The sequence below is a fragment of the Hydra vulgaris genome, chromosome 05, assembly GCF_038396675.1.
Source record: "Hydra vulgaris chromosome 05, alternate assembly HydraT2T_AEP".
Lineage (NCBI taxonomy): Eukaryota > Metazoa > Cnidaria > Hydrozoa > Anthoathecata > Hydridae > Hydra > Hydra vulgaris.
The window spans coordinates 33,224,263-33,278,915 of NC_088924.1; the positions used below are offsets into that span (position 1 = coordinate 33,224,263).

At 28.1% G+C, this 54,653-nt stretch overlaps 2 protein-coding genes across 2 annotated transcripts; one reads left to right on the forward strand and one right to left on the reverse strand.

The window, feature by feature from the left end:
* Nucleotides 1-15,037: 15,037 nt before the first annotated feature.
* On the reverse strand, nt 15,038-39,216 carry LOC100209631 (bifunctional arginine demethylase and lysyl-hydroxylase PSR). The gene is given in 9 exon segments (NM_001309778.1): nt 15,038-15,062; nt 17,382-17,563; nt 17,821-17,863; nt 17,947-18,092; nt 18,653-18,896; nt 24,297-24,397; nt 33,764-33,916; nt 36,155-36,363; nt 39,162-39,216. Coding segments are annotated over 9 exon segments (1,158 nt in total).
* Nucleotides 39,217-43,468: 4,252 nt separating this feature from the next.
* On the forward strand, nt 43,469-44,027 carry LOC100206107 (histone H3.3). Its single transcript, XM_065797956.1, has one exon. It carries the CDS (start codon nt 43,513-43,515, stop codon nt 43,921-43,923), a length of 411 nt encoding a protein of 136 aa, XP_065654028.1. The 5' UTR covers nt 43,469-43,512; the 3' UTR covers nt 43,924-44,027.
* The last annotated feature ends 10,626 nt before the right edge of the window (nt 44,028-54,653 follow it).

The following is a 54,653-nucleotide window of genomic DNA, read 5'->3' on the forward strand; positions in this document are numbered from 1 at the left end:
TATTTATTTTTATCATTCAAAGGTTCATTGTCAAGGTGTTATGCCATTATTAGAGAATCTTTCGATTTTATAGTTTTCACTGAAAGAGAATATTGAGAATATTAAATTTCTTAAAAGACACTGGAAAAAAAAGTAAAATTTAGTTAAGCTAATAAAAGATTTTATATTCAAATATTTAAAAATATATTTGTAATTTATATTTATTTATCTGAAACAAGTTTTTCAAAATGTGATAGCTCTTTATTGATGTATTAATCTATTTTCGTGAATACGAGCAGCAACAATTTTTCTAATTTAGTTTTTATCATTAAGGCTTAGTTTAACTTTTACATTTAGCAGTGATAGTTAAAATAGTGATTCTTTTCCTATATTTTTATATTTATAATTGGGAAAAGGTTGCAGACTGTATTTAATAAAATAGTTGAGTGCAATCTAAAATTACCATTGTTAATTTGTATTTTCCTTAAAATGTAGCATACGCATTTAAGAATGCAAAAATCAGTCCATGTCACTACAATTCTACTAATGTGACTAGAGGATGTCAAAGTGTAAGGCCATTTCTACTAAAATGTAAAGTCAAAATCTTGAAAATGCTAAAAATAATTCAGACTCAGAACTGATTATACAACATTATTTAAGGAAGAGGTTACTCTTCCTATTTTATTGTAGTTAAATTTTTTTTTTAATTTGGCTCCCAATATTTAAGTTTGCTTGCAGCAGACTCTAAATATTTTAGTAAAGCATTAAAAAGGTTGTATAGTTTAATGCCAGTAAAAAATAAGTAAGTGCACTTGATTATGTTTAAACCTTTTAACTGTAGATTTTGATTGTGTGTTTTTAAGTTCATTGTAATTTTTATTTATTTTTTAAACTTTATACTGCTTAGTTTTTTCTTTAAAGCAAAAAATTGAATGAGAAATTGAAAGATCAAAGTTGTTTCTACTAATTTAAAATTAAATTATTAGAAATAACTTGAAGTTTAAGCCATTTTTTTCTTTTTTGAGGGCTGAGAGTAAATGATAAACTATTGTTTTTGAATAAGTTATTGCAGCATAATTGAACACAGAAAGTTATGCCACCGCGGTATTTTTAGTTATTGTTGGCTCAACAGTAATATTTTTTTGATGAAATCTGTTATCACAAAGTTTATCAAAAGATGTTTTGTCACTTGTAATTATTTTATTTAAGTCTTTTTAAGTTTAATTACTTGACTGCTTCTTTAAAAAAAATTTAACGTTTATTTGTTTATTTTTATGGTGATACAAAGACAAAAATCCATTGTGTTTTTTTTCTATAGAGGGAATAGTCCTTCGTATTTAAAAAATAATATACATAAATATTACGGTTTTTGTAAATTAAGTACTGAAGATAAAATGATAGCAAACAACTCAATTTTTCCTCTGTTTTAAAGACAAACGTTCAGATAAAATTAAGCGAAAAGTTTTTGGCTCAAGTAACAACATTCTGGTTTTTTTACTGGGTGATCAAACCCCTAGGTTTATACTCTTTTGGGGTAACTTTGGCCAAGTAAATAATATTCATTTTAAAGCAGACTACTTTTTGATCGTTATTTATTATAATTAGAATATTTTTTTGAAGCATTTTATCCAAATAATTTATTTTGAAAAACAGTTTTTAGCATGAATGTATTTTAGGATTTTAAAAAAAGTATATTTTCTTGTTAATCTATTTGTTGTTGTTGTTGTTGTTAAATCGTAATTTTATTAACTTTATAACAAAATTAAAATTTATAGGCTCTTAGTTTTAAATTTAACTGCAATTTAATAAAATTATTTAATAGTTTAATAAACTACTACATTGCAGTTGCTCAAACACCAAAAAATGCATTAGGCGCCCCTGGCTGTACTGCATACATCGTTATACTTTTCTGCATAGACTCACACTAGCTTATAACACAAGCAATAAAGCAATATAAAATGTAATCAATGTGATGTCTTCATGATGTGCTCATCATACATTTAAGTCCTTTTTGATAAATACTCCAAATATTTGGACCTCTACATGAATCGGTGATTGTTGAAAGGGCGGAAGTCCAACAATGTAAATTTTCGAGAAACTAAAAAAAACAGCACTACTTCCTCAGTAAATTTTTGTTAATGGTTTAACAATTTTTTTTTGAAGGGGATAATATTTTTGTATATTTATTTTTAAAAGATCTATATACCAATTACGACTGTGGATTTCAGGCCTTTTAACATTTAACATATAATTACTGCTTATTTTATTATAATTTTAATTTTGGGCTATTGAAAGTAATGTCATAAACTGCAATAAATCTTCACAAAGTGTATATTTAAGAATTGTTTTACTTTTTAACAAAAAATATAAGGAAAAAAAGGTCTATTACAGAAACTTTATCAGCTATGCTTAATCATTTTCCACAACATCTTCTGCTTCTACATCGTTGCTTTCTGCTGAAGGCCATTGCAGTAGTTCATTATAAAAGTCAATATGATTATGTGGGATATATTAAATACACTTTCTTAAGTCATTCAATTTAACAGATTTTATTGGAACCTTTCCGTTTGGGTAAAGAAGCTGTTCTGGCAGGTTCACTTTGTTTTGAGTATTTTTTCTCATCTTAAAAGTATGTTTGACACTGCCATTGATAATTTCACTGGCTTTATATTGACCTAATGTGAAAATGGCGAAATTTGCTTATTGCAAACTGAGTTTGTTGGTTTCTGGGTTTACCCATTGTTTAGATTGAGGTAACGTTTCTTTTATAGTGGACTGGCCACCAACTTTTAACATTGTAAACTAGAGATCTACATCAACCACTAAAAACTTTCACGGTTTCAAAAAGTCACGGTCACAGGGCAAAAAGCTGTGCTTTCTAATTGGGAAAAATTGGCTGACCTTTTTAATCCACTTGTTGCCAGTAAGCGCCATAAAAAGTTTTGAAAAGCAATGGTTTTTATTTTCCCCCCACAATTATCGGCATAAAAGTTGAGCTCATTATACTCTTGAGGAGAGGCAGACAGATAGTGCAAAAGAAAGCAGTAAGTTTCATTTGGAAACTTTCTAGCCTGTCTTTTTTAGCCTCGTGATTAAGGTAGATTGTTGCTACGTTTCTCTTAACATCATGAATAGAAAATACACTAACCATTAACTGCCTTTGGTAAAGTAGCTCTTGCAGATGCATTATGGGCAGTAAAATATTTTGCATATAATCTCCTGCTAGGTACAAAATACTTACATTTTTTTCTTCCTTAGCGTCCAGTACATCTTGTTTTATGGCTTGGTAAACTTTTTTTTCAACGTCTGTTATGTATTGCCAACTCAGTTACTGCTGTTTGCTTAGCAACTTCATTAACGTGAGGTGATTTTATATTTAGCTTTAACCTTTTGCATATGCAACAGGTGTCTACTTGATGTTACCCGAAACGTAACTGAAAGTGCTCATTGTAGTAGTTATAATAGGACTTGTAGCTGAACTTTATCCCTTCATTTTTTTTCATGAGTAGTTCATACATTTACCAGTCATAATATACCTTAGCTAGTATATCATGTAATGTAACTCGTATGTAACTAGTATATCATGTAATGTAACTCGTATAATGTACGTATATATAACTCGTATAATGTATGTATATATAATATCGTATATATAACTCGTATGTCACTCGTATGTCACTCGTATGTACTCCTCTCAAATCTTTAAACTGCTTTTGCATCCACTTTTAAACCCCTTACTCTTCAAATCCTTTTTTCTGACACAGAAAATATTGATGAAAATGCCACAACACATACCTGTACTCGTTCATCTCCGATTAAAACATGATACTTAAGTTACTTTTTGTTTCCGCCGTTACTTTTTCTTTTTCGTACAGTATCTTCATTAACATAGCAACTTTTTTCCTAGCTATCTCTTGAACCAGGTCTCTTCCTCACAATGTCCGTAACATCAATCAAGCCGTGCAAAAATAAATCCTGCTCATCTTTTGTATTGAACTGGCTGTAAAAGTTCATAAATGTAATATCAAGGTTGTATTTGCCAATAGATTCAAAACACTTTCGTGAACAACTGAAAAAAGATAAGAAACCCAGATGGTTATAAAAAGAACAAGATTAAGACATCTAGGCTTACTGGTGTGGCATATGAAAATCACAGGAACAAAAAGTTGATGCAATAATTCGTCTAAAAATTGGTCAGATTTAGGCTCTGTAATTTATAGTTGGCCTAGACACCTAGGTTGTTGATTGCTTATTTAGGTTGTAAAGATTTGTAGGCTTAAGACAATAGTTGTAATTTGTTGACACTATGTTGTAATTTTACTTTATAAAAAAAATTATAGGCAGCCTAGTCTAGGAAACAAAATAGAGTTTAAGTTAATATACGATAAGTGATTGTAGACTACCCTAAAAATGTCATTTCATTGTCTTAGGCCTTTACGACTTAAACAAGCAATCAACAACCTAGGTCTATAGGCCAATTATAAATTGCAAAGCCTAAATCTGACCAATTTTTAGACGAATTATTGCATCAACTTTTTGTCCCTGTGGTTTTCATATGATACACCAGTAAGCCTAGATCTTGTTCTTTTTATAATCATCTGGGTTTCTTATCCTTTTTTATAACTTGTATGATCAGACTCACTGCCACTATCACCCATTTAAAAAAGCAGTTACACGTTGGTACAAATTTGCAAAAAAGTCAATTTTGTAAAATATGTGACTTCCGTCCTTTTAACATTCACCGATTCATATGCAATGATATATTCAGTATATTTATTAAAGTTTTGAGTTTATATGTTTTAATTATGTTTGTTCTTAGATAATAGTTTTCATTTCTATTCATTTCAAAATTGTTATTTAGGTTTTTCAGGAGAGAGATTACTGTTGAATCGATACATAAAAATTAAACGCTGATATTTATTTCAGAAATATCCATTATTTTCATATCATTTGTTATGGGTTTAGCGTGTTCACGCTTATTTTTAGAGTAAATGATTCTGCACGCATGTTTTTATAAGCTTTAAACTTTTTTAAGTTTTGATGGTTGCGTACTTGCCTTTGATATATTTGCATAACTGATGAAGCAATGAACTAATCTGTTAAACCTTAGTTTGAGACTTTATTTTTTGATATACGAACGAACTTGATACATCATACTAATTATATTGGTGATCTTAAACTGAATATATCTTATTTGAGAAAGCAAGGATAAATTCTCATCAACAAAAATTACGTAGAATCTTATGCTCGTCACGCAACTTAAGAGGAAGATCTTCTTCTTGTGTTTTTTTATGGAATAATATGTAGTTTGTTTTCTTTGAGTTAAGCGAGAGTTTATTAGCCCTAAATCAATTATTTACTTTATTTAGATGAATTCAGTTTTAAAACATAGATGAATTCAGTTTTAAAAACGCATCGCAAAAATCATTTATATAAATTAAAAACAGGAGTGGACCAAGGATAGATACTTGGGGAACTCCACATAAAACATTTAATGCTCTAGATTGTATATTACATAAATATTGTTTTCTATTGATTAGATAACTTTTAATTCAATTGTAAGTTTTATTAATTTTACCATAGTGCTTTAGTAATCTAATAGGATGCAGTGATCAACTGTATCAAACGCTATGACAAGTCAATAAAAACTCCTCAAGTAAATTTGTTTCAATTAAAACCATTAGTTATTAAACCAACTAATTCAAAGATTGTCTCAATTGAGAGGTAAAAAAAATTGTTTTTAGCGAAGTAAATATAGATTTCTTGTTTTCTTTCCGCACAACGACTCTAAAAGAAAATACCAAAAATACAAAAAAATATAAAATCAAAATTACAAAAAAATTTAAAATCAAAAAACACCAAAAAAATATAAAATCAAAAACACACACAAAAAAAAATTATACAATATAAATAAAAAATAGAAATGTATATATATATGAACATTGTTAAACCTATATATTGTAAAACGTCATAAATAAAACCTGAGTTAATGTATCTTTAAAAAAAAAGTTGTAAATATCTATTATTTTGTAATAAAAAGAAAAAGAAAAAAAAGAATATAGATTCTATTATAAATTACACGTTCAAAATGTTTTGAAAATACAGAAAGTATTGATATAGGCCTATAGTTGGTTATGTCCGAATGTTCATTACATTTAAATATAGGAATTACCTTTGCTAATGTAAGTCCACCGGGGAATAGTCTAGAAGTTATAAAGAGCTTTAGCATATGGGTCAGAAGTCTGCTTAGGCTAATTTTGTTGAAGATAGCTATATCACTTGATATTTAATAAAATCCTGGTGCTTTCCTTTTTTTTAAATAAAGAGGAAAACGCTTCTTTAAATTCTTTATAGTTCAATTTATTATCGTACATGATAGCGTTATTTGCGGGTTTAAGGTAGTTTTTAAATGAATCAGATGTTGAAATTATTTTATTAGCAAGGTGGACCAATAATTATAAAATACTTGTTAAATTCTTCCAAGATTTGTTTTTTACAGAATATGTCGGTGTTATTAATAAAAATTCTTATTGGTAAAGAAGTTGAATTTATTTTTTTTTCTTCCCATTTGGTGCTCCTAAAATTAGTTTAAAAACAAAAGGTTGAAAAAAGAAATTCAAGGCATTATTAGCAAATGCAAAAAACGTTTTTGCAAAAAAAAAAGGTTTTTATCAGTCCAAATTTTTTTGGTATTTGAGTTTAGTAACTTTCAGTTAAGTTTAAACTTTTGTATACTAATACTTAAAACATGTTTTGCCAAAAATTACGCAAACTTGAGCTTGGGAACAAAATGTCATAAAAGTTAAGCATTACCAACAAACTGTGAGGGAATTAGTTTTGTCAAATAACCCTGCCGTTTGAATGTTTAATTTGTTTTAACAAATGCTGCAGCCATCTACCGAATGAACAAGAATAGCTAATTTTGATTGACAGTTTTTATTTATTTATTTCGTCCTTTGAAATAAGCTTTACAATGTTTTACAACATAACAATATAAAGTTTTGAAAAATTCCGACTGGAGTTGGCAGAAGACATGGTCTTATCATCCAGCCCCGTTGTTACAAATTTAGATATAACCTTGTATATAATACACATGAATACATTTTTTTTTTATTATTATTTTTATTTTTTTAAATTTTATTTTTCTTATTTTTATTTTTTATTTTTCTTATTTTTATTTTTTATTTTTTACGTCAATATAATAACATAACTTTGAAATTCATACATATCGAAGCAAAAACATATTGAAAAAACAAAATAAAATCGCGTCAATAATTGTTTATAATCAAAATCGAAATAAAAACGTATCGCGTCAATAATTGTTTATAATCAAAATCGAAATATGTGTTGTTTTGTTGCACGTTTAAAATTTAGAATGAAAGTTATAGTCTTTATATTACTTGTTAGAATCGAGTTCCAAAATCGTGGCCCTCGGCAAGATATTGAGAAGTCAGCTTGTTTTAATAAAGTTTTTTGGTATAACAAAGTTGCTAATTGAGTACTTAGTCTGGTATTTGTGGTTTATAGAAATAAATTGATATTAGAAAGTGTTTGGTAGTAGTAGATTCTTTAATTTAAACATAAAAATTAGTATGTTACGAATATTTACTTCAAAAACATTTAGCACTCCAAGTTCTCTTAGTACAGGTTTGGCACTGGTGTACCTGTTTGCGTTTAATATTAAGCGACATGCATGTTTTTAATTTCTGTAAATTGCATTTGACTTTGTTGGATAAGTACTCGCCCAGATTATGTTACAGTAATTGATGCAGCTGTAAATAAAAGAGAAATAAATTTTTTTAAACAAGTTGTATTAGGAAAATGCTTTGATTTATACATTATTCCAATAGTTTTAGATATTTTCTTTTTCACCTTTTTGATACAATTACTCCAGCTAACACTTTCATTAAGAATTATAACTAAAAAGTTGATTGAGTATTCTCTTTATTAGTTTAGTTTTATCGATAAGCAGTTCAGGAAGTTTTAAGGGAGGGTGTCTGAACCAGAAGATTTTGTAAAGAAAATATAATTGCTTTTTTCTACGTTTAGCGAGAGTTCGTTGGCCTTAAACCATTCGTTTAGATTTTCTAATTCTTGATTAACCGATTAAACATAAAGTTAATGTTTTTGTGGCTAAACAAATTTTCTGACGTATCGTCAGCAAAGAGAACAAAGTTGAGTTTATTTGAAGATGAAAAGATATCATTAATATAAACAAAGAATAGCAATGGCCCTAGAATTGATCCTTGCGGGACCCCACAGATTGTGTAACAGTAACTTTTAGGTATTACAGTATATTAGGTATAACAGTATTGCCATACGATAATGCTTGTCTTCGATTATTGAGGTTGGAGCGAAACTATTTCAAACTGTTGTTTTTTATTCCATAATTATTTAGTTTATACAGAAGAATCTCATAGTCAACAGTGTCAAATGCTTTTGAAAGATCAAGTAATACCCCTAGAGTGTATTTATTTTTATCAAATCTATTTCAAATTTTCATTTACAAGTTTGACTACAGCGTGTTCTGATGAGTGTCATTTTTGAAATCCATATTGATTATTATTTAAGAGGTGATGATTAACTAAAAAGTTATAGAGTCTATTGTGCATTATGCGCTTTAATATTTTTGAAAAACAGGGTCAAATAGAAATGGGTCTATAGTTAGAAGTCATAGAATCGTTCCTGCTTTTAAATACAGAAACAACTTTAGCCATCTTAAGTTTTTCAGGAAATATCCCGTAATTTAAAGACATGTTGTAAATATGCAGAAGGGGATGTTCAATAGTGTCGTAGACACTTTTTACGACATTCGCGCTAATGTCTCCAAGCCCTGGGTTTTTGTTTGATTGTAGGAAATTAAAGGCGTTTTGAAGCTCATTGGGAGTTACTTTATGCTCTTCCATTACGAGATCCTAATATTACGAGATCTAAATATAATTTAAAACTTGTTTTTCCAGGAGTAACTTTGTCAGCAAGTTTTTTCCCAATTTGTGTTAAAAAATTGTTAAATTTCTTAGCAATGTCTATAGATTTGGAGGCTGCAATATTACTTTCATGTGTTCTTAAGTATTTTGGGATCATTTTAGTTATATCTTTTTTTATTCCTGTAACCTCTTTTATTATGCTCCATGTTTTTTGAGTGTTACCGATATTATTTTCTAATAATTTGCAATAATAATTTTTATTTTGATTGTTTTTTTAAAGTTTCAAATAAATTTTTATATTGTTTATATAGAGTAAAACCGGCTCAAACCGCACATTTATCAATAAAAACTAAATAACTTTTTTATTTTTCATTTTTTTTTAGATAGGGAATAAAAAACTACATAAGATAATATAAATATATGTTAAAAAAAATAATAAAATTATTGAAAGTATTAAATGTAAAAAAAAAAAAAGTGTGCGGTTTTAGGCGACATTCTGATAAAACCGCACACTTGAGAAAACATTGAAATTTTTAAATTTTAACTTTTTTTTTATTCTTTTTTTTTACACAACTTATATTTAGGAAACTATATTAAATTTATACATTTTTATTTACGCTCAACACATGCTTGATACCTATCAAAACTTTAAGCTGGTGTAGTTGATTAAAAATGGTAGTCGGTGTGTGGTTGGAGTAGGTGCTGCAGCGGCTGTTAAAGATAATGAAGCTGTGTCTTAGCAAGATGGTGTAGGTGCTGCGGAAGTTGCTAAAGTTGATGAAGGTAGATTGAACGTTTGTGTGATTGCTAATGCCTTATGATTTATGCTATTTTTATTAAGTGGAAATAAGCCAGTGTACTGGAAACCAACTATTGCATGAAAGCGTGTAAAACAATTACCACTCTCGTACAGCAGTTTTAGCAACAGTGGAAAATTCTGTTTATCTAAGTTCTTACATTTTTGAGTCTTTGTAATACTTTGTAAAAATTTCTTTCCATGCTTGTTTGTCAATACAAAAGTTTCTTTTGGCTTTGTATATCACAAATGGTGGTGCAAAATGCCTATCAGCGTTGCAGCATTTGTTTACAGTATAATGAATTTTATCATTGTTGCCAGTAAGTTTAAATGCACGTTTTGTCCCTTTTTGACACACTACGGTTGCTTTGCCTTGATCATCCGAAAAACCTGTTTCATCACAATTCTAAATGTGAGACCCCTAAGTTATACAAGTCTGTTGATGTTGCTTAGTGACGCATTCAAAATAACAATCAATTATTTCTGGCGTACAAGAAGCGGCTCTTTTAAATGCTAAGGTATCCGCTTTTCTTATTGAAATTTCTTTTGACCATCTCTTCATAAAGGCATTAAACCAGTCTTTACCAGGCTTGCCATTTTTGAATAAATGCAAATGATCTTCGCGTTTAAGGTAGCCACATACATATTCTAGGATTTCATTTTGGGTTAAACCATACCCCTAGTCACCAAGTAATTGGAACGCATGCACCATCAATCTTTCTGTTTCATTTGAGAGTACTGTTGTTGTACTTGAGCCATGAAGAATTTGTTGTTGTTATTTTTGCGATCTTTGAGGGTTGAGACTGGAACGCCATGTTTGAATGCAGCTTTTCTCAGTGATGTTTTATTTTCTTTTATATCAGTTAATGCGGCTATATATTGTCTTCCTCGTATGCTTTTGTTTTTTTAGGTGACATGTTAAAGTGAGTGAGTTAAATTGAATTGAGTGATGATTATATTGAGAAATAATATAATAATTGGTTTTTAATGAGTAAGAGATGATTATATTAACAAATAACATTATAGTTCATTTTTAATTAAACCGGAATTAACACTAAGTTAATTAGATAAAGATAGGCGCTTAGTCACTTGCGAAAAACTAAACTAAGTAATTAATCGAGTGTGCGGTTTTATCAGAAAAAAGAGTTTTTTTTACTTCTTTGATTTTTTATTTAGCTTTTTGTTCTAGCTGCATAAAAATTATATAATCAGAATTAAAACTAAATTTCCAACAAGATAGTGCTAAAATTATTTTTATACCAGTTTCGGTTCAAGCGTTACTTTGTTCGCAACGATAAAAAATATATACAAAATTTTGACTCCCCGTTAAAGTTGTATAAAAAAAGAAAAATATGGAGTTGAATCGGCATATAATTTTATCAATTCGAATAGAGGAGATAGTTCTGTGTTTGAATCTATTTTTATTTTTTTCATAGCCATACCCGTTAAGTTTTTATTTGATAATGTCGATCAGTGTGCGGAATGATATGATGTGCGGTGATGTGCGGAATGATATGATGTGCGGTGATGATATGATGTGCGGTGACCCAATTTTACTCTATTTTTTATTTTTATAGGTCTTTTTTTTCAGAAACTTTTTATAGATTTTTTTTTTATTTTTAGAAGATTCGATGATGCCCTTTGGCATCCGAGGACTTTGTAAGCTTTTGAGCTTTGTTTTCCTTTCAATCTTTGGAAATGCTATTTTGTACAGTCTTCAGAATGTGTGTTTAAAGATATCGCAAGTCGTATTTGTGTTTTTGCAATTTGTAATCTGATTCCAGTTTTCTTTTCATAAGTCGCTTCGAAACTTTGTTATATTTTTTACATTTATTTGTCTTTTAATTACAGTTATTGTTTCTTTTTCTTTTTTATTGTTGAAATGGTTAAGCAAAAAAAAAATTGGAAAGTGGTAAGGTTTTATTATTCTGCCTTGAATGTTGTACTTTATAGAATTGTTTGTAAAGATTTTTGTTATCGAGAAGAGTTGCGGTTTATCGAGTTACACGTATTTATTAAAGGTACTATGTAGTACTGAAGAAGGTTATTTAGAAATCGTTTTGTAGTATTACTAAGTTTTATTTTTAAAAATTCAGATTAAAAGCTCTCATTACGTATATTTGCTTGGGTTTAGTTTTTTATAATGAGTTAAATGCTTTCAAGAGGTTTTATATTGCCACCAGGTGGTCTATATATTGTAGTTATAAACGCGTTTGTTTCATCTTGGTTTATCAATTCAACCGTAAAAAGTTCGCAGTTTGCGTTTTGTACACTAAAGTGTTTTAGCTTTTTGAATTGAAGAGTTACGTATGAAAAACAATAACCTCCACCATTTCCTCTACTCCGAGTTTAATGGAGAGCTTTATATCATTGTATTTGAAAATTTGAGTTTAAGATATCATCATCTCTAAACCATGTTTCTATAAGACATATTATCTTAAATTTGTTATTTATGTCATGTAGCATTGTTTTAAAGTTTTCAAAATTTTTACTCATGCTGCTCATGTTTAAAGTCAGCGCTGAGAAAGCAGATTGTGACGCTTTTATAAAACAAGATGCTTCCTCAATACTATAATAATTAGAGATGAGTTTTATGTTTACAGAAATAGTTTTGTCCGGGTTGTTAGTACTATTCAGTAGAAAAGTGTTTTCATTATCAAAATATCGTGTTTCAGTTGTTTCGTCTGTCGATGCCATAATAAATATTTGCAACCGAAAAATAAAAATATAAAAAACTTCATAATAATAATAAAATGTTACTGTTTGTTTGGATATTGTTAATTTAATAATTTTTTCATATCTGATGTTTTTGCCGTTTCGTTTCCTTCGTTTTACTTCCAAAATCAATTTCTTTCTAGTGGTCGCTGTTTCCTGTGAATAGTCTTTATTTACATATATATTAAGCCCCTTAAGTCGATTCGTTTCTTTTAAGATTTTAGATTTATCTTGTACCTAGTTAGCTTCACTACGATTGTTCTAGATCGCCCTTCTTTTTTTACTCCTGTACGTGCCCTTTCGATCTCAGTTCTGTCAACAGTCAACTTTTCAGATAGGAATTTCAGGATCTTTTCTTCTGTATCTTTCCATCTTTAATTTTTGCTTGCAATCACGCCGTCAATTCTTAGGTTGTTTCGTCTCGATCTATCTTCAGCTAATCTGGACTTATCGCTGATTATTTTTATCATGTTTTCACTCTCTTTTTCATTGGTATCTTTAGCGCATTTGACTTTTGTCTCTATTATTTGTTCTCGAAAACTTATGTTTTCTTTTAGGTCTTGTATTTCTTTTTCTATTATTCTTATTTTTAAATGGCTATCCAATGTTTTACTTTCAACAGCATCCAAACGTGCATTTAATATTTTTAAACTTGCACTTACGATATCAACAAAAACCTTCTCCTGTTGTTTCAGCAATATTTCCATTTCTTTTTTATATTCATAAAACATTACCGTAAGCATATCCTTTATTTCTTTTAACGTAACTGCCATGTTCAATTTTATAAGTATAAGCAGATAAGAAATTTCGATTTCACTATATAATTTGTTTTGCTTTTTTTTTTAATTTTACTGATTATAAGAAAAACGCGTCCCTTCGCCGCTAGAGCGATAATTTTCTGACAGTTGATCCCAACAACCCAGTTTTTTTATCAATGTTAGATACTTAGTAAATTCTTTATAAATGGTTATCAGTGCATTATCATTCGTAAAAACATATCGAAATTATTCGTAAAAACATAAAGAAATATCGCGTACTAAATAGTTTGTCACGGCTAAAAAAAAAATGTCAAATAAAAATGTGTCAATACCATGTAAAACCTCATTTAAATTTAGTTACGTTTCTTATAGAATAAGAAACGTAACTAAATTTAAATGAGGTTTTACTTTTTCATAAAATGAATTTTCATTATTAAATTTTATCATTAAATGAGGTTTTACTTTTTCATAAAATGTATAAGTTATACATTTTATGAAAAAGTAGTAAAAGACAATGTATTATTTTTTAAAAGTTATTTGTTATTTCAGGATAAGTAGTTTATTAAAACTTCAAAAAGTTATTTTTCCATCGCGTCATTCAAAGTTAATGCTTACATTAACTTATTTTTAACATCACATTGTTTTGAAAATCTACGCAAAAAAGTCGACGTTTTTAAGATGGTTTACCCTAATTTTTGAAAGAAATATCTTTTTTCACCAAAATTCTTTTGCAACTTTCAACGTCAGCTTGAAACAACAAATTGCTTGTGCTTATTGCGTATGTATTTATTTATGTATTATTTAAATTATATTGAAACATTTTTAATTTTAAAATCATTTTTATTTTTTGCAGGCACCATTAACCATCAGGTTCTTCATAATTTTCAGAACCAGCGTCTTTTTTTGTACTGGATACCTTGGATATACTGGAGTTTGTTGGAATCTTAATGACTTTAAAAGATTATGAGTTTCAATTTCAAAATCATTAAAAATTTTAAATGATTGCAATTCAATATGAAAAAATAAAAAAACCGGCGACATAGGATAGTATGTAGTAGAGGAGAGTAGGGTATTGGCGAACACCAAAGCAAAAGTGCGAATTAAAGACACCAGTTATACAAAATTGATCATATTTATTGCTTCTCAATTAGTTTAACTATTCAGTCACAAATCCTCAAAAGCAATTTTTAAAAATCTTATTATAAAATAAAAATTTATGGCAAAAATAAAACCATTGGTGTTCGGAATTACCCTACCTACGTGGGGAAATTCCGAAAACATCGGAGGGCAATCACAAACACTGTTGTGTAATAACGAATAAAATGCTAATTGTAATAACTAAGTCTAAAAATTATATCATGCAACAACAACAAAAAAAAGGAGTGGCTTTATTTCCATAGAAGCTACAACAGAGTGTTACTCAAGAAAAAAGTTGCATAAAATTATCAGAAAAAGTTAAAATCAAATTATAGTAAACAACATCCGCAGCTTCATTACACTACTGCACGTCTGGAACTAAGCATAGGTCCCTTCTCAGCAGGTAAAAAGAAATTGTCGAATTTATTTTTCTATAATGCTGTTTTGATTATGTTCGGAGTTACCCCGCGTTCGCCATTACCCCACTCTCCCCTATAAGGTTAAAAAAAAAAAAACAAGTAAATTGTTTATTTACTTTTTAGACTCTAAAAAATACGTACTATGTTTGCATCTTATGATATATCGATGTTTGAGGCTCAAATGAAACGTTCAATCCTAACTGACTGGTCCTAACTGACGTTGAATATAGAAACGTTCGATTCATTCTTTATATAACCTCGCGTACTTTCTCGGTTTACCATCATTGAATTTTTCCATCAAAAGAATCATTAAACTGCATCAACTTTGCGTCTAAAAAAAAAAAAAAAAAAAAAAAAAAAGAGAAATTCTAATTACATGAAATTTTTTTGAATTTCTTCTCTTAGATAACTAGATACTCTTAATGAAGGAGGAAGGGAGGGGGGAGGGGAAGAAGGGGAGGGGGAGTTTTTCTTGCAACCTCTTTTTTTTTTTTGCATTAAATTTGAAAAAAAAAAAATTATATAAATCTTTCGCAAATAGTACTTCGGTTATTTAGATTTTTGTAAGATGCACTTAGAAGAGTTAGCACTTAACTATATATTAAAATGTTTAAGGGTATTTACTAAATGTGTAAATGAATCTACCAATGAAAAAAATCCATTTTTTAAATCTATCATTGAAACCCTCAAAAAAAAAAAAAAAAAGGCGACAAGAAATATGATGCAAAAAACTATGAACAGTGAAAACTGATTGAATTTTCCAGTCAAACAAATACCTAAATGTACATATAAATCTAAATTCTATAAATTTAAAATGAATCATCATTTAATGTCTACATACCTTCTACATTTTTATGTTTAAAAAATGTTTTAAAATAAGTCAAAAAAAAGTTAAAACAAATATATATGCTTATTCCAAAATTATATCATCCCAAAACTTAAAAACTTTTTAAAACTTCTGTATAGACAAGTATAAACTTTCCTTGCTAAATTTTTGTCTATAGTTACATAAATTACACAGCAACCGCTTTGATTGGTACTAAGAAAAGACTTGTTGACAAATAGAACGATAAGGTAAATACTTTTCATTGTTTCAAAAATTAAATTTATCGTCAACATAAAAGCAGGAGGACTAAATGATTGCATCGATAGTATATGAAAATGACATTAAATTGAATGTTTCGGCAAAATTTACCTTTTCTAATTGATACCACAAACGCGTAAATGATTTAAATATTATTTTGTTAAAAAGCCATCACAATGTTGTAAAGCAACCAAGTAAAATTGAGAATGTCAAATTGAATAAAAGAACTTAATACATTTCGAGATAAGTACATCTATGCCAGTGCAATACTTTCATGTTCAGCAACTATTCAAAAAACCTAAACTATATACAATAAGATTTTGAAGATTTCAATTTTTAAAAAAATGTGAACTAATATTTTGTTCACGCCACTATCCAATTTTGATTTTAGAAGGTGGAAGAGAAGTTGGAAATCAAGTGTAATTCAGTTTTTAAACAAAATTTATTGATGTTTGTGTACCCAAATTTTATTTATTTTAATTACCTAATCACTTTCCCAAAGGAAATTTGCTTGTCAATATAATCAAAAAGATATCTTTGTGAACAATCGTTTTCACATTAAAGAAAATACTCTGTGTATATTTACTTGTTGTTGTTATTATATATACTTGTTGTTGTGTAACCAAGCATTCTTGTTGTGTGAAATAAAACTGAACCTCTGTACTTATTTAACAATTTAGCAGTATTTCGATAGATTTTATATATAACTTTAACCTGGTTTAAATAATTCAAATTCAACCTTTGTAAAATGACAGGGTAAATATGTCATGTCAGAGGGTTAAAAAATTTTGAAATACGTCACTTATGTTAATACTTTTAATCTAAAATATCTCAATGGCACAGAAAATTTGTAAGACATCTAAATAACATTCTACAGACTTGTGAAAAGGAGTCAGGATTTTAACTTTTCTTAATATTCTCGGTTTTGTAATCAAAAAAAAAAGAAGATTTAAATGTTTAATTTTTTAATTTTTAACTGCTTAATTTAGTTGCTTAGTTAAACATTAAGAAAACCAGCAGCCTGAAAACAAATTAAAAAAAAAAATACTTAAAGTTATTTTTCTTTATTACTTGTCTTATTTATTATTTAAATAATTTAAATCAATAAAAGTTTAAAGTTATATTAAAAATAAGTATTTTAGCAGAAGATGGAATATTATAAATGGTACCATTTTTACAAGTATGCTTCCTAATTCAGAAGACACTTAGAGAAAAGCTAAAAATCCAGAAAAAGCAAAAACACTTCTTTCCTCAATCTTCAACATTTTAACATTGAAACCTTAAGGAAAAAAAAAAAAAAAGCAAAAAATCAAACTTTGATGCCCATAAAACACTTTTAAATATTTATAGAGATTTGTGGTGAAATATAAAAAATAAAGAAAAATTTTATGTACTTTAACTATCTACCAATCAGTTACAATACTAAACAAGTCTACTATACCCTAGAATATATACCCAAAATAATTCAAAGATACAAGTAAATTATCAGTTTTAGGTCTTTTTGCAATTGAATTTGTAAAAAGCTTTTTAAAAGTAATTCTTAAAATCATAGATAGTTTTGTTTACCTTTTGGATTCACTTTGCTCTGGTATAGAGTCTGCCGTAGATTCTTCTGATTCAGAATCAGATTCTTCAGAAGAAGAAGAGCTACTGCTACTTGATGAATCAGAGCTACTATCTGATGCTAACCCGCTCTGTCGCAGTAAATCAACTTCAGCAGCGATTCTAGCAATTTCTGGCCGATAAATCTATAAAAAAAAAAAAGACATTTCATATATAGGATGCACCATATAGTATAATAGTATAAAAAAGTTAAAAAGTCCTAATAAATAAACAATTAGCTAAAAAATGTCCCAAAAAATACACAAGAATTATACAATATCGAGTAAAAATATTTAAGAAGCAAAATAAGACAAGAATTACAAAAGTTCAATACTGTGTAAATATAAATAAAAAATAATAGTGAAACAAAATGTAATGAAAAATGTGAAACAAAAATAAATACTTTCAGAACTCGCAACCATTTTTGTGAAAGCTTGGGTCTACCTCTTAAAAAATAAAAAGAAGACATACTTATAAAATATTTAATAAATATGAGAACATACTTTACATAATAAAAATCTAAACGAACCTTACTGTTTTGTGCCAAACAACATGAAAATTTGTTGGCGAAGAAAAGTTTTGAGTGACAGCCACAGTTTGATCTAGGTTTAAAACAACATGCCACCACCCGCCAGGTACAAAAACTGTTTCTCCAGGGTGTTGAATTATTTCTAACTTAAAAACACACACAAAAAATACAGTGTTATAAACACAACAAACCAATACCATTAATATAAACAATTTTTTCACAATTTTTTCTCCAGATATTTAGTACTCAAATTTTAATTGCTCAAACAATAGTTGTGAAAAAAAGTGAAGATGAAAAAACTTTTGAAGGTATTATGCAAAGCAAACAACAAAGTAACATAGCAGAACTGTTGAATGCCATAAAATGATAATAAAAACCATAATAAAAGTTCTGTTATTTAAACATTTGAAACAAAAAAAAAAACATAAGTTTTTGTTAATACTTATTTTCATAGAAAAAGTACAAAGAATGTGTCTGTGTGCATATATATATTTTCATATTATAGCACATACCCACTTTTATCGTTGATTATAATTAAACATTAAAAAGGGAGCATAAATTACTCAGTTATAACTTTTATACTGTTAAATAAAAAAACCTTTCAAAGGAAATTAAAAAAAAAAACAAGCTGCATCAAAATCTAGGTTAACAACATTCTCTTTATTTTTATAAATATTACTTGTACTATGAAAGTTTCAACACTTACAGGGGCATATTCTTTTGGCCAAGTTGGACTTTTGACCTTTGGATAAACTTTTACAAACCATTGAATACCTTCGCCTGATTGATGCTGACCATCTTGTTTACTAACTTCAAGCAGGTGTTTAGGTGTTTCAGTTGGGAACATCATCCATCTTTTATGACCGGATATTAATGCATTCCATGCACTTGTACCTAATGGATCAATATGAATACCAGTTCCAGACCTAGCTGGTCCGATAACAATCCATCTATAGTAATTTATAATATTATTATTGTAGTAATATATAATAACAAAACTTTTAACTTATTTAACTTAATAAAAATACTTAAATAACTCATAAAAATTTTTGTTTAAACTAATAAAAATTATTGTTACAATATTTATATTACCAATTTCATTAATGTTCGTCACAAAACTTAGATTTTGATAAACCTTTTATTGTGAATAATAATAAAAAAAGTCACAAATTCCTTTGAACCATTAAATTACAGAATCAAACAAGTCATACAACACCTGAAAAATGAGCCACGTTATTTAACAGTAAAGCATAAAAATAAAATAAATAATTAATGAAAATATGAAAAAAATATATATACATATATAAATATAGAAAAAAGTTAAAAAAATTATAATGAAAAAAGTTTTTTATAAGTTCTAAATATCTGTCTGTTGCAATAATAATGATTGTTCTATGTAAACTTAGAAAAATTGCGTTGCCACACTGTTCACTGTTTCTTTCTGTTTTTATTTAACTTTATTAATGGTGTTGACAATCAAATTTAAAACTTGATTTAAAAAAAAATTAAATAAACAAAGTTTCAGATGTGTAAATATAAAATGTCAAAAAATAAATATGTTAAAAAAAGTTTCAAAGCCGCGAGCCCTTAATAACATTTAGGAACAACATAGGAATAATGAGGTAAGGTCGGCAATATATTGCTGATCTAACACTGTTGGAGTTTGGCATCAGGTCGGCAAAAAGAATTTGATACAATTAGGAGTTACTAATACATAGAAACAAGCTCAGCAATTTTATGTCGATCTCAAACAAGATTGGCAGTTAGGTCAGCATTGCTGAGTGCCGAGCCTAATTCTGTGGGTTGCCCAGTTGTGGCAACCCTAACAATAAAATTACTAAGGTTGCTCCTAAATCACTGCTTTTTAGAAATCATAGAAATGATAAAGATCAATTACAACAACAAAAATGTTGGAGTTGCAAAACCCAAAAAGCATCAGTGAGAAGTCTGCACTGGCTTCTTTCTAGCCAAATCAGAAATTCTTGAAGTGGCTTTTGCAAAAGCACAATGCAGATTACCTTTTGCAACAAGTCTACTTCTGTATTTAGTTTTGATAACCAACAAGCATAAAAAGCCTGTTTCACAAAGGTATGTTGTTGGAAAAGAAAGAAGCAGGCACAAAATGATCTGAGACAGAACAGGATACGACTGCAAACACTGATCCAAAAGTTATTAAGTGGCATTGAAGAAAAATTGTTTCTTGCTGTATTGCTGGTAATGAATTTAATAAACTCCTCTTGTACATTCAACTCTGATGGTGGTTAGATTTCTAGCAAGTGCAAATGGTGTGTCAGGTAAGTTTAGAAAATATCTTGAAATATCTTCTTCGAGAATTTTTAAGTGTTCTTTGACAGAAAGTATTGTTCTTTTCATTGATTCATGTTCAATGTCATTTTCCTCAAAGAAAGCAGATAAGTTTGATAGTATGAAAAACTTATATTTACCTAACTTTGTTTTACCAAAGTTGAAGTTTCAACTGGAATGCTTGGATCAGAACAATACTTTTCTCACAAATCTAGGCATGTTGCATTTAGGCCTTGGAGCAACTCAATTCATACAAGATTGCAAATATGTCAACTAAATAAGCAATTTTGTAAAGTTGGGTTGTTTTTTTTTGCCAAAAAGTGCTTCAAAGTAGTTCAGATTTTTGATTAAAAAACGTTTTTAACTCATCATGAAGATCAAAAACATGTTTTAAAACTTTGCCTCTAGACAACCACCTCACATATGGGTGAAATAACAAAACATTAATGGATACATCCAATTCACTACAAAATTTTGAAAACAGGGGGACATTTAAAACACAACTTTTTACAACATTCATGGCACTTACAACATTTTTCAGTATTTCTTGAAATTCATGTGACCAAGTCTTGCTAACACTTGGTGATGATTCATGCAGTACATTCCGATAACACTTGGTGATGCATTTATTACCAGACATTAAAATTCAGAAGTACATCCTAGCATTGCCAGAGCCCTGTCTGTACAAACACTACAAACATTTTCCCAAGGGATGTCATGTTTTTGAAAAAAACAACAACTTATCTTTGAATTCACCTTCATTAATATACCTCACACAAACCAGTAACTGAGAACAGTTTGCTGTATCATTGCAGCGGAGTGTAAATTATGCAATAATATTTTGTAAAGCATTTTTTAACTTTTTTGTCTCTTAATTGCATTTTTACTTTTTTTGATTATATACACAAAATATGACTCAACCTAAAACTTATAGTTTAGTTTAAGACTAACGACGACTATTAGGGTGTCCGCCTGTTGGTTACTGCAGGAAAAGCATTATTAAATTACAATTAGCCATCATATAATAAGTTTAAGATTTATTTTACTCATTTTTTAAGTTTAAAATCATCAATCACAATATAACAACCTAACAATATTAACTTGGTATGTAAAAGAAGATTTTGAAAATCTTGTTAAAAATTTTAATAATTACAATTTCTGTATGCCCAACAAATTTTCTAAAACTTTTAAACGTAATCTCCAGAGTTTTTTTTGAGTTTCTGATTTAGAAACCCACTTATTATTCCTCATCTTATGCAAAATGTTTTTCTTTACGTAAATCATAACTCCTCTAACTCATTTATTAGTTTGTCTCTCGGACAAAAATCTTTTAAAACCTAGAAGATGGGAAATATAACTATGCTATTTTAGCGCGCAAGTACATGTGCCACAGTGTTATAAAACAAGTTTTAACCTTAACTTTCTGACCTGAAAAAGAACGCAGGAAAACTGTTTCTTTTCTTTGTTTCAGTAAATGATAACGAGAGCTAACCACAAATCTAAAAGAAAAATGTCAGATTATACTGAAAGAAAAAATTAACTTTAATGATGACAAATTTCCACTTGGAATTTGTGAAAAATGTCACTCTTGTTTGAGAAGGAGAGAACGTGGATAGGACATCACACTCCCATCATTGTATAAGTTTGAGACTATAAAACTTCGACCAGAAACTCAAGACTCTCACCTTAATTACCTGATTTATACAATTGGAAAACTAAGAAACAATGGTCAAATGAAAATTGAATTTGCACGAAGTTCAGCAGCTAAAACACCTTCAACAGTAGAAAAAAGACACTCAGATTGTTTTTTCAATTATTGGCAGAAAATTGTCTCACAACTCAAGTGCACATCCTTGCACCTGGTGTGAATCTGGTTCAAAGGAACTTGTAAATTAAGGGGAATTGAGGATCGTGACTCGCTCGTGACTACAAAAATGTTGTTCATTCTCTAATTAAACTACCTGAGGACACTTTAGTTTTGAAGTTCCTCCCATGGAATTGCATCTCCTAATTGGAGTTTATAATCATCTTTTTGCTGTGCTACTTTAACAACACTTTAAAGAGTTACTTGAGGAAAAACTTAAAGCAACTCTTTTGTCTGATGCATTACACATTAAACAACAACCGCGCCATGGTGTACATTTTGCAGAGAATGAGTCAGGAAAGCTGCTACACAATATTGATATTCTTCAGTTAATTGTTATCATCCCATTCATTGATACTTTAATGTCTGGCTACTTTTTGGAAGCAACCTTGATCTAAACTATCCACAAATAATTGAAGCAATCAGAGTGTCTTATCTGGCATTGCAAAATGTATCTGTAACACCCAAGGTCCATTCAGTATTTTTTCATGCGAAAGATTTCTTCGATAGATATGGCCAAGCTCTTGTGCTTTACTCAGAACAGGCAATAGAAACAATGCATCACAACTTTGAGATACATTGGCAAAGGTACAAAAGGCTCAACCATCATCCAGAATATAGCAATAAGTGAAAAGTCATTCTTTTAAAAGATAAAGAGATGAGATAATAGAATGAATTATTTTAGAATTTGTTCTATGTAAAAGAAACAGTTTTTTTGTGAATATATTTTATGTTTGTTACTTGTATAACTTCAAGAATATATAATTTTGATTTCCTTGTTTATATTGATGTAAATTTTACTGTAAAATTACTGTAAAAAGCAAAATAAGCTGTCATTTTACATGTTTGTGCAATCAAAAAATATCCCAGTAAACACATGTTTAATAGCTCTTTATACGTTTATTAAACAATTTAAATCACGGTTTGTGTTTACTGCAATGAAAATTCAAATAACTTATCAGGACGTTGTAATCTGACTTTGATACTAATATCTAAGTGATCCTCATTGTGTGGGCTATCATTCCACTAAATGGTTTTCTCTGTTCAGAAAGTTAAGGTCAAAACCTGTTTTATAACACTGTGGTGCATACCTGCAACTATAGTGCTATCAGAATGCCTTTTCTTGTCTGATAGGCATGTGGTCATTTGACGGTGGGCATCTTAGGAAAATATTTCGAAACAGTAATTGGAACTTGTGTAACTTGGACACTTAAAGCAAAATTAAATTTAGATATAAGTAAAAATGTCAAAAACCACAAAAACATCTGTTAGTTGGTTGCAAGAATTAAAATAATTATTTTTATTTAAATTAATATAAAATAATTAAATTATATAGGCTCCTGACATCTTTCAAATAAATCAGTATTGTACATAGGTACAGCATTGTAACAGTATTGTTACAGTATTGCATGTTGCTTAGGTGACTATAGTCAGAGTAAGAGTATGGCTTAAACTTAAAATGAATGAAAAAAACCACTGATAGACATAAACAAATTATTTTCAGAAGGTCTAAAGGCGACCCCAGGCAAGTTGTAAGGCGACCCCCACTAGGGTCACAACCCACAGTTTAGAAACCACTGCTCTAGATATTTTGTTTTAATTAAAAAGACACTCAATTTTTCTAGTTTTATTCTTTTTTTATATTTCATAATAAAAATCAAAAGTGCATACTTTTCTAAAATAATTCTTTTAAATTTTTATCCAATGCAAAATACTTAAATTATATGAGCTTAATTTAGTTATAACAAATTAATTTGAATACTTATAAAAAAATTTTAATAAAAAATGCTAGAACTCTGACCAAGAATAAGCTTATAACTGCCAAAAGAATAATAAATGATCAGAACAGATTATATTATTAAACTATGATGTTCATTTTACCTAAAAAACGTATTTATTTAAAATTTTATTCAAATTTTGACAAGCGATTGTAATTTTAAGAAGATTTTTTTTTAAAAAAAAGAATCTTCGGCCTGGGTTTTTTTGCTACAAACATTTATATTTTATTATACTGCAAAATTTATACTTTTAATTTTTTTCATCTTTTCATAATTCAAAGACCAGAAATAAACGGAAATATGTTGTAGTCAACAAAATATCATACTGACGCTATAATATAAATATAAATAATATATTATTATTATATAATAGATTGCATATATTTTAGCAAAAACAGTAATACCTGTACGGTGGCCTTCTCTTTTCACTTGCATATTTAAAGAGATCATCTTGAAAGAAAGAAGGAGGATGATAGTCATCAAGGAGTTTTCGTTTCTTTGGATGCTTAATTGAATTAAAGTAACTTCAAAAATTTATCATATATACATATATACAACCATCGGAATTAAAAAAAAAATAAAGATCAGCATTTTATTGCCAACCTTAAACATATTTTGGTCAGCAACAGGTTGACACAAAATTTTTAACACAAAAATTTCACAATAATATAAAAACAAGGTTGCCCAAAAATTGCTGACCTCAGACACTATTAGTTATCAGAAGTAAATGTGGTGCTCGGTTTGTACAGGTTTTGAATATGTATGAGTATGTGTGTGTGTGTGTGTGTATGCATGTGTGTGTGTGTATGCATGTATGTATGTGTGTGTGTGTATGCATGTATGTATGTGTGTGTGTGAGTGCATGTATGTATGTATGTATGTATGTATGTATGTATGTATGTATGTATATATATATATATATATATAAATATAAAAATAAATATGGTGCTTGGTTTGTACAGGTTTTGAAATAATTCTTGGTGGGTGTATCTAGAGTAGGTTGTAGGGAGAAAAATAACAAGCAAATTGTAGATCCAATAAAACACTCCTATAAGTTGTTAGAAAAAATCAATATTCAGTTTTACTTACATGTGGTGACTTTAATTACTTAAAAATCAAAAATATATACACACACATATATATTTACAGCCTGGAAAATAACAACCAGTTAACAGTCAACAACTATCTGAAATGACTAAAATTGCTACTTTGACCTCCCAAAATGAAATCTTGCTGGTCATGGTTGACCAGTTGAAATAAAAAAATCAGGGTTTTAAAAAAACAAGGTTTGACAAATAATAAGGATGTAATTAAGAAAATCCATACACTTTTTACATATTTTTTAATTTTTTATTTATGCTATTTTAATTTGCTTTGTTGAAAAATATTATATATGTCAACTCTTAATTTTTTTGTTACACCTATTAAGATTACCTTCATTTTAACAGTGGTAAAAATCCTTTTTTCATAAATGATTGAAGTTCTTGTTTTATTGTTATTTCAATAAAAATATTTAATAAATTATTTTAATAATAATATAATAATATATAATAATTGCTGTATTTAAATAAGAACATTTCTTTCAACAACTTTGTCACTTGGTTTTTCTTTTTTTTTAATCTTATTTATTTTCTCATAAGTTTTGTTGCTGCATATTGCAATAAATGAATGAATGATTTATAAATTTAAAATTATTGATTAGGCATTTGCCTTTTTTTCCCCTATAAATGGATTCTTAAAAAATATATTGATATTTAGTAAAAGTTTAATTTTATGTAATGTTAATAATTTTTATAGTAGTGTTTATAAAACGATTGTCTTCTTAGTATTAAGTATTTGGTTTAAATAGTTTCTGCGCACGAGAGTTAATAACATTATTATTAATTATTAGAAGCTTTTAAAATGATTTTAATAACCAGAGATATAAAATGTGCCATTATTTTTCTTTAACATTATTGATTTCAAAAGATTGAAATTCTTACCTTATTATTATTTGAAACTGTTGAAAATAACTAAAAATATTTTCTTAATGAAAAAATAAAAAATTTTAACTGTCTAAAACAACAATTGACAGTCAATTCCATGCGCTAGCCAGTCAAATTGATCGCTTGCTTTCGATTTCTTATTTTCTACGCTGAATATACCTACTATAGTGATTATGGATAACAAATTGTTACTTGTTATTCCTACCTTTATAGCATATGGTGTTTTAAAAAAAAAAAAACGAAAGAAAAGACTGTTCCTGATGTCCAACCCTCAGTTGATGTAGGAGCAGCAAGTTATAAATTATAAGATATTAAAGCATTGCTTTATAAGAGCTAGTAAGTGACCGGGGTTGATATTTGACTGGGGCCGGGACCGGGTTTTATAAAATATAACCGTGGCCGAATTTGTGGCCGCGACTGCATAAACATTTATACATCCTAAAATATATTTTTATTATTCAAAACTCATTTTATAACTTGTATATATTTGCATATATACATATCATTATAATCAACATGATCATCATAATCATCATTATCATTGTCATGATCATCAACATCAGCAGCATAAAAGAGGAAGGCCTGATGATGATGATCATTGCCATCATCATCATCATCATCATCATCATCATCATCATCATCATCATCATCATCATCATCATCATCATCATCATCATCATCATCATCATCATCATCATCATCATCATCATCATCATCATCATCATCATCATCATCATCATCATCATCAGGCTTTAAACTTCCTCTTTTATGCTGTTTTTCTAATAAAAACAATCAAGAACATTTTTTTTCCTAACTAAAGCTCATTCATACAATATGTAAGGCACTCTCTTCAAATTTATTGATTCTACCACTACCATTTTCTACTGAAGCTGCTACCCCTCTACATGCTGATAACTAAATTACTTTAATCTTTTCTAACAAACGCTGTTTAATACAATGCATTTCAAATAAGATTATGTCTCCTTTTCTTATCTTGCTAGAGTCATATCACACATCTATCTAATTATCTTCTTTTTCAGCAAATACTACACCATATAAATACTAAAGTTTATACAACAATAAAAGGATATTGTATAGGATATTGTAAAACAGATATGTTTATATCCATAGTATGCATGCATAAAGTGCATTTTGGAGGCTTTTATCCCTTCTGGAATAAAAGAAAATGAAAAAACAAAATTATCATATTTATATATCAGATTGTCATATAGTAAACATCACCCCCTCCCCCTACTTCACAGAGAGAGGTCGAGCAATAGTTTTGGTTTTGGAGTTTATCTATCACCTTTGAATAATTCTTTTATTACTTCTCTTCAATTTTAAGTCAAGTCATTCTACTCCGCATTTGTCAAAATTAATCATTTTTTAAATCTTTTTTTACAAAACATCTATCTTAAGAACAAGTGTCCTTTTATTATTGCAAGAAACCAATTTAAAAAAGTTCTGTCTGATGTTAAGCTCTGTTATTCTCAGTTTACTAAATCTTGTACCTTATTTCAGATGTTAGGTTCTAGAGACTTTTGGTTAGTCTTTAACAGTGTCATTAACTAAAGTAAGCCTAACATTTAATCTCTAATTCATGGGTTTGATCTTTTTACTTCTCCCCAGAATAAATTTATTTGCAAAGAAATCTTACTTTAATTTGACCTTTGAATATAATGGCCATACTCTTCCTGACAGTTCAACAGATTAACCCATTGTTAAACATCAAAATCACTGGCTTTCAATATTAAAATTAGTTCTCAATCGAACATTTCTACAGTTTGTACTACAGATTACCATCATAGTCTTGAAAAAGTGCTCTCCAGAACTCTCGTCAATTTTTGCTAAACTTTTAAAAAGTGCTAAGTGGTTCCAATTTTTAAAAACTCTAGAAAACACTTTGACCTCTCCAACTATCCTACGATTAGTCTTAACTTTGTTATTAGTTTCTTATTATAAAGGTTTTGAGGTAATTAAATTATTTCTTGCTAACTGCAGTAATAAATTTATTCTTGAAGGCCTACCCTCATCTTTATTTCAAATAACTTTAAGGGTACCACAAGGTTCTATCTTTACTCCTGTACTATTTCTTATCTACAATAATGATTTTCATGAAATCTAAAATGGCTCTATAAGGTGATGACTCAATTTTATATTCTTGTCTTGACAAAAAATCTTCACTTTTTAATTTCTTAGAACAAGCAGCCGATTTTAAATCTGATCTCTCTTCTGTAACAGCTTTAAGGCTTGCAGTGGCTTATGGATTTAAATTCTGGATTTAAAATTCACATTTTTTGTTAGACAACAAAACTCATTTATTTACTGCAAAAAATATTGCAATATTTTTGGCATTCCTATATTGACGAATAACAACCCTCTTACTCTCAGACAAAGTTTAAAAGCACATTGTAAATGTAACTAGACCTGCTATATCTGCCAAGCTTGAGCCACTCTCCCATTGTTGTAATGTTACATTTCTTTCTTTTTCCTACAAATACAATCATGGTCAACGGTCAAACAAGCTATCATCTCTATGATAAACCAAAACTCATTCTTGCTTGGGTATTTTTTCAACTATTCAAGTTGCATCCTTTGACTGTATCTGTCCCTTCATGCTAAAAAAACTTTTATTAATCCATTTTTTTACCTTGAACATCAAAAAATCCTCATAACTCTTACCCATCTTCTTATTTTTTTTTAATTCAACTTACAACTTTTTAAGTCTTCATTTATAAGTTTCCTAGTATTTTTATTAATTCTCTATTTTAAAGAAACTCATAACTTAATAGTGGTTCAATCCACTATTAAGTTATGAGTTTCAAGATTTCCTATCTTGTTGGAAGTAAATTAGAGTTTAAAAATATATAAATGTATGACAGTATTTAATAAAAAGTTAATGTAAACATAAAATTATAATATATTAAGTATTATAAATTTTTTTCTAGCCCCAGTTATCAACCCCTGCTAAATCTTATAATTTTAATTATAAGATTTAGGAGGGGTTGATAGCTGGGGCCAGGTTTGCAAAAAGTCTCATATTTAGCCAGAGCCAGGGCCCTGGTCACTTACTAATAAGAGTATAGCTTTAAACAATATATTTAAAAATACATTAACATTTTTAAATAATACTTTTAAAAATGTAGCAATTAATATATATGAATCAGGAAATGAAGATTTTAATAATAATGGCTTCTTTGCCTAAAGATATAACTAAATTAACATTCATTGTTGCAAAAAGATATTTTTTCAACAGATCGAGTAACTATAATTGCAAATCATCAATTGAGATTTGAATAAGTTTTCAAAAAAAATAAAAAGGTTTTATTTACCTTTTTATAATAACTATTTTATATACATATGAATCCAATTTTTTAAATAAAACTTTTTTTTTTTTAATGTTTTGCTTGAGTTTAAATTACAATGAAGCTTACTAAATTTTAGAAAAAGTTTTTTTTTTTTCAATTCAGGATAGAAATTCATAATCCTGTTTGACATCTAGCTACACAAAGATTCTTCTTTCTTTACCATGCCAACTACCTTGGATCCCAATACTATCACCAAAACTCCAAAAAATCTTAAGGAAAGCAGGTTTCAGGGCAGTCTTTAAATCTAGTGCAAATCTTAAATCTTTGCTAACTTCACGTAACAAAACACAACTACCATTAAATAGCTATCCCGGAGTATACCTAATAGAATGCTAGTTTAAACAAAAATACATCGGCAAAACAAAAATAGCAACAAGAACAAAATAACACCAAAAAAATGTTTTTGAAGAAAAATTGAAACAATCTGCAATTGGGAATTAAGCAAATTTATGTATTAATGAATAAATGAATAAGTTTTTTTTTAACAATAAAAATTTTATGGTTCATTACATTTTCATTAATTTTTTAGATTGATCATAGAAAAAAAGTTGTTTAGAAACGCAAATTTAGTTTATCAGCATTTTTAAGTAGCAAAATTAGTAGATACAGATAACTTCTGGTTATTCTAACCTCCAGGAGGAATAAAGATTTACTTTGTATTAATTGGCAGCATTTATTTTGTTGGAATTGATAGTATCAGGAGTTTCACTTAATCTTAAGATCTTTATTACATATTATCTGCAAGTTTTACACCAAATTAACCTTCTCCTGAATCATTAGTTTGAAAGCTGCAGGATTTAAAGCCCTATTTTTTAATAACTGTTCTGTTAGGCATATTACTAGTTTTCTTTGTGTTTTTCTAATTTTTATAAAATATATAATTATTTTTATAAATAAATAATTACTTAAATGAGTACGACTGACATTTGAAAAGTAAGTTTTAAATTAAAAAAATAATAATAATTTAAATAAAGTTTTAAAAAAATTATTTCATTTTTTGAAATGTAAAAAAAAAAAAAATTTAAATAAATTTTGTCTAACTTGAAAAAATAAAATAAATTATAACAAATAAATTATGAACTTATTTGAACAAATATATATTTTTTATATATATTCATTTTTGCATGCTGATACTTATAGAGATTCAGGTCAGCATTATGCAAAATATTATGTTAAGTTGAAGGTCCAGTCTAAAGGAGGAAGATTTCAAGGTCCATCTCAAGGTCCAGGAGAAAGATTTCAAGGACCAGGAGGAGTCCATTTTCAAGGTCCAGGAGGAAGATTCATTTTCAAGGTCCAGGAGGGGTCAATTTTCAAGGTTTAGGAAGAAAATTTCAAGGTCCATCTCAAGGTCCAGTCTAAAGGAGGAAGATTTTGCAATACCAACTCAAAAAAGGCTACAAAATTAATTTGATATTTGAGAAATTTAATTTTCTTTGAATTTTTTGATTCTGTTTATTGTGTTTTAAAACTATAATTTTAAGATATATATAAATATTTAGTGTCATACATTTTGTATAATAAAACTTTATTACTTTGATTTACAAATTGCAAAATATTATTTTGTTTGTTCCTAATATTGTGTGTTAAAATGATGATTTATAATGAGGAGTTAAAAGTGATTATTTGTAAAGTGTTTATTAAACATTTATGTACTTTTTTAAATTATCATTTTAAATAAATAAGATTAATTTTCTTATAATTTCTCAGTTTTAAAATGACTAACAAAACATTTGTTTGAAAAGTTTACCTAACTTTTAGAGATCAAACTTATATATAACCTTTCAGGATTATAAACAGGGCTTTGGAGTCGGAGTCGCAACATTTTTATTTTATGGAGTCGGAATCGCTAAACAAAATCGCGACTCCGACTCCATGAGTTAAACTTCTCGGAACAAAATATTTAACCTTCAAAGAATTTTTTATATATTTAGCGAAATAAAATTTTTTTTCAATTATTGCATAATATTTTTTTATTTTTTTGAAACTTTGCTTTGAAATCAGAGTCATACTCTGAAAATTTCAACAATTGGAGTTAGAGTTGATTATAAATAAGTGTACATTAGGTTTTTTGGTTTTTATTAACACCCTTTGATTGATGTGTATAAAAAATTTGGGGAAAAAAAAGATGTCATCTTAGATAAAATATAATTTGCATAAGTGATCAATTTTTAAAAAGTTATGATGTCTTGCAGAAGTGTTCTCCGGAGCTGTCATCTATACTCTCAAAACTATTCAACAAGTGCTTATCAAAGTCTTAAGATTATTAAATCCTTTCTTTCCAATGGTAATATAAAAGTTGTACTCGATGGACAGCACTCTTCTTCTTATTCTGTAACTTCAGGGGTTCCTCAAGTTTCTATCCTTGGCCCTATACTCTTTTTAATTTACATTTACGATTTTCCAGATATTCTCACATCTAAGGTGGCATTGTTTGCTGATGATACTACTATTTATTCTTGTCGTGATAAGAAACCAACACTCTCTGATTGCTTCGGGGGGGGGGGGGGCATTTGAGCTTGAAAAGGATCTCACTTCTGCTGCAGCATGGGGCTCACAATGGCTGGTGAACTTCAATACAGATAAAACTTCAGCCAACCGGTATCGCAATAATTTAGATCTCTCTATATTTATGAACGGTATTGTACTCGATGAGTCATCCACTCTTTATCTTCTAGGATTAACTCTTACTTCTGTTCTTTCTTGGAAACCATATATCAAATCAGTTGCAAAATTAGTATCTGCTAAGGTTGCATCTCTTTATCGAGCTCAACACTTTCTTACTTTGGATTCTATTCTCTATCTATATAAATCACAAATCCGGCCTTGTATGGAATACTGTTGCCATATCTGGGGCGGATCTTCTAATGATGCCGTTTCTCTTTTAGACAAGGTGCAAAAATGCATTGTAAACATAGTTGGACCTGCTCTTGCAGTCAACCTCCAACCATTATCACATTGTCGTAATGTTTCTTCTCTTTCTCATTTCTACAAATACTATAATGGGTACTGCTCTAAAGAGCTAGTGTCTCTTGTGCCATCTATTAAATTCATTCTCGTGTTACTCGTCATTCAATTAAGTCTCATCCTTTTTCTGTGACTGTTCCTAAGTGCTCCAAAAGCGTTTATTTGTCTAACTTTTTTCCTCATCTTGCTTTCCTGATTCATATAATTTGCAATCCTTTAAGTCATTTGTCAATCATTATCTTGCTCTATGATTTTTATATTTTCTCTTCCAGTAACTTCCAACTTTAATTAGTGGTTGCTTGCAACTTTGTTGGAAGCGAAGATGTTAAAAAAAAAAAATGTCACTTGGATGACATGTGCCGGTCACTTTGATGACATACAACTTTTGAATGTTGTCTGCCACATCAACACGCAATTTGATTTGCAGCCTTTTTCAATCTAGTTTTTAAAATCACAAAAATATCAATTTTAGCATTGATATGAGAAAAAAATCAGATATCAGATATTTTTACTTTTTTGTTTTTCTAAATGTATCCATAGCATACAACATTTAAAATTATTGGCTGTTAAGAAGCATGAATAAAGCATTTTTTCTTGAAAAGGGAAAACTTATGCAAAATAACCCACTATTTAAATAGTGTTTTATTAAATATTATATATTATTATATATGCTATTTATTATTATATTTAATAAAACACTATATAAATAGTGTTTTATTAAATATATTAATAAATAGCATTTTTTCTTGAAAAGGTAAAACTTATGCAAAATAACAGACGATTTAAATAGTGTTTTCTCAAGAACCGTCTAAGTTATTGATCAGAAATTTTTAAAACGTACTTTTCTTATATATATGTACAAAACCAAAAGGATTCAACAAAATCTGAAATGGTTTATGAGAAACCTAATAAAAATTTGATGGAATAACCCAGAAAATATTGCAGATGTATATTGTAAGACATCAAAACCAAACACTTAAAGATATCTTTTTAAGTAAATATTTGATCATGTATTAAAAATATGAGAGCGCAATAACTTAGTGATAAAAATTTGATCTTTTAAATACTCAAAGATATATAAAATTTGATTGATCAAACAAATAGTGTTGAATAAAAGTTTGATCTCTTCTAAATTTAGTGCTAATGAACAAAATGTTAATAGAAAAACTTATAATCTTTACAATATTTCAATGTTATATAGTTTTTCAAATATATAATTTTAAATATAAGTCAAATATATAATTTTAAATATAATTTTCTATTTGTATATCAATTAAAATTTAATTAATATTTAACAAATACAAACAAATTTAACATCTATTTCTGGCAAAAAACTATCATTACATGCTAATTATATCACAGTAAAAAAACTACAGTAATTCTTTTAAATTTCAAAAAAAAAAACACCTTCCAAACAATGGTCTATTGCTACAGTTAAGAATATATAAAAAATAATAACTTATTATCAAATAACTTTAAAGAACAAAACCTACTTTCTAGTAAATTAATAGAAAAACAAACTTCCCTATACAATAAAAAACTAAAGCCTACCTCCCCATAGGATCCATCAAAAATATACAAAGGACTATCATCTTTTTGATGTTTCAGATACTCTATATAATATTTCATTTTCATCTTTACTGAAAAACCATCATTATCTTCTCCAACTTTGAACTTTTGATTACGATACTTTTTTGCAAGACTCTTAATTAAAAACAATAAAAAAAATAAAAAATAGAAACCATTCAAATATTTACCTGTACATATGAAATATTTACACATTGAATAAATTGTATGCTTTTTAACAATAACTTAGATTTAACATTAAATAATTAGTTTAAAAAAATAGTCAACCAAATTTTGATATGTATATCCCTTCTGGCTGAACTTTATATAGAAACTGCTAATTTGTTCTATTTTGAAAAAATTATAAAAATGACTTATATGTCTTCTTTTAATTTAAAATTTACTTTAAAAATTGACTTTAGAAAAGATAGAAGTTATAAAGTTATTAAATCTAAACTTAATTACTTCTAAAGTTAATTATTTAAAAACATCAAAATGAAAACAAAATTCCAATTATTAACTAACAGCCACGCTTCAAATATAAAAGGTTACACCATCTAAAGTGCTATGCTGACTTTATGTTATAATGCTATGCTTATGTTATAATGCTATGCTGACTTTATGTTATAATTATTAAATTTGAATTACTATGCAAGGGTCCGGGTAACAACATTAGTTTTGTTATGTCTAATAACATATGTCTAACAACATCTGTAAATACAATGAAGTATAACAACATCTGTCCAACAACAACTGTAAATACACTGAGATATAATAACATCTATCCAACAACATCTGTAAATACACTGAGATATAATAACATCTATCCAACAACATCTGAAATTTCATTGATGTTTAATAACATCTGTGTAAAAAATATATGATTACTAGAGACGAGACATCTTTTAAATTATCTAATTATAACAACATCTGTGCAACTAAATCTGGAAATTTTACAGATGTAGTTACATCTTTTCAATTATGTTAAGAATAACTACATCTGTACAACTATATCTGTGAATTCTAAAGATGTAGTTACATCTTTTCAATTTTATATTAAATATAACTACAGGACTTAATGAAGTTAATAAATTATAATGCATTATTTTAACCAGATGTAGTTACACATTTGGTTTTTTTCAGATGTAGTTAAAAAGATAATTAAATAATGGAAAAAATTACTAAATAACAATGCATTATTTTAACCTGTTAGAAAATGAACATTTGACCTCAAGCCACGCTAGAATAAAATAATTTAATTTTTGTTTTGTAAAAAATATGAGTTTAGGTGTATAAATTGAAGTTATTTACAAAAAATACTTGTATCTTAAAATAAAAAAAACCCACCCTTTTATTAAGCTCCTTATTAAGCACATGCTGTTTTCTACAATGGTCATTCATTGATTATCATAGCAGTTCACTTGATTCAGTAAACACAGAAGCAATACATTGATATATAAAAATCAATGGGAAAGATACAAAAGAAACAAATCCCATCCTGATTATGGATTTAAGTCATTGAAGAAACATTTTAATACAAAATATTAATAAAAAACATATTACAAAAAAAATGAAATCTAATGTTGGTGTTGAGAATTGAAAACATTTTATTTTATTTTTATTTTTGGTTAAAAGGTTAATTAAAATTAATTAGGTTAAAAGTAATAAAAATATTTTGTTTCAAAAAATCTCAAAAGGGTTTCTTGTTGTTGCAAAAGGGTTTCTTGCTGTTCACCTATAATTTTTTATGTAAAATAAAATCCACAGTCTTTCAAGATATATAGGGCTTCAGCAATTTTAGGCACTTTCAATTTCAATCATTTTGTATCATATCATGGACTTTTCAAATGATTTTAGGTGTGACATTGATCTTTAAGGCTAGTACTACTGTGTTTAAATCAACATTCGAGTTACATACTGTTGTAGTGTGTAAGTGCAAAGTTGAAGAGTTTTTATGCACTTTTAATAGTTAGTAAAAAATAATTTTTTGTCTCTTGTTTTGACAAACGATAAACCGATATGTTATCTTTAATAAAACTAAAAATAAAAACTATTAAATAACTAAAACCTATTGAGATTAAACAAAAACTTCACATGAGTTCAAATGAAAATTCTGCAATTAAAAAATAAAAAAGCACAACTTTTAACACTATTTATAATCATTCTACAAATCTATTAGATTATCAAATTATCAACCTAAGCAACCTAAGCAACCTAAGAAAAAAAAAACTTTAATATTTATTTATATTTTATGTATAAACATTACTTTAAAAACCAAACATTCAAAGTCAAAAAGACTTGATACAAATAAAGAATCAATAGAAACAAAATCAAAAAATGAATTCTAATAAAATCAAGGAACAAAATTTTACTCACAGATAGTTTCCATTTTTGATTTGCAAGCCAACTATCAGTGCATCCTGTTAAAATAACAGGTATCCTTGGTTTTTCATACCTTGCAACAAATTCGTCATGAGATATACTTTTACAATTAATCCGAGGCAGAGTATCTTTTATATGTTGATATGACAAATCAAAACTGTTAGCATAACCAAGTCTTGTCCAACCTTCATCACCTTTTAATTCTGAATTTAGAAAAAAAAAATTAAAATTGTAATAGTATGAGAGAATTATAGAATAAAGGAGAACATCGTAAGCATAATCAGAGTGCACCTTTCAAAAAAAAAAAGAGATACTATATGATATAAACACTTTATTTTGTTAACAATTTCTTCAATAAAACATTTTCAAAAATTTTATATTTAAGTTGCTAAATTTCATTATTTTATTAGATATAACAAGTGACAAAATGATACATAGTGTAACCTCAACAGAAAATAGCAAAGGAATCCTAGATTCACAAGAAAAATTAGGAAAGTCTGAAAGTTTTTAGAACAGCCCAAGAATAATAAGAAATTTAGAAACATTAGGTCCTCAAATTTTTTAAATCAAAAAGGGAAATATCCCCCAATGCTTTATACCTTCCAAGCGACTTTAAGGTTGTTTAAAGATTTTTCAGAAAACAATCAAGATACTTCTTGTTCTTATATTTTGTCAAACTCATTTTATAAGAAATATTATAAAGTCCTAAAGTTGTTAGAACAGCCCATCAATAATAAAAAATGTAAAAACATTAGGCCCTCAAATTTTAAATTATCAAAAGAAAAATGCACCCAATGCTTTATAGCTTCCAAGCAATTTTTCAGTTATTGATATGCATAAAGATTTTTGGGAAAGCAATAAAGATTTTTTGTTCTTATATTTTGTAACAATAAAAAGCCAAAAGTAGATTAACTCATTTGGGAAATGAAAGCTGCAAAATATATTTAATGAAAAGCCAAAATCATGTTAAGAAAAAATTGTGAAAAATATATGGAGCCACTACAAGCAACATGCTAATGAGCTTCAATCAATTCACCAAATATATGCTGAAAATGGATGAAAGAAAAATTCCCTTATTGTGTTTAAAGCTACAATTTTTACAAGATGTTTGACTTTATATTGTGAAACTTTTGTTTCAATACGGTAGCTTGCCATATTAGCCTACTGGTGGAACTTTTGGCTCACAGTCATAAGACCCGAGGTTCTTTTAATTGTGAGCCGAAAGAACTGGGCTTAAACTGTTTCTCTGTGTGGCAGAGAAACAGGTTGCCAATATTTATAGTGCCTTAACAATCATTTTTAAAAAGTGTTATGCTGTTATGTAAAATTAGGAGTAAACAAAATCGCAATTTTATTTTCACCTAAAGCATTTTACATTATGTTAAAACTGTTGTCTCTTGGAATACTTAAATTGTTTTTTGATATTGTTTGTGCAGCATTTATTTAAAAAAACATTATGTTTTAATTAATTTTGTAAAAAAGAAAAAAAAATTTAACCACAATTGTGAAATAAATTAACTTCGATTAAAATCAGTGTATTTTTAAATAAAAAGTTTACTTAATAACTCAAAAATTGAGTTACAGAAAAAAATAATTTAACTTCTCATTAAATTTTACTTTGATTTGATTTATTTCCAATTTACATTAAAGGATTTTTGTTATATATATATATATATCTGTGTGTGTGAGCTTCTTAAATATTGGTAACTAAATGTGCTTCCTTTACAAACTAAATGTGCTTCCTTTGAAGATTGATTAGGATTTCTTTTGTGATTTTTTTCATAACAGTCCTGAGGTTTTAGTGTTTTGTCTCTCCATCTATTGTGCCTACTACATACTTTCCTGGATTAAGACAGGTAAGTAAGCTTTTAATCTTTCTCGTCAGTTTCAAGCTTAACTTCATGATTTTCATTTCTGAGGCTTCAGTGTTTTGTCTCCCATCAAAAAATTATTTTTCATGCATGGATCTGATCTTATTATTTCTCCATTAATTAGGCTGTTTGTAAAGAGCTTTTCCTCATAATTTATCTTTTGAATCGAATGACCTGTCATAATAGTAAAACAAGTAAAAACTTTGATAGACATCCCACTCTTGCTACTTTTGCATAAGTCGAAATCATCAAACTTTTCCGTTGTGCAAATAACAAAACTTTTAAAAAACAACAAAGAAGATTTCTAGATGATAACTGAATAATATATAAATGAATTTAAAAAACTATAACTAAGTATTTTTTTATTGTGATACTACTATTAGGTATTACCAAATAAGGTTGAGAAAATCCTCCAACTGGATTCATATATTAAATGACCAGGGCCCTGGCAAAATCTTAGGATTTAGCAAGGGTTGATAGCCAGGGCTAGGAAAAAATTTATACATAAAGTTACATCACACATTATAGATTTATGCATATATTTACTATTTATTTAATACTGGCATATAATATGGATTTATATGGATATAAACATATATGTTTGTTATTTATTTATAAGCTGGCATACAATATCATTATCTATTTATACAATTCTTAGTAGGGAAGAGTTACAGAAATTGATAACTATGAATCATTTTTGATTTGATTAATATAAATATACAACCCTACTATACTTTTGGTATCACCATGTTGAGAGGAAGCAGCAGAGAAAAATGTAGAGGCAGAATTAAAAAAATTGAAGAAAGTGTGTTATATAACACACTCTCTTGGTATAACAAGCTTTAGTTAAGGAAAAAAAATGCTTGAGATGTTTATATGATTAGAGAAATTTATGTTAGATAAAATATAACATAAGTTTCTTTTTATATAGCATAATTTTCGTTTAGAAAAGTATTGGAAAAGTTTTAGTAAAACCATGCCCATGAATCCTCACATGCTCCAATAAGATCAGTTTTGCATAATGACCAGCTTAATTGAATATAAAAAAAAAAATTTATACAATTTTTTTTATTATAAAATTATTTTAATGAAATTATTTATTCAAAACTAGTAGTAATTAAAACTATCACCTGGTCTAGCCTTTAATTTTGTTTCTCTAACAGCATCTTCTGTTCGTTTATCCATGTATGTTAAGTATATGCTCTCTTTTTATACACTATTAAAAGTATATACATACATATATATATATATATATATATATATATATATATATATATATATATATATATATATATATATATATATATATATATATGTGTGTGTGCATAAATGTGTATATATATATATATATATATATATATATATATATATATATATATATATATATATATATATATATATATATATATATATATATATATATGTATGTATATATATACAAATATATGAATGTAGCATTAAACGCAAATGGTGATTTCATACTGATATAGGTAGCTGAGAGGGCTATGTATATATATATATATATATATAAATATATATATATATATATATATATATGTATACATATATATACATATATGTATACATATATATATATATATATATATATATATACATATATATATACATACATATATATATATATACATATATATATACATATATATATATATATATATATATATATATATATATACATATATACATGGCAACAAACAGGTTGATAATTGCTTAACATTCGCATAACTCCAGCTTCTGTATCTAAAGGTGATTTCCTACTTAGATTCTCTACAGCTTGTGGCCTGTTCAACATACCTGTTATTGTCTTGCAGAAGTGTTTTCCGGAGCTGTCGCCTATACTCTCAAAACTATTCAACAAGTGTTTATCAGAGTCTTCTTCTCCAGCCTGCTGGAAAGCAGCATCTGTTATCCCTATCTTCAAAAATTCTGGAGAGCGATCTCATTTGTCTAACTACCGTCCCACTAGTTTTCTTCCTATCATAAGCAAGGTTTTTGAATCTTTAATTAACAAACACTTAATTTCGCATCTTGAATCTAATAACTTACTGTCTGACCATCAATATGGATTTCGATCTTCTTGTTCTGCGGCTGATTTTCTAACAGTAATAACCGATAGGTTTTATCATACATTAGATAAAGGTGGAGAGGTTAATGCCATCGCTCTTGACATTTCAAAAGCTTTTGATAAATTTTGGCATGCTGGTCTTCTTTAAAAGTTTTCTTCTTATGGTGTATCTGGCAACGTCTTTAAGATTATTGAATCCTTCCTTTCCATGGAAGCTGGACAGCACTCTTCTTCTTATTCTTTTAAACTTCCGATCTTTCTTGATCAAATCTGTTGCAAAATTAGCATCTGCTAAGGTTGCATCTCTTTATCGAGCTCAACACTTTCTTACTTCGGATTCTATTCTCTATCTCTATAAATCTCAAATCCGGCCTTGTATGGAATACTGTTGCCATATCTGGGGCGGATCTTCTAATGATGCCCTTTCTCTTTTAGACAAGTTGCAAAAATGCATTGTAAACATAGTTGGACCTGCTCTTGCAGTCAACCTCCAACCATTATCACATCGTCGTAATGTTTCTTCTCTTTCTCATTTCTACAAATACCATAATGGGCACAGCTCTAAAGAGCTAGCGACTCTTGTGCTATCTACTAAAATTCATTCTTGTGTTTTTTGTCATTCAATTAAGTCTCATCCTTTTTCTGTGTCTGTTCCTAAGTGCTCTAAAAACTCTTATTTGTCTAGTTCTTTGGAATTCGCTTCCTTCATCTTGCTTTCCTGATTCATATAACTTACAATCCTTTAAGTTGTCTGTCAATCTTCATCTTTTCTCTTCCAGTAACTTTCAACTTTAATTAGTGGTAGCTTGCAGCCTTGTTGTAATCAAAGATGTTAAATATATATATATATATATATATATATATATATATATATTTATATATATATATATATACATATATGCATATATATATATATATATATATATATATATATATATATATATATATATATATATATATATATATATATATATATATATTTATATATACAGTTTTACCATTTTAATAAAAAGTCATCATATTTTACAGGAACTTAGCAAATTCTAGTAAAGCATTACAGAATGTAGATGGCTCATTTATTGGGTTATTTGTTTTAATTTTTATTTCAGATTTAATTTTAGGTGATGGATTGTTCTTTACATCAATTACTTCTGCAGTTACACTTTTGTTAAATTCCATAATATTATTCTTATTGATAATATAAGACTTTTCTTGTGAAGCAGAATATGGTGCAAAATCTTGAAGTGAAACAGTCGATACTCATCCATCCAGCTAATGAATATTAGCTACTATCTGGAATACTAAATGGACTGGGTGACCATTTCGATTCAATGTAGCTGATAATACTACCTCTGATACATCACAATTAACAACAAAAGATATGTGATTGAAAATGATATTGGAAGTGATAACATTAGTTTAAGACTGAACTTTATTAGAAAAAAAAGGAATCTGTAATCTGAATATTTTATAAGAATTTTGTGAATACTTTTTAAGTCAAAGATTGAAAATACTTTGTATTTTGCAAGTTTATTAATTATAACATTTATACTGGGAAGAGGATATCCGTCTAATTCAGTCTTCAGAGGATATCCGTCTAATAATATCTTCCTACATTTATGAACGGTAATATACTCGATGAGTTATCTACCCTTCATCTTCTAGGATTGACTCTTACTTCTGATCCTTCTTGGAAACCGTATATCAAATCTTTCTATATGGGCACTGCTCTAAATAGCTAGTGTCTCTTGTGCCATCTATTAAAATTCATTCTCGTGTTATTCATCATTCATTTAAGTCTCATAATTTAAGTCTCATAAATTAATTCAAGTCTCATTCATTTAAGTCATCATCCTTTTTCTGCGACTGTTCCTAATTGCTCCAAAAACATTAGTTCTTTGGGATTTGCTTCACTGTTAATGAATATAACACTGTAAGTTATATTCATTGACTAGCTACAACAAATCTTAGAAAAATGTTCTTTATTTTCACTTTAAAACAGGTAAAGTTTTGAGGTAAAATTTTTTTTCCTAGCTTAGGTTTGATTAAGTTGATTGTGCAATTATTATAACAGAAATTGCAGTTTGTTAGTGAATAATTAATATCAGGTACTGCTGAAGGTTCTTCTGGTAATTTCATAGCAGCAACAATATTAGGATTGGTAGACAATGAGGAGAGTATCTACATAAGACTCAGAGTACCTCCAAGTAATGTCAAGAGAGTGAGCTTGGTTAAATACTGATTGTAGAGCCAATGTTAAACTTTCAAGAAGGATTGGTGAATGCAATTCAAACTTATTCTGGAAATAAAAGTGTCACTTATTTATTTAGCTGGAACATCCTTATAGCTACAATTTTTTCTGAATTTTTTTGGTTCGAAAATCTTTTAAATATTTACCCAATATTTGATGTCTTATAAGTAATTGATGCCTTACAAAAAATTAATTAGGGGTTTTTATGTATAAAATTTCAAAGGTTTCAATAATACTTTTATAGGAATCACACTCTTCAATGTAATCATAAACATTAATTAATACGAAATTAATGATACAGCAAATTTATCTGGAGCATCCATTCCACAATCTTTCAATTGAATGTCTCCATTGAAACTCTCGAATGTTTTCAATGCTACCATTTTTTTGAAGCATTTGGTGCATTATGATCAAGATCAAGTCTAGTTTTTTTAAGATCTTTGAAATTTTTCATAATTTTTTTTTATTTGTTAAATAAAATGTGAATAACTTATAAAATGAAGACCTCTTGATAATGGCTTTATTCAACAATAATATACTATTCTAAAGATACAAGAGTTGAAATACAAACAGCAATATAAATAACGATAATAACACTTTAACAGTATAAACAATAGAAAACACAAGTCTGATTAAATGCTCTATTAAGTGAAATACACAACACTGAAAGTGCGAAAATAACATTGTGCAAGAAATCAAGAGAATGCAAGAACCGACGTCCTTTAGTTTTCGTGAAGCTTAACTATACAGCAAAGATTTCTAGTTGCATAGTAAAAATTCAAGTTGCAGTACTTTTTTAAAGGTGATAAAAACTGTTTTAAATTATCTTAATTACATTAAATTTATTTATTTCATAATTGACATGTACATGCTACCGACATCGTAAAATTCGTTTCTAAATATTAATTACTACTTGGTCCGAAATAAGTATTTAAGGAAAAGTAAAAAAGATATGATCTCAAAAAAATAAAATATACCAATAAAATTTGAGTTTCATCTTCCAATCAAAATTGAGTAAAAAAAATTAGACTAATCATAAGTAGGTTTTATCTACCAATCATATTTCTAGAAAAAAATTTATAATGCGTTCCGATCTTAAAACAATCATTTCAGAAGTTTTACAAATCGGAATTAAGACGTACTCATGGCTCGTACAAAGCAAACCGCTCGTAAGTCGACAGGGGGCAAGGCACCAAGAAAGCAGTTAGCCACTAAAGCAGCGCGAAAAAGTGCTCCTAGCACTGGTGGTGTTAAAAAACCTCATCGTTACAGGCCAGGAACAGTTGCCCTAAGAGAAATTCGACGTTATCAAAAATCAACTGAGCTGTTGATAAGAAAGTTGCCGTTCCAGCGTTTAGTTCGTGAAATTGCTCAAGATTTCAAAACTGACCTAAGATTTCAAAGTGCAGCAATTGGTGCCTTACAAGAGGCTGCTGAAGCTTACCTCGTTGGGTTATTTGAAGATACCAATTTATGTGCTATACATGCTAAGCGTGTAACAATTATGCCTAAAGACATACAACTGGCTCGTCGAATTCGAGGAGAGCGTGCATAAACTTGACAACAAAAACGGCTTTTTTAAAAGCCACAAATTTTTTATAAACATTATTTTGCTGAAGAAAGTTTTAACTTTGTAAATACATAGATCATTTTTTAACAGTTTTAATAGTTGTCTTTCACAATGTGCCACCTTAGAGTTTGTTACGAAATTAACACAAATCTAACTAATGTTACTTTATCGATGCATTAATGAAGTAACTATCTATCCTTTATTAAAGATATAAAGTCACTTGCGTAAACTAATACCTTGAATGAAATTTTAATATTTTTAATGACATCAAAATATCTTAGTATTTAACTCAGATTTCTTGTCGTTCAATATACAAAAGGTAAAAAATATTAGTTTCAAATTTTTGGTACGTAAGAAGTACCTTGAATGAAAAAATTAAATCAAAAATGTTAATATTTATAATGACACCTGTATCAAAATATCTAAGAGTATTTAAAACTCAGATGTTTTGTCGTACAATAATACAAAAGGTAAAAAATATTAGTTTCAATTTTTTGGCACGTAAGATATCGTTGCCATGTACACTTTCGTTTTAGCAAATATGATTAACACTGCTTTTCCATTTGTAATTTTCATAAACAAATTTGTTCAACTTATCACTTATTAATTGTAACGTTTTGGACACTTAAATAAATACCATCGTATTTTCTTTGCTTTGTTTAAATCTCATATGTTTGTTGCGTGGCACGACTCTTGCACTCGACACAAAAGCGACCTTGACGTCACGAGTTTATCTGAAAAAGAATGTTTCCGCATTTGAAGTATTCATTAACAAATAGTAAAATAATTTTTTGTATTTTTTTTTTTTTTCTGTAAACGTGATCATTTTCGAACAAAAAATTTTAAAAGATGAATCTTTCTTTTCTTTCTCGAAAGTATGAAACAGGCTGTATTATACTTCCATGGTTAAATAAATGTTTATATTAGACGGAATAAAAATAAATATTGTTAAAATATTGCTTATGATTTGGGTTCATTTTTATGTATTTTGCGATTTTTAATGAAAACCTGTCTTGGGCCAAACCAGGGCCGACGAAACGGATTTTGTAATGGAAGGGCAATCTTCAATCGTCAATTTCTAAAATCGTCAATTTCTAAAAATTCCCTTAAAATAAATGACTTTAGAAAAAAAGTGTTGTTGGCCCTAATGCATATCTAATCATGCCTTTTTTTTTTTATTAACTTTTATTTCGCTGATCAAACAATATTACAACTTTTCATATAAAATAAATATAAAAATTATAATCAGTCAGGGACTCAAAGAAGGTAAGGATGATGCGTTTATCATCACAACCTTTTCATTGAGCCTCTTTAGTCACTCATTTAAAAAAAAAAAAAAAAAAAAAAAAAAATTTTAATTTTTAAAGTAAAATAAAAATTCAATAAAGCAAAACTCTTTTTTTTTAGTGTAAAAAATTGAAAACCAAAAAATATTAAAACACATTTAAAAAAAATAATAAAAAATCTGAAAACAAATACTGTAAACTATAATATATATGTCAGGAATTAAGGAGATGCATTTTAGTTAGCTTTTTAGGTTTTTAAAATATTTATTTTGGAAATGATTCCATATAGATGGACCACGGTTTGTAATTAAAAAACTTGACTGGTGTAATTTAATTTTCCCAAGGTGATAGTCGTATCTCGTATTTGAAAGCAGATTATATTTTTCAGAAAATGATATCAAGAAATTATCTGAAAAAACGCTTGGTAGAAGATTTTTTTTATATTTATACATAAAAATTAATATCTGTAATGTGTTAAGTTTCTCAATATCTAGAACCATCATGCTTTTCATCGCTGGGGCCGGGTTTACTAACATATTTAAATAATTAATTGCTTTGCATGCATGGTTTTGCAGACTTTGCAATTTTAGCAATTTGGTTATATGGGTGCTGGCCCATACAATATTTGCATACAAAAGCTGACTATGTACAAGACCATAGTAAAGCATATTGCGTGATTTACTATCGAGAAACGGTCTTGACTTATACAAAACACCTATTACAGAGAACACCGTTGTTTCGAGAAGATTAAATTTGCTTTGTGGTTGAAATTTTGCATTGCTTGGTGGTTAAAATTTGGAACACCATGAGTATCTATTGTGATTTGCTTACTGACTTAGATAATGTCAGTTAACGTTAGGTTTAAGTAATTTTTTTTTGTTTTTATGATGGTCTAACAATGTGCATTTGACAATATGATATTAGATATCTGAAATATATTTTTTGAGATGTTTTTTTTTAATAAAAAGTAAAAGTAAATTACAAAAATTCAGCCAAGTTCATAAATTGCCGCGTTTATTCTAAAACCGAGGATGGTTTTTATTAATTTGATAAATGTTATAAAATAAAACATTTTATTGGTGTTTATACCGGTTTTTGCATCCATTTAAAACAAACATGACATCCATTTAAAACATCGTGACAATCAATTAAAACAATCGTGATTTTCAATTAAAACATTTATTTGCATACGCAATCTCAAAATTCTATATTATTCAAAAAAAAAGGTTTTATTTATATATTTATCGATTTAAATTTATTTTTTGTTAATATTATAATAATTTATTTTAATTTCATAGAATTTATTTTAGATTTAAATGAATATCATGTTTGTTTTTAATGGATGAAAAAGTTATTTACATATTCAGACATAGTTATTTACATATTCTCAAAATGTCCTCCCTCTTCCTTGATGCACTTTTTTAACCTCTTAGCAAAATCATCCACAGCTTTAGCAATTGTTTCCATTGGAATTTTTTTCCAGGCTTTAATCAGGTCTTTTTTTAACTCTTTAATCGATCGATGGGGTTTCATGCAAGCTTTGGTCTCTAGAATACTTCAAAGCGAGTAGTCCAACGGGTTCAAATCTGGTGAGTTTGATGGCCATTCTCCAATCTGTCTCTGAGAGCTGATGTCAACTTTGATAATATCGGGAAAGGTCTCTTCCAGCCAAGTTTAATTCTGTATAGCTTTGTGAGAGGGTGCACCGTCCTGCTGAAACATCCATTCTTCATCTCCAAAATGCTGCTGGGTCCAAGGCAAAAGTTTTTCTTTAAGCATCGCTCGATATTCAGCACCACAAACTTTAACTCCATCTGAAACAAAGAAGAGAGGAGTTTTACCATTGTGGGTGATTACTGCCCAGACCATCACTTACTGTGGCTTCTGTTGATGGGAAACGATTATTTTTTCGAGTGGCAGGGGTTCATTAGATCAACTTCTGTCATTTTGATTGTTATGAGCTTGCTCAACACCAAACCATTTCTCATCAGAAAACAGAATTTTTTGGTGTCGCTCAGCACCAAAACGTTTCAGAAGCTTCCTGCATCGGTTCAAACGTTTTCGTTTCATCTCTTCTGTAAGTAATTGAGCTGTAACATGTTTCCTGGCTTTTAATCCGGCTCCTTTCACAACATTTCGGACTGATCCTTCAGAAATTTCAACAGCTGTGGCCATTTTTCTTGTTGAGTTCTTCTGTGTTCGTGGGTTTCTTTTGATTCAACCTAAGATCTTATTCCGGTTAGCTGGAGTGTTGGCAGACGTTCACTTCTCCGTCTGTCTTCATAGCTCCTAGTTTCTTAATATCGCTTAATGACTTTGGATATAGTTTGGTGATGTTTGATGTTTAGAAGTTGGACAATTTCTTTCACTCTTCTTCCTTGCTCAAATAGAAGAAAAATAGCGGGTCTGAGTTCAGACATTTTTTCTAAAAAACAATACAAACATTGTTTACAAATGGGGTTATATTATGTAAAATCTGAAAAACTGCATAGGGTGCGTAAAAAGTTTGTCTACCATGTTTAAAACGTTACAGAAAAATGGCCCCGAATATTTTACGTACCTTGTAAAACATGCATGATGATAATTAAAATAACCATGATTTCCTATTAAAGCATATAGCGCACGTGCGTATCAGATTTATTACATTAAAACATGCAGCGAAATTCTGTTTGCCAAAATAGGCAAAAATTTGTTTTGAGATTGGTCGTTGATCAAAGAAAAATTCAATCTGAAACTTCATTGTCGCGAAAAACTCAATCTGAATCTTCATGCTGCGAAATTCCGTTTCCCAAAACATGCGAGATCTTGTTGTAAATCTAGTCGTTGATTAAGGAAAAATTCAATCTGAGGCTCCATCGTTAACAGGAGTTAATTGAAACACAATACAATCAACTTTAAGAAGGTACGATCGAACGAATTCAACACTTCCTGGTTCTAGAGGTGGTGCTCGTCACGTTATTTATAATGAAGAGATTAGAAGAAGAATTGAAGAATTTATAAACGATAATACAACGACAACTATAATTGAAATTAAATTTGCTTTAAATGTAAATGTATCAATTACAATCTTGAATACACATAAAATTACTCGACCAATTTATGAAAGAAGAAACAACAATGATGTAAAAAATCTTCGAATTGAATATATTAGAAGGTATACTTCAGTCTCACCTATTCATCGCTATCGCAACATTGTTTTTATTGATGAAAGTTCATTTAATTTACACATGTTTTGCAGTCATTCATGGGTAATATAAGGAGTAACGCCAAATCCGATCATTCGCCCTAGGCAGCGTAACCTTTCTGTGATATTAGTCGTCAATAGTTTCAATATTATTTACTGCGAAGCTGTCAGTGTGTCAGTCAACATAGTTTTGTTTTAAGAATATATTGATGGTGTTGTACGAGTTTTGGGGACTGAGGAGAATTTCTCTTGATGATGGATAATGTCAGAATCCATCATAATGTTGAGATAAGGACTTAAAACATTCAAACAAAATATTTGCCACCATATTCACCATTCTTGAATCCATGTGAAGAGATTGTTTTTTATCTTAAGAATAACGTGCGAAGAAATACGACCCCAGAAAGAATATAGAAGAAAGAAGAAATCCCCAGAAGAAATAAACTAATTACAAAAATGTGTGAGGCATGCTTATCTATTCCTAATGTTAACTTATCGAACTATTACACACACTGCGAAAGCTTTTTCGAAGCGTGTCGTAGGTCAGCTGATATGCTTCAACAGTAAACATATTTTAAATAAAATAAAATTTTAAATAATTTCAAAAAATTGAATTTAAAAAATAAAAATATATTTTAAAATAAAACCTTTTTTTTTGAATAAAACAAAATGTTGAGGTTGCGCATGCGTTAAATGTTTTAATTGAAAATCACGATTGTTTTAATTGAAAATCACGATCGTTTTAATTGATTGTCGCGATGTTTTAAATAAATGTCACGGTTGTTTTAAATGGATGTCATATTTGTTTTAAATGGATTCAAAAACCAGTATTCCTTTTACAGAACAAAATTATCTTTAATATTCCAAAAGTCATAAATTTTAATAGCCTTAGATATTTATAAAAAGTAACAAGAAGCCGTAAAGCTCGATTGAAACAGCCGTAGTGGATTAATGTTATTTTTTATTCCAAGTGCTCACTGGTTAGAAGTTCTTCACTTTGCGTAACGTTGAAATTTTTAAAATTCTCTTATTCTTCTGGTCTTCAATCTATTCGATGTTTTGTGATCTTCAGTATAAAAAGCAAGCTTAAGTACTTATTTTGTGGATTCGAAAACCCAATTAGATAGTTTATTAAGCGTTTTAATGTGATTCAGTAAAGTTTTGAAAAGTGAAAGTGTGAGTATTATGGAGGGCTCTTTATCCAGAACGATAATGCTATCTTTCGGAATGCCATACATAACGCTTTACATAATAATAAGTTACCGGATTATATTTATGCAATTACAGCATTGAGTTACTCATCAACATTATTACTTTTTTGTTTGTCCTTGCGTAAACTATTCTTAACTGACTGAAATAGTGATTATTTTTTTAAGCTATTAATCACGAGGTGACTCATATTTAAAAAATAACAAGATGCGTAATTAAAATTAATTAATAAAAAATTACGAAATGAAGTGTGCTCAATTACGCAGGAAACCATTTTAATTCAGTTTTTTCTTCAAATTTTTTTTCGTAACTAGCAAATTCGATTTTGAAAAAAAACTAAACAGGATCATTTTCTGCTATAAAATTACATTTTAAGTTTTGCGCCGAATGTTTTAATTTTTGAAACTAGGTTAGTTAGTTAACAAAATTTAAAACTAAAAATTTACTCATAGTAACTCTCTTTAACTTTAAATTAATAGTTTCATACTATTAATTCCATACCGTATAATAAAGCAAAAAATAAAAATTCAAAATATTTTAAAAGATAATTATTAAAAATTCTTTTTCAACTTTACATACTTAAACCTACATTTTGTTCTATACTTTTTAACACTTAACATAAAATAATAACAATAATAACAATAATATTTATAATAGTAATAATAATAACAATAATATTTATAATAGTAATAATAATAACAATAATAACAATACAATAATAGTAATAATAAACAAATAATAATAACAATAACAATAATAACCAAATAAATGTAACTGTGTGAAATCCTTGATTACTGTATGAAAAAAAGAATCCTTTTGTAATATCATAAATTTTTTACAGTAATTCGTTGTTTATGGTAACATTTATCATGAATATAACATTAAACATGATAACACAAATTAAGAAAATAATTATAAAACTAATGGAATTGCGGCTATATATACAAATGTATGTACTTTTCCAGGGGTGGATTCAGGATTAACTTTGACTGTAGCAGTAGTTATTTCTATTTAATGTTTGGAAGCTTATAGTAATACTTGAGGTCCTCAGCACCCTTTTCCCCATTTCTAATGAGAGTGAAAAAACGAAACAAGCAATAGTTTTTTTTAGGTTGTAGAATGTAGAATAACGTTATTCCTACCATATAAAAACATAGAAAAAGAGCTACGCAAATTGCGTTGTTTGCGTGCCATAAAAGCCATCCAGTCAAAATTAATATTTTTTAACGGAATAATATTTAAAAAAATATATAGAATTTATTGATGATATATATATATATATATATATATATATATATATATATATATATATATATATATATATATATATATATATATATATATATATATATATATATATATATATATATACACTAGTAAGATAGCCCGCGCAACCGCGGGAAGAATGAGTTGACGTTTTAAATTAGCTTTAATTATTATTTTTTCTTTCTAGGACATATATTACTGCATTTCATATATACTTTATATAATAGTTACATTTAACATACAATAATTCCGCTTAAATACAAATAAACACATAAAATATACCAACGCCTTATGGTAGACGACATTGCGAATAAAATACATTTCAGAGTCTGGTTAATTTTAATCTTCTAGGATAGCCCGCACAATTGCGGAAAGAACTGATTGATGCTTTTTATTAGTTTTTATTGTTTTTTATTGTTTCTAGGACATAAGTCGGTATACATAGCCGACTACATAACTAACTCATAGCCTGCTCATAGATATTACAAAGCCTGCGGGTTAACCACACGCTAAATCGCAAGTTGCATTGCCTGCTACACAACTACTAAAATGCCTGCGGGCTACTTGCCCCTTACATAGCCCGCTATGTAACCTGCTGCCAAACTTCTACAATGCTCGCTGAATACCCGGCCTCTACCTATAAAATATAATTTAGTATAAAGTAAAATAAAATGTAAAGCAAAATATAATGTGAAAGGTAATGTAAAATATGACAGAAAATACACCCAATTTTATTTGACGTTTTTTAACGTCAAAATGAAATAGTACAAAAAACTGTTTAATGACTTCAAAAAACGTCAAATAAAAGTACAATGGCGCTTTTTTTTTAATTATTTAAAACGTTTTTTTATTTACGAAAACAACCGTAACTCCTTCATAAATTTTTTTTTTTTTTTTTTTTTACGCCAAAATTACCTACCAATTGAATTAAAAAAAAGTTTACTTTTCACAATTTCCGCTAAACATTACAGTTTTCGAGTTTACGGCGGAAAACGAAAATGTCCACAGAAAGACTGATAACCTCTATATTTTTATGATATTTTTATGATATTAAATTTTAAACTTGCATACATACTGTATGCAAGTTTAAAATTTAAAGTTTTCTTATATTGTACTGTCATTTATTTATTTTTTTGGCGCAAACAGGCCACTTAGAATCGGTTAATACTAAAATTTACAATGATAAACAGTATAGCAAATATAAACGAGGTATCTGAAAAAAATTCATGAAAAAAACAAACATAAAAGAACTTTCGGTGATAGGACAAATATTGTTTTCCTTTTGGTCGTGCAATAATTACTTGTATTTTTTTACTGACAAAAACTTAATTTGTAAATTGAAACTAAAAAACTAAAAAAAAGTTAAAACTTTTACAGAATTACAAGGTATATACCACCTCTGAAGAAAGATTACGAGGACCTCATCCGAATTTTATATAGACGTAAACCAATATATATGTTGGTATACTAAAAACTTTTGAAATATACAAGTCGCCCGATAGAAAGATGTGGCGTCTGATAGGTAATATAAAATTGATGAAAGTTTGTTTAACAAAAAGATTTATTTTAAAAATTAATATTTCTCAAAACGTATTTATTGATAGGTTTTAGAGCAAGTTTGCTGAGGAAAGTAAAGAAAAAGTTATAATTTCATATATATACAAAACATAAAAATTTTTAAAGTAGTTAAATTGAGTTTAACTTTTTTTTTTTTTTACGGATACAAATGTTTTTATTTACTTTATCGGTATAAAAAACTTTCCTCCTATTTTGGAAGCGCATTAGTTTTGAATATTGTTAAGTTATTATTCTAACCTATTCATTTAATTCTCTACATTCATTTTCATTTTCTCAATTCTCTACATTCATTTTCATTTGCCAAATTTCATAGATATACTATAATTTAAAATTTATCGATAAATATAAGTCTAGTTGAAAATAATACAAAAAATATTTCATCTACTTGTTGCTTTCACGTTTGGGGCAGGTGGGGCTAAATTTTTGGGTTTTTTTTGTTCCCAAGCTCCAATCATCGCAATTTTTTGCAAAGCATCCTTATTTGACATAAGTATAAACATATAAATGTTTGGAGTTTGCTCCATGTCTGGAAGTTTGCTACCTCAAAGACCAAAAAATGCTTTGGGCGCCCCTGTGTATACACTTAAATGCAAATAAACAATTTTTATCATGAAACTACCGTGTACTGGATAGAAAATTTTAAAGTTGATCGCAGCTTACAGAGAAGTCCAGGTAGACGAATTTATTACTAAAATGACCATAACTTCTTGTACCTATTTATTTTGATTTTAAGTTTTTCAATCACAGGTAAAATATAATTTTTACAATTTTTGAAATTATTATACATTTGTATAATAATTTCATATTTCATTCATTATCTAACATATTTATATAAATAAATAATAAAATCTTAAAACTTTTTACATCTATTTTGGTTATAAATTATTTTAACAAATAGTTTGCTTCAAAATAATTTATGCTTTTTTATCAAATCTTTAATAAAATCTTTAATAAAAATTGGTAAAATAATTTTCAGTTTTAAATTATTTTGCATTACACATAAATTTTTCTGCAAAGTTTTGCTATCTTCAATTTTTCAAAAGTTATATCAAATTTTTAAGTTTGTTTGTATAAAAAAAGGGGTTTAGTTATTTATTTTAACGAAACTTGTAAATATTATAAAAGCAAGAGCTTCAAAATTTTTTAAAACAATTAAAGAATTTAGTAAGCATACGCTATATGCTACACTTAAATTCACAAATGTTCAAACTAATTTACGCGAGTTACTTAGTGCCACGCATTGAGGCAATGTTGAACTGTAAATTACTTTAGAGGTAGGAAAAAGCAGGCTTGTAGCAAGCGTCCCTATCTAGGAAAGGTGCGTAATATTCCGTGATCTCATTTAGGCAACAAATTTTATTTAAAAAAGATGCGACCTTTTTTAATAATGATATTTTTATAAACAACAATTTTTACCAACAGAATTTTGAAAATCAAAACTGCTAGATTGAAATAACAACTTAGCAATGTTACATAAGTTATTTTTGCCTGTCAATGATACGCAACAGTTTTGTTGTTTACATATTCAGGAAGATACGGGGATGGCGAAAAGTAGCAGAAATTACATAACCACTGTTTATTTGCATAGTTTTATATTTCATAAAATAGTTGTGTTATCATTCTTATTCGAAAAAAAAAGTTATATCCTTATCTAATCATAAACATGAAAATTATTTTTAATCTTTGTGCGTGGAAGCACTTGAACTGGTTTTGTTTGATTTTATGCTTTGGTGAGCGTTTGCCTCGGTGAGCGTTGTTGTTAGAGTAAAAAAGAATATTATTATATTTTACTCTTACAACGCTCACCAAGGCAAATCAATGATAAATTAAGATCAATTAAAGCTGAGCTTAAACTAAAAGCTTTTATATTGTTGACTAAAAAAAAGTTAATTATGTTTAGATGAAAATTGTTTTACTAAATTAGGGAGTAATTTGATATATTTTTTAGCTTACAGTTTTTAACCATTATTAATTATGGGCTAAATTTTAATTCCGTCTAAAGTTTATGCAAAACCTTATAAAACCCCGTGCTTCTTAGATTTGAATTAAACGATTAATAAACGATTAATCGCTTCTTTTACTTTACCCATGGAATTCAGGACTTTATAGTTTTTAATGTGGCAAAATATATCCAAAAATAAAAACTACCAACAATTTGAACCTAGCGACCTCATTTAAGTGGGTAATTGGTA

Excerpts from the sequence above, each read along its gene's own strand:
- LOC100206107 (XM_065797956.1), top strand. The coding sequence starts at position 43,513 with ATGGCTCGTACAAAGCAAACCGCTCGTAAGTCGACAGGGGGCAAGGCA.